Raw genomic sequence first — 69858 nt, 5'->3', positions numbered from 1 at the left:
TCAATCTGCTTTTTGACCTGTGCTTTGCTTGTGTGGACATGATGCTGAATGGACTTGAATGGAAATGCTGGACTCCTCGCTGTGATATGTTGTGTGTCTTATTGTTAAAATGGCCGTGTCTCTTTTTCTCTCTCTTTTTAACCAATTTTTATCTCTTTTTCTCCTGAGGAATTTTGAAAACTGGGGATGTGTCGAGGATCCAAAGGACGGGAATGTTTGTGACCAGGATGAAGGAGAGGAGCTTCTTCCAGAGGGAGGGCTGACTGAGGCCTGTTGCTCAGGCTTCACCCTGAGTGAGTTGTGTCTGTTTATTAACCTGATCCAGATTTAATGTTTCATATCAGAGGGAGCGAGATCTGAATGAGAGTGGAATAGAGAGAGAGAGAGAAACACACAGGGAGGGAACTGTCTCATAGAATCATAGAAACCCTACAGTACAGAAAGAGGCCATTCGGCCCATCGAGTCTGCACCGACCACAATCTCACCCAGGCCCTACCCCCATATCCCTACATATTTACCCACTAGTCCCTCTAACCTAGGCATCTCAGGACACTAAGGGCAATGTTTAGCATGGCCAATCAACCTAACCCGCACATCTTTGGACTGTGGGAGGAAACCGGAGCACCCGGAGGAAACCCATGCAGACACGAGGAGAATGTGCAAACTCCACACAGACAGTGACCCAAGCCGGGAATCGAACCCAGGTCCCTGGAGCTGTGAAGCAGCAGTGCTAACCACTGTGCTACCGTGCCACCCTAACTCTTTAGTCTCTGCTTTACAACTGACTTGTTGTGTTTGGGTGTTACTGAGAGATTGTGTAACTGAGAGGAGATCCTGGGTTTTTGCTGTGCTATTTAATTTAAATATTTTCTTGTATTTTAATTATTTTCTCTCTCTTTCCCCAAGAATTAATATTTAGATTTTACTGAGAGATTGTGTAACTGAGAAGGGGGAATCCTGGCCTCTTGTGCTATTTAATTTAAAGAATTCTTGTATTTTAATTAATTATTTTCTCTGTTCCCCAGGGATTTGAATTTTGAAGACTGCAACATGACTCGGAATCCTTGGACAAGGGGCTTTTCTCCAGAGGAGGATGGATGGACTGAGGCCTGTTCTATAGGCCGCATGTGACTTGTTGTCTCTTTATTATCCTGATCCAGGTTTAATTTTAATCTCGCTTCCTCGGACGAACCAGTTCTGGTTCGATTGTGGGGTGGGCTGGAGTTTAAAACCCTGGGGTTAAAATATCCCGGCTTTGCAATTAGTCACAAACAGGTTAACCCTTTGCTGGGTGGCAAAGAGTGAATTAAATATCTGTAATATGAAACTGTCTAAAAGTTAGTTTTAAATCCAAGATAACAGGGATGGGAGACAGAGCGCTGTTCCTAATTGTTGAATAAAATTCATAGAGGCCTTTATAATTCAGTTTTCAGATGTTCAGACTTTCATTGTGTCCTCTCTGCAGCTTTTCCCCCATTCTGTCTATTTCTCTCTCTCTTTCTCTCCCTGTCCTTCCTCTATCTGTCTCTCTTTTTTATTCCCTCCCTCTCCCTCCCTCTTTTTCGCAGGAAGTCATATTTTGTTGGACAATCTCTCAGTAAAATCTGAGAAAGGGGAATCCTGGGCTCTTGTGCGATTTAATTTAAACATTTTCTGGTATTTTAATATATTTCTCTCTCTTTTACCCAAGAATTAATGTTTAGATTTTACTGAGAGATTGTGTAACTGAGAAAGGGGAATCCTGGGCTCTTGTGGATTAAATTTAAACATTTTCTTGTATTTAAATTAATTATATTCTATCTCTTCCCAAGGAATTCATATTTAGTTAGACAATCTCTCAGTGAAATCTTAGAAGGGGGAATCCTGGGCTCTTGTGCTATTTAATTTAAACATTTTCTTGTACTTTAATTAATTATTTTCTCTTCTCCCCAGGAATTTGAATTTTGAAGACTGCAACATGACTCGGGATCCTTGGACAAGGGGCTTTTCTCCAGAGGAGGATGGATGGACTGAGGCCTGTTCTATAGGCCGCATGTGAGTTGTCGTCTCTTTATTACCCTGATCCAGGTTTAATTTTAATCTCGCTTCCTCGGATGAACCAGTTCTGGTTCGATTGTGGGGTGTGGGGGGGCTGGAGTTTGAAACCCTGGGGTTAAAATATCCCGGCTTTGCAATTAGTTACAAACACATTAACCCTTAGGTGGGTGGCAAAGAGTAAATTAAATGTCTGTGATATGAAACTGTCTCAATTTGTTTTAAATCCAAGGTAACAGGGATGGGTGACAGACTGCTGCTCCTAATTGTTGAATAAAATTCACAGAGGCCTTTACAATTCAGTTTTCAGAAGTTCAGAATTTCATTTCGTCCTCTCTGCAGCTTTTCCCCCATTCTGTCTATTTCCTCTCTGCTTTCTCTCTCTCCATTCCTTTCCTTCCTCTATCTGTCTCTCTTTTTTATTCCCTCTCTCTCCCTCTTTTTCCCAGGAAATAATATTTTGTTGGACAATCTCTCAGTAAAATCTGAGAAAGGGGAATCCTGGGCTCTTGTGCGATTTAATTTAAACATTTTCTGGTATTTTAATATATTTCTCTCTCTTTTACCCAAGAATTAATATTTAGATTTTACTGAGAGATTGTGTAACTGAGAAAGGGGAATCCTGGGCTCTTGTGGATTCAATTTAAACATTTTCTTGTATTTAAATTAATTATATTCTATCTCTTCCCAAGGAATTCATATTTAGTTAGACAATCTCTCAGTGAAATCTTAGAAGGGGGAATCCTGGGCTCTTGTGCTATTTAATTTAAACATTTTCTTGTACTTTAATTAATTATTTTCTCTTCTCCCCAGGAATTTGAATTTTGAAGACTGCAACATGACTCGGGATCCTTGGACAAGGGGCTTTTCTCCAGAGGAGGATGGATGGACTGAGGCCTGTTCTATAGGCTACAAGTGAGTTGTCGTCTCTTTATTACCCTGATCCAGGTTTAAATTTAATCTCGCTTCCTCGGATGAACCAGTTCTGGTTCGATTGTGGGATGTGTGGGGGGGCTGGAGTTTAAAATGCTGGGGTTAAAATATCCCGGCTTTGCAATTAGTCACAAACACGTTAACCCTTTGGTGGGTGGCAGAGTAAATTATGTATGAAACTGTCTATAAGTTTGTTTTAAATCTAAAATAACAGGGGTCGGAGACAGAGCAATGAACCTAATTGTTGAATAAAATTCACAGAGGCCTTTACAATTCAGTTTACAGATGTTCAGATTTTCATTTCATCCTCTCCACAGCTTTTCCCCCATTCTGTCTATTTCTCTCTGCTTTTCTCTCCATTTCCTTCCGCTATCTGCCTCTCTTTATTCTCTCTCTCTCCCTCTTTTTCCCAGGAATTAATATTTAGTTGGACAATCTCTCAGTAAAACCTGGAAAGGGGCAATCCTGGGATTTTGTGCTGTGTGATTTTCATTCTGGGTGTCCCGGGGGGTTTGATTTCACTGTCTCAGCCCCTCTCTGCCTCTCTCTCTCTCTGTATAAACTTTTCCCAAATTACAAAACACTCAACACAGCTGACTGCACCTTGTGGGATCTTGCTGGGGATTTTGTTTTAAAAAGGGTGTTTTCTCAGAGGCAGTTTAAACCTTTCAGGGGACTGTGGGGAAGTCTCCAGACTTGGGACAACACACACACAGGGTTGGGGGCTGGGGGTGGCGGGCAGGGGGGAGGTGGGCAGTCAGGTATACTGGTATTCTGGGAGACTGATATTCCCAACAAGGGCCAGAGGTCTCAGTGCTGAAACATATTAAACTGTTCAAACAGAGGCAGGCAGAAAGCCATGAGGCTTCAGAGCTCCCTGTAGATGCAAAGGTAACTCCCATTGCCAAAAAGTAGCCACATGTGAAGTGGAAACACCTTCCCTCAGCTTGTTACACACTGACCTTTCCACAAACCCAACATGTTTACAAACACTCGCTGCAGTTTCTGCAAACTTTGTATCAAACTGCCTCCCATTCTGCTCAATACTGACCCCCTCTCAACCTGGCACTGAACTAGTGTCTGAATTGAGACAGAGACACACAGACAGAGTTTTTAAAGTTGAAAGTTTTAAAGTTTATATATTAGTGTCACAAGTAAGGCTTACATTAACACTGCAATGAAGTTACTGAGAGAGACAGAGAGAGGCAGAGACACACAGAGACAGAGACATAGATAAAGAGACAGAAAGAGACAGAGAGATAAAGAGACAGAGAGGATGTTTAAAGTTTGTTTATTCCTGTCACAAGTAAGGCTCACATTAACGCTGCAGTTACTGAGAGAGACAGAAAGAGAGAGTTTTTAAAGTTGAAAGATTTAAAGTTTATTTATTAGTGTCACAAGGCTTACATTAACACTGCAATGAAGTTAGTGAGAAAGACAGAGATAGAGGGAGCATCCAGAGTGGGTTCAGTAACACATTTATTGATCAGATATCTCTCTCTGTGACCCTTTAGCGATGAGATATTCAGCCAGGATGGTTTCACTGACCCTCTTCAGCAGGCAGATATTCCCAAATCCAGCCTAGGTCTCAGACACACACACACACCACTCACACATTCCCTCTGCTCTGTCCAAGGGAATATTGTAATCCAGGAATTTCTATTTTATATTTACAGGGTGAGGGGGGGAGAAACTCAACTCAAAAATCCTGCAGTGTCTCCAAGCTGCTTTTAAATTTCAATTCAAACCCTGGGCCACATGGGAAGCTGCAGAGATTGGGAAACTTACCAAACCCAGTTTGTGTGTGTGAGTGTCTGCAGCTTTTGTGTCTTTGAACTTGCGAGGGTGCCAGGGAGAGAATGTCACTGTCTTCACCTCTCTCTCTGCCTCTCTGTATAAAAAAATCACCAAATTAAACCACACTCAATAATGCGACCATACACAATTAATTATCAAATATCTGTCTCTCTCGCTTTATCTCTGTCTCTCCCCATCTCTCTCTCTCCCTGTTCTCTCTCTCCCTGTTCTCTCTCTCCCTGTCTCTTCTCGAGCAGAAACAGATGTGGACAGAGAGGCAGGGAGAGAGAGGAAGAGGGAGGGATGGAAACAGCTGGAGTTGTGGGTTAGATGCAGGGGGAGAGACACAGGCTGTTAGAGGGAGGGAGGTTTCAGTGAGGGACAGGGTCTCCAGTTTAATTCTGAGGGTCCTGAGAGAGGGATTTCACTGTCTCAGCCCCTCTCTGGCTCCCTCACTCTGTATAAACAATTCCCAAATGAAAAAACGCTCAACACAGCTGACTGCACTTTGTGGGATCTTGCTGTGCACCACAGGGATGGACTGGCGGGTTGTGGATATTTGAATTCAGTTTTAGGAGATTCCGTTTGTAGATTTCTCTCTCGCTGTTCATGCCATTCTGATGTTTCTGAGAGATTGTGTAACTGAGAAGGGGGAATCCTGCGTTTCGGTGAGATTTAATTTAAATGGTTTCTTGTATTTAATTAATTTTCTCTCTCTTTTCCCCAATAATTCATATCTAGTCAGACAATCTCTCAGTTAAATCTCAGAAGGGCGAATCCTGGCTCTTGTGCTGTTTAATTTGAACATTTTGTGGTATTTTAATATATTTCTCTTTCTTTTATCCAAGAATTAATGTTTAGATTTTACTGAGAGATTGTGTAACTGAGAAAGGGGAATCCTGGGCTCTTGTGCTATTTAATTTAAACATTTTCTTGTATTTTAATTAATTATTTTCTCTGTTCCCCAGGGATTTGAATTTTGAAGACTGCAATGGGACTCGGAATCCTTGGACAAGGGGCTTTTCTCCAGAGGAGGATGGATGGACTGAGGCCTGTTCTATAGGCCGCATGTGAGTTGTTATCTCTTATTACCCCGATCCAGGTTTAATTTTAATCTCGCTTTCTTGGACGAACCAGTTCTGGTTCAATTGTGGGGTGTGAGGGGGGCTGGAGTTTGAAACCCTGGGGTTAAAATAACCCGGCTTTGCAATTAGTCGCAAACAGGTTAACCCTTTGCTGGGTGGCAGAGAGTAAATTAAATATCTGTAATATGAAACTGTCTAAAAGTTTGATGCAAATCCAAAATAACAGGGGTGGGAGAAAGTGATTTAACCGAATGTTAAATAAGATTCACAGAGGACATTACAATTCAATTTTCTGAAGTTCAGCCTTTACATTTATCTTCCCCTCTACAACTTTCTTCCCCATTCTATTTCTCTCTGCTTTTCTCTCTGTCTCTCTCTCCAGTATTTTCCTCCTATCTTCAGCTTTCTCTCCCTTCCTGTTTCTTTCCATTCATCTCTCTCTCTCTCGAGCATTCTTCCATATCTGTCCATCACTCACCAGAATGTCTCTCTCTCCCTCTCGAGCATTCTTCCATATCTGTCTATCACTTTCCAGAATGTCTCTCTCTCTCGAGTGTTCTTCCAAATCTGTCCATCACTCTCCAGAATGTCTATCTCTCTCTCTCTCGAGCATTCTTCCATATCTGTCTATCACTCTCCAGAATGTCTCTCTCGCTCTCTGGCTCCATCTTCCTTTGTGTCTCTTTAAACCTTTAATCAACAAAAACTGTGTTATTGTAAACAGGGAGACAAGAATATGACTTCGCTCATTTCAATGCAGAGTACATGAGAGAGAGGGAAAGAAACAGCTATGGACAGAGACAACGAGTGAGAAAGAGACGGGACAGGGACAAGGATCTAGACAGGGACATCCATCTTTACACTGAGTAAGAGAGACAGGAGCAGAGGGAGAAAAGAGAGGGAGATAGTGAAAGGGAGATGGAGGGAGTTGTAGAAATCAATCCCGGGAGGGCGATTTTAAAAAGTGTCCCGAAGGAATCAGCAGCCCCTTCCCAAACTGAAAGAGGGAGATGAGCAGCTCCTGGAGTCTGAGAGGGAGACAGGGATGGACTGGGGGGTTGTGGATATTTAATTCAGTTTTAGGAGATTCTGCTTGTAGATTTCTCTCTCTCTGTTCATGCCATTCTGATGTTTCTGAGAGATTGTGTAACTGAGAGGGGGGAATCCTGCGTTTCGGTGAGATTTAATTTAAATGGTTTCTTGTATTTAATTAATTTTCTCTCTCTTTTCCCCAATAATTCATATCTAGTTAGACAATCTCTCAGTAAAATCTGAGAAGGGGAATCCTGGGCTCTTGTGCTATTTAATTTAAATATTTTCTGGTACTTTAATTATTTTCTCTTTGCAATTAGTGAGAAACAGGTTAACTCTTTGGTGCAAAGAGTCAATTATGTATGAAACTGTCTATAAGTTTGTTTTAAATCTAAAATAACAGGGGTCGGAGACAGAGCAATGAACCTAATTGTTGAATAAAATTCACAGAGGCCTTTACAATTCAGTTTACAGATGTTCAGATTTTCATTTCATCCTCTCCACAGCTTTTCCCCCATTCTGTCTATTTCTCTCTGCTTTTCTCTCCATTTCCTTCCGCTATCTGCCTCTCTTTATTCCATCTCTCCCTCTTTTTCCCAGGAATTAATATTTAGTTGGACAATCTCTCAGTAAAACCTGGAAAGGGGCAATCCTGGGATTATGTGCTGTGTAATTTTCATTCTGGGTGTCCCGGGGGGTTTGATTTCACTGTCTCAGCCCCTCTCTGCCTCTCTCTCTCTCTCTCTGTATAAACTTTTCCCAAATTACAAAACACTCAACACAGCTGACTGCAGTTTGTGGGATGTTGCTGGGGATTTTGTTTTAAAAAGGGTGTTTTCTCAGAGGCAGTTTAAACCTTTCAGGGGAGTGTGGGGAAGTCTCCAGACTTGGGACAACACACACACAGGGTTGGGGGCTGGGGGTGGCGGGCGGGGGGGGGAGGTGGGCAGTCAGGTATACTGGTATTCTGGGAGACTGATATTCCCAACAAGGGCCAGAGGACTCAGTGCTGAAAGATATTAAACTGTTCAAACAGAGGCAGGCAGAAAGCCATGAGGCTTCAGAGCTCCCTGTAGATGCAAAGGTAACTCCCATTACCAAAAAGTAGCCACATGTGAAGTGGAAACACCTTCCCTCAGCTTGTTACACACTGACCTTTCCACAAACCCAACATGTTTACAAACACTCGCTGCAGTTTCTGCAAACTTTGTATCAAACTGCCTCCCATTCTGCTCAATACTGACCCCCTCTCAACCTGGCACTGAACTAGTGTCTGAATTGAGACAGAGACACACAGAGTTTTTAAAGTTGAAAGTTTTAAAGTTTGATTATTAGTGTCACAAGTAAGGCTTACATTAACACTGCAATGAAGTTACTGAGAGAGACAGAGAGAGGCAGAGACACACAGAGACAGAGACATAGATAAAGAGACAGAAAGAGACAGAGAGATAAAGAGACAGAGAGGATGTTTAAAGTTTTAAAGTTTGTTTATTCCTGTTACAAGTAAGGCTCACATTAACGCTGCAGTTACTGAGAGACAGAAAGAGACAGGTTTTAAAGTTGAAAGATTTAAAATTTATTTATTAGTGTCACAAGTAAAACTTACATTAACACTGCAATGAAGTTACTGAGAGAGACAGATATAGAGGAAGCATCCAGAGTGGGTTCAGTAACACATTTATTGATCAGATATCTCTCTCTGTGACTCTTTAGCGATGAGATATTCAGCCAGGATGGTTTCACTGACCCTCTTCAGCAGGCAGATATTCCCAAATCCAGCCTAGGTCTCAGACACACACACACACCACTCACACATTCCCTCTGCTCTGTCCAAGGGAATATTGTAATCCAGGAATTTCTATTTTATATTTACAGGGTGAGGGGGGGAGAAACTCAACTCAAAAATCCTGCAGTGTCTCCAAGCTGCTTTTAAATTTCAATTCAAACCCTGGGCCACATGGGAAGCTGCAGAGATTGGGAAATTTACCAAACCCAGTTTGTGTGTGTGAGTGTCTGCAGCTTTTGTGTCTTTGAACTTGTGAGAGTGCCAGGGAGAGAATGTCACTGTCTTCACCTCTCTCTCTGCCTCTCTGTATAAAAAAATCACCAAATTAAACCACACTCAATAATGCGACCATACACAATTAATTATCAAATATCTGCCTCTCTCGTTTTATCTCTGTCTCTCCCCGTCTCTCTCTCTCCCTGTTCCCTCTCTCCCTGTTCTCTCTCTCCCTGTTCTCTCTCTCCCTGTTCTCTCTCTCTCTGTCTCTTCTCGAGCAGAAACAGATGTGGACAGAGAGGCAGGGAGAGAGAGGAAGAGGGAGGGATGGAAACAGCTGGAGTTGTGGGTTAGATGCAGGGGGAGAGACACAGGCTGTTAGAGGGAGGGGGGGTTTCAGTGAGGGACAGGGTCTCCAGTTTAATTCTGAGGGTCCTGAGAGAGGGATTTCACTGTCTCAGCCCCTCTCTGGCTCCCTCACTCTGTATAAACAATTCCCAAATGAAAAAACGCTCAACACAGCTGACTGCACTTTGTGGGATCTTGCTGTGCACCACAGGGATTTTAGTTTTAAAAAGGGTTACTTTTAAGAGGGAGTTCCAGCCTTTCTGGAGATTTGGGATGATGCAGACACACACACACACACACACACAGGGTAGTGAGTGGGGAAGGGGGGTCACAGCAGGCAAGAGAGTGGGGGGTGGGAGGATTGTGTCCCATCTGATTCAGGTTCACATTGCTGCTGCTGCTGCTGTGGGATCTTGCTGTGCACACACTGGGCCTGTGGCCTTTGCCTGCACTGCAACAACGATCACACTTTATTAAACTAAATCTGGCTCAGGGACCGCAAAGTGGGTTCAAGGAAAAAGCTTGAAAAGGGGTCTGGTAAATTCAAGCACTTTAATCACCGAGGCATCGTAGGCTCTGGAGCAAGTGCTGGGGAATGGGAGGAGGATAGATTGGGATTTGATGGCCAGCATGGAGCTGGTGGGCCGAAGGGCCTGTTTCTGTGCTGTGTGACTCCAGATTATTTTCTCTCTCTCTTTTCCCAGGAATTTCTATTTGGATGGGGGGGGGTATAGAATTTCCCTGTCTCCGTCTCTCCAGCGTTCTTACCAATCCCAGCACCCCTCCCCTCTCTCTCTCCCCAGACATTCCTGTCTATATTTCATCTTTCAATAAAATGTTAAAGAAAACACCAATGTGAATTGTTGTTAATTTAATTTGGGAAGAGAGAGAGAGAGGAGTGGATCCTATTTCCCACACACTCTCCTGCAGTCCTCACCCACAACATTTAGTTAATCTGGCCCTCACCAGGTTGTGTGTGTGGGATCTTGCTGTGCACACAGGTGGGTCTGGCTCCCTATTCCTCGCACTGTGACCCATGAGCAGAACTTTAAACAGGAAAGATTGAGGGGAAGGAGAAGGGTTGGGGAGGCGGAGGAGGCAGAGAGAGAGATAGATAGAGAAATGGAGGGAGAGCTAAACAGAGAGGGTGTGGGGGGGGGTGTGAGAGGGTCTCAGGAGGGGCAGGGGGAAAGAGACACAGAGTCTGGGGCTGCCCTCCTCCATCGTGGGACTGGCAGTGGGATCTTGCTGTGCAGAATTACCTTCATTGTCATTTGAATCATTCATTCATTGACTAAGGGAGGGTGGGTGTGTGATTGTGGAATTGTAAATATTGTTACCACTCTGAGGTGATGTTTCCCTCTGCGCTATTTTGTAACCCCCTAAAGGGATACACCTTGCCTCGTAATCTTAAGTAAGTGTGTGTGAGACAGGAGAAAGCTACTGGTTTTAGACAGATGTGCAGAAGGAGGTCATTCAGCCCATCTAGTCTGTACCGACCACAATCCCAACCAGGCCCTATTCCCATAACCCCACACTTTTAACCTGCTAATCCCCCTGACACTGGGGTCAATTTAACACGGCCAATCCACCCAACCCACACAGCTTTGGACTGTGGGAGGAATTGGTAAATTAAAGCAGGATCTGACACTCTCTGTATCAGGAACAACTAACAGGTCTTTAATTTAGACTGGGTGACAACCTTATTAAAACAATGAACAAACTGAATAAACTCCCCAATAGAATGCTGTTCCACTTACAAGACTCACTCAGGAATAATGAAATAAATAATTACAGAATAGAGTCACCCTCAAATAATATAACACCAGGCGTCTGTTGGAAGTGTGAACTTTCTTCTGCTGCTTGGGTCTGGAATACTTTCTGAGCTGGTTTCTGCTTCTATTTAGATGGTGATGTGATGAAGCTGTATATATTACTGCAGGATTCAGTATCAGACTCTCCCTCCTTCAATCTAAAGAGGCAGCAAGGTCGCTCCCTCCCCGTTATTTCCCCCTGTCCTGGGTTTAAATACCCAGAATTTCCTCACAGTATTCCTGCAATTTGAGTGGCTTGAGGCTGTCACCAACGCCCCAATTTGAATGCAATTGGTTGTGTGTATTTGAGAGCTTGTTTTAAAATCATTGACCCAAATCAAAGCCTGTTTTGCTCTGCTGGGACTCTGGCTGCTGCTTTGGACACAAATGTTGTAAAGTTGTCTTCTGCAGCCTGCTTTCTGCAGTTTAAAATCCCCAGCACAAAGACACAGGCTTTCGAAAGACACAACGCTGGATGGTTTGTTTTGGTTTTCTCAGCATTTCTTTTCAATATTTACATTTGTCAAACACCACATTTTTAACCTTATATATGCAACTTCATAACAATATTAGACAGGGAGAGAGAGATCGGGAGAGACAGAGAGAAAGTCACACAAAGAGAGAGGGAGAGAGAGACAGAGAGAGAGAGAAAGTCACATGGAGTAATGAGGATGGGGCCTGGATGTGAATGTGGGCGGTGTAGACCTGATGGGCCGAATGGCCTCCTTCTGTACTGTCGGATTCTATGATTCTGTAATGGGGGCTACGTGCGGTGTGAGGGGAGGGTGGAAGGGGACAGGGGGTGGGGGCAGCACTGGTTCCCTTTTCCCCCCCTCCCTCCTCCCAGGCCCTGTCCGGGAGGTTTCGGGGCTGGAGGGGATTGTTCTGGTTAACTGGCCGGGGCCTGGGGAACCTGTTCTTTGTCCAGGATGTATAATGCAGCCTCTGTGACCAGGCCTCAATCCCAGGCCTAACCTCAGGAAGGCTTTTGCATTTTGCTCCTTTTCCAAAGGGTGCCTGTGTTTAAATCGATGGGACTCGACGGTCGAATAAAACCTGCAGCAGCCACTTTAATACAAAGAACAGCACAGCACAGGAACAGGTCCTTTGGCCCTCCAAGCCTGCGCCGATCATGTTTACCTATCGAGACCAGTGGCCTGTATCCCTCTGTACCCCGTTTGTTCATGTGTCTATCCAGATAAGTCTTAAATGTCACTAATGTATCTGCCTCAACCACCTCACTTGGCAGCGCATTCCAGGCCCCCACCACCCTCTGTGTAAAAACCTTCCCCGCACATCTCCACTCAACCTTTCCCCCTTATCTTGAACTTGTTCCCCTTGTAATTATCATTTCTGTCCTGGGAAAAAGCTCCCAACTGTTCATCCGCGCCACACCCCTCATAATTTTATAAACTTCCAGCTGGTCGTCCCTCAGCCTCCGTCTTTCCAGGGAGAACAATCCCAGTTCATTCAATCAATCCTCACAGCCAATACCCTCCATACCAGGCAACATCCTGGTCAACCCTTTCATTGGATTTGGGATGTGATTGTGGGTTTTCCTGCTATATCTCTTTCTCTTCAATCTTTCTCCCGTGATTGAGAGTTATCAGGGAGGGAGAGAGAGAGAGAAAGGGATGGTAACAGAGAGAGAGAGAGAGAATGGGATGGTAACAGAGAGAGAGAGAGAGAAAGGGATGGTAACAGAGAGAGAGAGAGAAAGGGATGGTAACAGAGAGAGAGAAAGGGATGGTAACAGAGAGAGAGAGAGAGCAAAGGCAGAGGGGCAGGGAGAGGAGAGAGATTGGAGGGGAGTGGGTTAGCGGGTGGGGGTGGGGGAGCCTCCGCTGTGCACTCACAGCCCAGCCAGCTCCCCAGTCTCTGGTTAGGTGCATTAACCCACTCTGGCGCATTAACAGGCACCAGAGTGTGGCGACTAGGGAGAATTTCACAGTAACTTCATTGCAGTGTTAATGTAAGCCTTACTTGTGACTAAGAAATAAACTTTACTTTACTTTTTACTTTACTCTGAGATAAAGACCCTCACTCACAGCCTCCCAGAAGGTGGGATTTATAAACAGCGACTGTGTAACTGAGGCTGAATCTGTGCTGTTGTGTTTGAAAATATATTTTCCTCATAATTGATGTGTTGTAAAGATATTGGAATGTGGCTGCTACCAAATTGCAGTGAGAGAGAGATGTGGCTTTGCAGAAGGAGCTTCCGTCCCCATTTCCCCATGGAAATCACTGAGAAATAGCAAACGTGGCCCACAACACGTCATTATTTGAAACGGTCAGACAGAAACTTATCAGAGAGAGCATTTTAATCCCCATTCATCCCCAGATGGAGAAACAGAGCAGAGATCAGGACAGATCATCCAGAGTAGAAGAGACCGGGGCACAGATGGGGTATTGGATATATATATATATAGATCTGGGGGGAAAGCAAAAGAGACACAGAGGGGGCTGGACAGGTTCAGAGATAGAGGCAGAGAAAGAGAGAAACAGCACGAGAAAGAGGGAATCAGAGAAGGGTGTGACTGTGCTTGAAGTGGAAGGTTCCCTGTTCAGATCGAATGTACAAACAGCACCAATGCTGGAGCGACTTATTATTTTCATTTGCGGGGGGGGAGAAAGAGAGGGAGAGAGAGGGAGATGTGTGGTTCCCTCATTTCCCACTCACTTTACCCCAATCCTCACTTCAAAATCACTTTGTATCTGGCCCTGTTGAAGCTGTGTGTGTGGGATCTTGCTGTGCACTCAGGCTCTGTCCCCCTGCCCCATATTCCTCACACTATGACAGAGCCCCATGCTTTAAACATAAAAAGATGGAGGGGAAGGAGGGTGGGGTAGAGAGAGAGAGAAACTGGGTGAACAGAGAAGGGGTGGGGAGTGCTGGGGGTCAGTGGAGGGAGGGGTGGGGGAAAGAGACAGAGGCTCTGGGGGTGGGGGGTGTCCTCCTGCAGTGTGGGACTCCCTGTGGGATCCTGATTGCAGCATTCCCAGTCTCTCTCTCCCTCTCACTGTGAAGCACTCGGGAGGGAGAGGGAGCTGAAATTCAAATTCCTGAGCCTGGGCGAAAGGCTTGTTCTCAATCCCAGAGTTCTGCTTGTGTTTTCAGACAGGGCACTGGGATTTGTGGGTGTGGATGGAGAAGATTGTTCTGTTTAACTGGGGGGTGGGAGAGAGGGGGGTTTGTTCTTTCTACCTGAGGAATAATGCAGCCTCTGTGACTCGGCCGCACTTCACGGCCTAAATCTCAGCAGCACTTTTGCATTCGCTTAATTCCCCTTTAAGTGGCTGAATTCAATGGTTCAATAAAATGTGAAGCAGCCGCTTCAGGGTGGGATTGTGGGTTTTCCTGCTCCCGCCCCCCTCTCATTTCCCTTTTGATTGTGAGTTTTATTTTAAACGGTCAGACAGAAACTTAGAGAGAGCATTTCAATCCAGATTCACCTCGAGGTAGAGAAACAGAGCAGAGATCAGGACGGGTTATCCAGAGACAGGAGCAGAGACGGGGTATTGGACAGATATAGATCTGGGGGAAGGGTGTAGGAGACGGAGAGGGAGAAACAGAGGGGGGGCGGGGAGGGGAGATGTGACTGATAGAAGTGGGAACTTCATTGGGGCCTCCTGTGTTTATTCACTGGCCTGTCTCTGGAGTAAAGCCCCCAGAATGCTTTGATGTGTTTAATAAATTCAATATCGGGACAGTCAGGAGGCAGTTGCAAGTTGATTGCATTTGAAATGTGTTCCCATTTTGTCAGGGTTTAATAATGAGGTGGTGAAAATGAATGTCCCCCCCCCCCCCACGCCAGTGAGATTGTGAATTTCAGCAAGTCCTGGGATCTTGCTGTGCCTTTAATGTGTATTTAATCAGCTTTTGTTTTGTGTTCAATCAAATTTCACTTTATTTTCTCTTTCTCTCTTCCAAGGAGAATTCCTTTGGAAACTTTGGCGATGCAGAGAGCGAATAGTTTTGCCGTGAGGAATCCTCGGACAAGAGCTATAACCAGAGAGAAAAATATTAATAAAAGTCCCCGTGTCTTTGTCGTTCATTTTTATTCACAGATAGACTGGTGGGGCTTTTACACTGAGGGTTAGTGGTCTGTGTGTCAGGGAGAGGGGGTATTCCCAGTGATCCCTGCTCCAATGTAATCCCACAGATTTCAATCCCTCTCCCTGAAGCTCTGTCTGTGCAACTCCCCCATCCTCAGAACTGTTTCTCCACATCTTTCCAATCCCTGTCTCTCCCCATCCTTTATACTTCAGCCTCTCACAATGGCAGCGTCTTTCTCCCTTTTTCTCTCCTTCTCTCTATCTTTCACTCTCTCTCTGAAACTTTGTCACTGTCTTGCCAAAGCCCCACTTTCTATTTATCTCGACATCTCACTTTGTATCTCAGCCTCTCTGCACATCTCTCCCTCTCTGTGGATCATTTTATCTCAATCACAGCAGCCTCCTCTCCATCTCTCTCTCTCTCTCACTCTATCTATCTCTGCTCCCTCTCTGACTCATTCTGTCTGAAGTACAGCAGCATTCTCTCTATCTCCATCTTTTCACAGTAACTTCATTGCAGTGTTAATGTAAGCCTACTTGTGACGAATAAAATTTGAACTTTAACTCTGCTTCTCTGTCTTATCTCTCTAGCTATCTGCTTGCCTCTCTCTATCTCTCTCTGCTTCCCCCTATCTCTATCTCTGCCTCCCCCTGACTCAGTCTGTTTGAATTAAAGTAGCATCCTCTGTCTCTATATCTCTATCTGTTCTCTGCTTCCCTCTCTGTGAATCATTCTGTCTGAATCACAGCAGATTCCTCACTAACTCCATCTCTATATCTCTCTGTCTCTAATCTCTGTCTATCTCTGCTCCCTCCCTTCTCTGTGAATCAATGTCTGAATTACAGTCGCATCCTATCTCCATCTCTATATCTCTCTGCCTCTTATCTCTCTCTGTATCTGATCTCTGCTTCCCTCTGTGACTCACTCTGTCTGAATTACAGCAGCATTCTCTCTAACTCCATCTCGAAATCTCTCTGCCTCTTATCTCTCTCTGTATCTGATCTCTGCTTCCCTCTCTCTGTGAATCATTCTGTCTGAATTACAGCAGCATTCTCTCTATCTCCATCTCTATATCTCTCTGCTTCTCTGCCTCTTATCTCCCTCTCTCTGCTCTCTCGTGGGGGACAGGCGAGATCACGGGTTTGTTGTTGACAAGCAGCGAAGGGCCAGGAACACAGCGGGGGGGGGGGGGGGGGGGGGGGGGGGGCAGAAACTGCTGAAATGGGGGAAATGTGTAACACAGCTGCTTGTTCAGAGTCAGGAGTTGTTATTCAGAGAGGGAAGGAGGTCTGTTGTACAAGAGGGGGGAATATTATAACACAGGCTGTCCAGCGTCAGGGGTTATCAGAGAAAGGGGACAATGGGGGAAGAGGGTCGGGGGGGAGGGGGAATCAGACAGGGGGTCTGTTGTACAGGATGGGGGTGGGGGATATTATAACACAGGCTGCTCAGTGTCAGGGGAATTAGTCATTTGAACGTTAATGTTTGAAATGGGCAGTTTCCACATCCAACTCGACCCAGAGCTGCTTATAATGGGGTGGAGGGGCATTGACCGGGGGGGGGGGAGAACAGGAATTATAAAGGGGCGGCGGTTCTGTCAGTCCAGGGGCTGTTCACAGGGTGGGAGTGGAAGTTTGCCAGGGCTCGGGGGGAGGGGGAGCATAGAGGGACATTCAGCCTGGGGAACTTTGCCAGTGGAGGAGGGGGGGGGGGCTGAGAGGAAGACATGTGAGGGATTGAGGGTGGGGTGGATTTATAGCCATTCAGGAGGGGGGAATTCTGAGAGGGATTTAGGGTGGGGAAGGGTTACAATTGGGGCGTGCAGAGGGATTCGGGGGGGGGGGGGCGGTGACTCAGAGGGATTCGGGAGCAGGGAGGACTTAGGAAGGATTAGGTGCAGGCGTCAGGGGGGCTTGGGTTTGGCAGGGGGGGCAGAGGGAGCCTTTGGGAGGGGGGGGTGAGGAATTGGGTCAGGACCTTGGAGGATTCAGGGGGCGGAGTCAGGTTGGCGGTGGGTCTCAGAGATGGTGAGGGGGGGGGCTGCTTAGAGTCGGATGAAAGGAGATGGGGCAGAGGGACAGGGAATCAGGCGGGGGAAAGAGGGGTTTTGGAGGAATTAGGGGAGATTGAGGGCGGGGAGTTTAGAAGGATTGGGAGGGGCTCAGAGGGACTCGTGGGAGCTTGGGCTCAGAGGGCTTTGGCGGTGGGAGCCTGAGAGAGACTGAGCAGGGGGGGGGGGGTGATTAGTGGGATTGAAGAAGATTGGGGTTTCTGGAGTGGGGATTTAAGGAGGGGTTTGGGGGGGAAGCTGGAGGCGGGGGGGAAGCTGGAGGCGGGGGGTAGGGGAATTTGGGGGTGAGAGACTGAGGGCGGGGGGTTTAAAAGGATTGGGAGTGGGTTCAGGAGAGGAGTTCGGGGGGGAATTGAGCTGAGAGAGGAATCCATAGGGCATTGGCAGTAAGGGGGGGGGAATTCAGCTTGGGGGGGCAACTCGGGGGGGGGGACAACTCGGGGGGGGGGAACAACTCGGGGGGGGGGACGAACAACTCGGGGGGGGGGGGGCAACTCGGGGGGGGGGGGGCAACTCGGGGGGGGGACAACTCGGGGGGGGGGACAACTCGGGGGGGGACAACTCGGGGGGGGGGGAAGATTGAGACAGAGAGAGACAGAGAGAGAGAAACTCGGGGGGGGGGACAACTCGGGGGGGGGGAAGATTGAGACAGAGAAAGACACAGAGACAGAGAGAGACAGAGAGAGAGAGACAGAGAGAGAGAGAGACAGAGAGAGAGAGAGACAGAGAGAGAGACACACACAGAGAGAGAGACACACAGAGAGAGAGACAGAGAAAGACACAGAGACAGACAGAGAGAGACAGAGAGAGAGAGACAGAGAGAGAAAGGAAGATTGAGAGAGAGAACGATTGAGAGAGAAAGATTGAGAAAGACAGAGCGAAAGATTGAGAGAGATTGAGAGAGAGAAAGATTGAGAGAGAGAAAGATTGAGAGATAGATAGACAGAGAGAGAAAGATTGAGAGAGAGAAAGATTGAGAGATAGATAGACAGAGAGAGATTGAGAGAGAAAGATTGAGAGAGAGAGATTGAGAGAGAAAGATTGATAGAGAGAGAAAGATTTAGAGAGAGAAAGATTGAGAGATAGAAAGATGGAGAGGGAGATTGAGAGGAGGCTGCAAACAGAGAGAAAAGCAGAGCTGAGGCGGGAAAGGTGCAGACAGAAAGTGAAGAGGTTCATACTCACCATCGCACATGTTTTCCCTCGGTGATCTCTCCAACTCCTTCCATCCCCTCTCCCATGGTGGGGAGAGAGATCCAGGAACAGGGGCTTTGTGCTGGGAAAGGGGGGGTTAAAATATCAGAGCTGGAACTCCATGCAAGCACACACTGACTCACTCACTTAAAGACACAGCTTACCTGATTCTTACCAACCCACGTGGAGAGACTGGACAATGCATCGCCAGCCTTTTTATAACCTCACTGAGTCCCACACCTCCCCAATCAATCCTCATCCAACCACAGCTCCTCCACCTCACCTGAACCCACCTCCTCCTACCTGGCCCAGTCCAACACCAATCTGTCTCTGAGTGGGGGGGGGGGGTGTTTGTGTGTGTGGGTTAGTGAGCACCAGGCAAATGGTTCATCCCAAGGCTCTCCCTCCCCCCCCACTCCCAGCTTCACATCACCAGCACTGGGAGCTGAGAGAAGATGGATTTAAATGAACCAGCAGCCCTGCACTGCCAGAGAGAGAGAGAGAGGCCAGGTCTGAATGTGGATTGTACAACTTGTTCATCCAGGACTCCATCCGCTACAGGTTTGCACCCTTTGCTGATTCTTGCAAAGTTCACTTTTCCTTAAGTTGCCTGAACTGAAACAATATCTTGCCAAGTTCTTTGTTGCTGCGTTTACAAATCCCACTTCTGATTTACAATGCTGTGTGTCCGGGTGTGTGTGTGTGTGCCCTGTGCTTCATGGTTAATGATTCACCACTGATCAGAGCTGCAAAATAAAGCGTTTAGCCTTTTTTTAACAGAGGCACTGGCTGGGGGAGGGGAGGGAGAGAATGAGAGTGAAGTTTCTGTCTGATAAATGCTGTAAATGTGTCTTTAACCAGCAGCTCTGCAGAGAGACAGATGCAGGATTTTAAACTCTCTGGGAGCTGCAGGCAGGAACTCACACACACACACACACACACACAGATAGACATCAGCTCCTGTTTCACACCAACAACCAGGCTGGAGTCTGTGCAGCTAATTTCCATCCAGAAATGTACTTGATCCATGAAGTCAGTGAGGGTTACATTCCCATGACTTCCCATTCAGTCCAATCCAGTTCAGTTTGTTGGAATGCAGTGTGGGAGCCTCTGAGGGAGTTTGGCTCTGGGGGGGGGGGGGGGGGGTTCACTTTTCTCTCATTCAATCTCTCCTGTCTTCCACCCTCTCACAGACCTTCCTTTCGTCCCTGTCCCACCCGCCGCTTTCTCCAAACCTGTTACATTTCTAACTTTCCCCAGTTCACAGGAAAGGTCACAGAGCTGAAATGTTAACTCTGTTTCTCTCTCTCTCTGCACAGATGCTGCCGAACCTGCTGAGTTTAATTCCAGCATTTCCCTGTTTTCTAAGATTTCACAGAATAGTGTTGGTGCAGGAGGAGGCCATTTGGCCCATCGTGTCTGCACCAGCTCTCCAATGTGCTGTTAAATCAGAGATTGGTGTAAAACTGGGATCTGTTCCTGACTGAGAGCGAAACGGCAGCTTTACATTTCCAGACTGAAAATAACTGGCCAATATTTTGTGCAGATTGTTCCCAGTTCCTTGCTTGTGGTCTATCCCTAACTGCCCTTGAACTGAGCAGCTTGCTTGCTGGGCCATTCCAGAGTCAACCACATCGTGTGGACCTGGATTCACATGAAAGACTTACAGGGACTACCAGACCTGCTGAGATTTTCCAGCATCCTCTGGTCTTATTCTGGAGTCGGATAAATTCCTTCTCTCAAACTAAATCTGTTTCTATCTTCACAGATATTGCCTGACCTGATGAGAGTTTCCAACATACTTTATTCATATTTCAGAATTACAGCATCAATATAATTTGATCTTCTGTATCAACTGAAGTTGTGTTTCTTGAATGTCCCGCGCTGTACATTATTATTGTTTATAAACTTATTCTTAAAAACATTGGGGATTTACCCTGATTCCTGTTATTTTTCTCTCTCTGATCTCCAGTCTGAATGGTAATGATCTCACAGATACTTCTGCCGAGGACCTGGCCTCTGCTCTCAGTACAAACCGCTCACTGATAGATCTGAATCTGAGTTACAATAACCTGGGAGATTCCGGAGTGAAACTGCTGTCTGTGGCTCTGAGGAATCCGGACTGTAAAATACAGAAACTGCAGTAAGTAGCAGACTGTGTGAGATTGTGTTTATAATAACTGAATATTCAACAATATAATTTCACCACTGGTATTTGTATAAAAAACACTGCCCATTACTACTGGCGTCAGTTATGAATAAGGAAAACTGCTTTTCCTCTGACTCCTGTTGCTTCTCCCTGTGATCCCGAAGCAATGGGATATCAATTCCACAAATCTTTATGTTGGAGGAATACTTTTAAGTTGCACCCTCGATGGTCCTCTCCTCCTCCTCAGATGTGCACAGCTCTCCCCAGACACAGCATCCATTGATGTGTGAAAATGGGTGGAGTGAGTAGATGACAGGACATGGTGGTGGAGTCTCTCTGTTCGTAACAGATGACAGTAGCGAAAGGGGAATTTAGTTCCAATGATCAAGATGCAGACTCAGTTTGGGTAGAGATAATAATTAGCAAAGTTAAAAGGTCACTTGTGGGAATCATTTATAGACCCCTAACAATATTCAGAATCTCTGACAAAGTACACAGGAAAAATAATGGGGTCTCGTAAAAACATACTGCAATAATCACAGGCGATGTTAATGTCCATCTACTCGGAAGAACAGAGAACCACACAACACAGTAACAGGCCCTTCGGCCCACTAAGCCTGTGGTGACTCCTAATCCTTATTCAGACCCAGTACTTTCTGCCCATATGCGGTTTCTATTCCTCTGTTCGTCTCTTGTTCATGTGTCCATTAAGATACACCTTGAACATTGGTAACGTGCCTGTTTCCACCACCTCCATTGGCAATGCATTCCAGGCACCCACCACCCACTGTGTGAAAACTTTCCCAACACCTCTTCCCTAAACTTTGCCCCTCTCACCTTCATCCTGTGCCCTCTTGTAGTTGACCATTCCACACTGGGAAAAAGTCTCTGACTATCCACGATGTCGATGCCTCTCATAATTGTGTATATCTCCATCAGGTCACCCCTCAGTCTCCCTTTTTGTAGTGAAAACAGTCCATGTTTATAGAACCTCTCCTCATAAGTTAACCCTCCTTGAGCAGGCAACATTCTGGTAAACCTTTGCACTCTCTCCAAAGCATCCACATCCTTCTGATCGTGTGGCGAACAGAACTGCAAGCAATATTACAAATGTGGCCTTCCTAAAGCTTCATACGGCTGTAATATAACTTGCCAACTTTTATACTCGATGCTGCGGTCGATGAAGACAAGCATGTTGTCTGCCTTCTTGACCACCTCATCCACCTGTGTTGCCACTTTCAGGGATCTGTGCACTTGTACGCACAGATCCCCCTGTAGGTCAATGCTTTGATGGATTCTTCCAGTTACTGTATAATTCGCTTCTGGATTAGGTCTTTTGCATGAATCAGATTGTCAAAAGTTGAAAAGAAGATTAGTTCACAGAATGTATTCAAGCAATTTCCTGGAGAAGCACGTTCCAGTGCCAAACACAAAACAAGCTGTTTTGAGATGTGGTGATGTGCGAACGTGTGGCATTTCCAACAAAAGTACATTCCTTTCATTTCAAAATCAGCAGCAGAAGTGTTCCAGCCGTTGCTAATTCAAGGGCGGCACGGTAGCACAGTGGTTAGCACTGCTGCTTCACAGCTCCAGGGACCTGGGTTCGATTCCCGGCTTGGGTCACTGCCTGTGTGGAGTTTGCACATTCTCCTCGGGTCTGCGTGGGTTTCCTCCGGGTGCTCCGGTTTCCTCCCACAGTCCAAAGATATGCGGGTTAGGTAGATTGGCCATGCTAAAATTGTCCCTTAGTGTCCTGAGATGTGTAGGTTAGAGGGATTAGCGGGTAAATGTGTAGGGATATGGGGGTAGGGCCTGGGTGGGATTGTGGTCGGTGCAGACTCGATGGGCCGAATGGCCTCTTTCTGCACTGTAGGGTTTCTATGATTTCTATGACTGTATTCGATTAAGTGAAGATGTGGCACCGGGGTTGGCACTGCTGCCTCACAGCGTCAGGGACCCGGATTCATTCCAGCTTTGGGCGACTGTCTGTTTACATGTTCTCCTTGTTTCTCTGTGGGTTTCATCCGGCTGCTCCTGTTTCCTCCCACCGTGCAGAAAATGTGCAGGTTAGGTGGATTGGGCATGCTAAATTGCCCCTTAGTATCCAAGATGTGCAGTTTAGGGGGATTAGCAGTGTAAACATGTGGGGTAATGGGAAAACGGGTAACTGCAGATCTGTGAGTCTGACTTTGATTCTCCAGTAATCTATAGTAAAGGAAGTGATAACAGAACACTGAGGAATTAATGGCAGGATTAGACAGGGCCAACATGGACTTATGAAAGGCTGGCATGATGGTACAGCTGTATCACAGTGCCAGGGACCCAAGTTCAAATCCAGTCTGGGGTGACTGGATGTTTGTACATTCTCCCCGCATCAACCTGTGTTTCCTCTGGGTTCTCTGGTTCCCACCCACACTCTAAAGATATGCATGGTAGATGGATTGGCCATGGTAAAAGTGCCCTTAGTGTCCAAAGATATGTCGGTTAGGTGGATTAGCCCGAGTAAATTTCTGATGTTGTGGGGAGCGGACCTTGGTAAGATACTCCGTGAGAGTGTCTCGATGGGCCGAATTATGACCTCCTACACGAGGGATTCTATAGTTGCATGATTCGCACACAAGAGATTATTAAAGAAAATTGGAGCACATGGGATTGGGTGGAATATACCAGCATGGATTGAGAACTTGTTAGTGGACAGAAAAAAGGAGTGGAATAAATGGGTTATTTTTGGGTTGGCAGCCTCTAACGAGTGGAGTACGGCAGGGATCACTGTTTGGGTCTCAGCTATTCAGAATCTACATGAATGATATGGATGTGGGGATCAAATATAATATTTCCAAATTTGCGGATAATAGAAAATTAGGTGGAAATCTGAATTGTGAGGAGGATGCAAAGATGTTTCAAGGGGATGTGGAGAGGCTCGGAATGGCCAAACGTTTACCAGCTGGACTACAAGGTGGAAAAATGTGAGATCATCTAATTTTGTGGAAAAAACAGAAATTAAGACCAAAGATCCAGTACAAAGATGTGCGGGTTAGGTTGATTGGCCGTGCTAAAATTGCCCTTAGTGTCATGAGATGCGTAGGTTAGAGGGATTAGTGGGTAAAATATGTAGGGATATGGGGGTAGGGCCTGGGTGGGATTGTGGTCGGTGCAGACTCGATGGGCCGAATGGCCTCTTTCTGTACTGTAGGGTTTCTATGATTCTATGAAGACAACTCCAAGGATATTTTGATATCCTTGTTGATGAGGCACTGAAAGCTAAGATGCGAGCAATTAAGATAACAAATGTTATTTTAGCCATTCTAGGAGGATTTGAGTTGAGGAAAATTATGTCTTCCTGCAATTATATGCAGCCTTGCTGAGACCAACCTGGAGTATTGTGTACAGTTTTGGTCTCCTGACTGAAGCAAAGATGTACTTGGCATGTAAAGAAGGTTCACTAAAATAGGTCCAGGGACAGATGGGTTGTCGTATGAGGAACAGAAACACTTTATTCTCAAGCCTTTCGAAGAATAGTAGCTGAACTTGTTCAAACCTATACTATTTTACGGGGCTCAATCGGCCAGATGTCGAAAGGATGTTTCCCCTTGCTGGAGGGTCTGAAACCTGGGACACAGTCTGAGAATAAGGGGCAGTTATTTGGGACTGAGATGAGGAGTATTTGTTTTCCATTAGAATGCTGGTGAATCTTTGGAATTTGTTGCTCCAGAGAGCTGTGGGGGGCAGTCATTTAGTTTGTGCAAGACTGAGCTTGATATATGTTTACTAGTTAAAAACATCGAGAAATGCAGGGATAATGCTGGGGATGGTGTTGAAGTAAAAGATCAGCCATGGTCACATTGAATGATGGAGTGGATTTGAAGGACAGAATGGATGACTCCTGCTCCTGTTTCTTAACATTCTAATTGCAATAGGAATGGAAGGTAAGAGTAAGAAGGTTTTGCTGCAGCTTTACACGAACTTCATTAGATCACAACTGGAGTAATGTGTATAATGTTGAGCTCTTTACTTAAAAAAGGATAGAATTGTATCAGAACCAGTTCAGCGAAAGTTCACTCGGCTGATTCCTGGGATGGAGAGGTTTATTTCTCGAGGGAAAATTGAGCAGATTGGAGCAATATCTATTAAAGTTCAAAAGATTAAAAGGTGATCACATTGAGACAAATAATATCCTGAGGGAATGAGACAGGGTGGTTGCTGAGAGGCTGTTTCTTCTTGTAAGAGAGACCAGAACAAGGGGACAGATTTTAAAATGTAATTGTCAGTTCCTGAAGACTGAGATGAGGAGAAATGTATTTTTTAGATGTTCGCTGGTCAGTGGAATTCTTTTCCCTGGATACGAGTGGCGGCAGAGTCATTGAATATATTCAAGACTGAGTTAAGAACGATTTTGGATTGAGAAGTGAATCAAGGGTTACGGGGGAGCGACAGGGAAAAGAATTGAGACTATAATTAGATCAGCCGTGATGGAGTATGCTCGAGGGGCCGAATGGCCTTCTGCTGCTCCTAGGTATTTTGTTCTTATCCCCATACGTCCTTCAGACTGCTCTCTGTGACCAGTGATGGATAAACAAGCTCTATGTTTTGTCCTCACCAGACGCTCTCCTGTGCCCATTCATTAGGCCACCCACTCAACCCATCTCACCAGCAGTAATTACCCACTCTGCCCCCAGGCCTTCCTGATCCAGCACTTCATCTTCCATTGGCGTAAGGATGGCAAGACCTGGATGTCTCCACTCTTCTTCACTCGTTCCCTGATGATGTTTGCTCTCTTTCCAAACACACAAATTGTTACTCACTCATCAAACACATGCAGTAGCCCAGGGGGTTGTCCAACGTGTGGACCAAGGGGCGAATGTGACCCTCGAAGCCCCTCAATGCGGCCCCCGGAGCGAGTTTCCAGAATCTCAGTCACACAGTTCAGTTTGAATGGAAGAATCTGCATGGAGCTGCTCCTCCAATCACATCCCGTTTCTTTCCCATGTTTGCTGCTGATAGGTTTTTGAGCCAATCTGCAGCAAATGTGGGAGAGAAACAATTTGTGATTGATGAGGATTAAACTCTAATAATCATCTTTATTTATTACTCATTATTGTGCTCAGCAAGTTGTTTCTTTTCATATCTCAGTTTAGTTTTTAATTGAAATTTCTGCTGTGCCAAACTTTATCATTCTGAAATTTACTCATCGGCCCCTTGAGTGAGAAAAACATTGACGTGTGTTTGCCCAGTGAATATGTTGGTCAGCCCTGCTCGAGCCTATGCTGGTGCCAGCCTAACGGACATGTCTCTGACAGTCAATCCAGTTCCCCTGGATTCCTGCTCTGTAACATATCACTGTGTAATCTAACAATTAATCCAGTTCCCCTGGATTCCTGCTCTGTAACATATCACTGTGTAATCTAACAATTAATCCAGTTCCCCTGGATTCCTGCTCTGTAACATATCACTGTGTAATCTAACAATTAATCCAGTTCCCCTGGATTCCTGCTCTGTAACATATCACTGTGTAATCTAACAATTAATCCAGTTCCCCTGGATTCCTGCTCTGTAACATATCACTGTGAAATCCAACAATTAATCCAGTTCCCCTGGATTCCAGGGACCCAGGTTCGAGTCCCGGCTTGGGTCACTGTCTGTATAGTGTTTGCACATTCTCCCCGTGTCTGCGTGGGTTTCCTCCGGGTGCTCCGGTTTCATCCCGCAGTCCAAAGATTAGGGTTAGGTGAATTGGCCATGCTAAATTGCCCCTTAGTGTCAGGGGAACTAGCGAGGGCAAATGCATAGCATTATGGGGATAGGGTCTGGGTGGGATTGAGGCCGGTGCAGACTCCATGGGCCAAATGGCCTCTTTCTGCACTTTAGGATTCTATGTACTAATCCTCACCACAAAAGTGATGCACAATCTCCAAAATAATTTGTACGGTGCTGTTTATTCTGAAGTGATTGTGGATTTGAAATTGACTGCAGTAACAGCTCTTTTAAAATGGTTTGGAAAGTAATAGTAACCCCTCGCACAAAACAATTCACTTTTAATTCTTAGCTATCGGCATCGTCGTACGGAACAGGAAGAGGATGAAGAGCTACTGTCAGAAAACAGCAAGACAACCAATGTCTGCACAAGGTTTGAAGAATCCCCATCATGTGTGTAAAGCCATTTTATTCATTATTTCATACATGAGTTAATGTAGCTCAGTTTTCTCGACCTTTTCCCAATTGCTTTCACATTTTCAGTCACCATTCATCGGTGTGCAGTGTTCAATTTTGTCAAAATTAGACTTGTGGGAACATTTGAGATTGTTGTAATTCAATCTCCAAAAACAGCACCTCCCGTTCTCCTGGTTTAATTGGCTGTGTTTATTGGCATAAGGGGTATTTTTAATGGAACAATCTACTGATGCTGACAGACACCACGGACTCACTCCAGCCTAACTTGTAATCTGACATCATATTTTCTGACTGGATATTGTGGATATTGAGTATTTTGGGGTCAGATTCAGCATGAATAAAATGCAGGGTAAAGCTGAAAGATCTCCCTCATGCCAGTATGACATGTGTTTCATATATCAGCCTTTCACCTTGCTCTTTGTTTTGTTCAGCTCTGCCCTCTCAACCAGTGCTCCCAAGGAACTGAGTTGAAACTGATGCAACTTATTTTTCATGGGGTCCTAGCGGCCATTTTAACATGTTAGTGTGCGCCACATGAAAAGGAACCATCTGTTTTCATGAGGAATAATTGGATTATCATACAGATTGCGTACATGTAACATGCTGTCCTTTTGGTGTTGAGAATCATGTATAATCACTTCCTTACCCTATGAAATGGTGAGCTGAATGATCTGTTCTCCCAAATGGCATTTCCCCAATCAAAGAACAAAGAAAAGTGCAGCACAAGACAGGCCCTCCAGCCCTCCCAGCCTGTGCCAATCATGATGCCCTCACTAAAATAAAGAAAAACCCTTCTGTCCTTATTTGGGTCTGTATCCCTCTATTCCCTCCCTATTCATTTACCCGTTGGGATGCCTCTTAAATGTTGCTAATGTGCCTGCTTCCATCACCTCCCCTGGTAGTGCATTCCAGGCACCCACCACTCTGTGAGAAACTTCCCCCAGACATCTCCCTTAAATTTTATCCCTCTCACCTTGAACCTGCGCCCCCTTGTAATTAACACTTCCACCCTTGGAAAAAAGCTTCTGACTATCCACCCTGCCTATGCCTCTCATCATTGTGTCCACCTCTATCAGGTCTGTCCTCAGCCTCTGTCTTTCCAATGAAAACAATCCTAGTTTATTCAACCTCTCCTCATAGCCAACACCCTTGAGACCAGGCAACATCCTGGTGAACCTTCTTTGCACTCTCTCCAAAGCTTCCACGTCCTTCTGGTAGTGTGATGACCAGAACTGCGCGCAATGCTCCAAATACTCATAACATATTCAAAATCCCAGTAATGTCCATGCAATGATTTCTTACAAAGCAGTCAAAGCCCAGTAAACTGGTTCCTCACCATCATTCCTTCTCTCTGCCCTCCCAATCTTGCTCATACTTGCCTTAGTGAAGTTTCGGGGCTCTGTTTAACAGTTTATGTTTCTGTATATACTTTGGCCTTGTTTTATAGGTCAATTTAGTTGCTATAGAATGGTAGTCGTCGTGGTGAAAATCACCACCTTTGTTTTGGAGCCTGCGTCTGAACGCTGACATTCTTTATGCAAACATTGAGACCCTAATACCAAATGGATTGTGCTGCTTGCTTTTTGTTGTCTCAAGCTATCATGGTGCTTTCAGTTCAATGGTTCCTGAAACAGTAATACTTTTCCTTTTGGTAATGGCACTGATTTTATTTCCCCTTGAGCTGTATTCTGTACAGACTCTTGCAACGGTTGAAGGCTCTAAATGTTTGGGGTCTCTTCCACAGATGTAAAAGGAGGGAAACTCCGCCACTATCAGATCCGTGGACTGAATTGGCTGATTTCTTTATCTGAGAATGGCATTAATGGTATCCTGGCAGATGAAACGGTGTGAATACACATTGATTGTAGACTTAACAATTGTTTGGTGTTGGCATGTGAGACGTTTCGTTTAAAGGATTTAATAAGATAAATGTCTCTGTAGTGTAGTGGTTATCACGTTCGCCTCACGTGAAAGGTTCCCGGTTCAAAACGGGGTGAAGCATTCATTATATGTATTCAAGAGGTGGCTCGGTAAAGCACTTGGGGTGAATGGGATCAAAGGTTATTGGGGGGGGGGCAGGATGAGGCTATTGAGTTGGATGATCCGCCATGATCGTAATGAATGGCGGAGCAGGCTCGAAGGGCCAAATGGCCTCCTCCTGCTCCTATCTTCGATGTTTCTAAACAGGGAACAAGTATCTTCTCCCGGATGTTCGAGGGTGTACCATTCAAAGATTAGCGGAAACCTGGAACGTGTGTTTTCTCCTCCTTCCTGCCAAAACCTAGCTTTTTATTTTATGGAAAACTTGAGGCATGGTTAGTCTGGACATGTCAAAACTGAGACGAAGGTTTTTGTTAGATTAGTGTGAAGGTAAATGGAACCAAGGCAGATAAATGGAGTTACGATGTAGATAAGCTATAATCGAATTAAATTGCAGAACAAACTTGATGGGCCGAATGGTTTCTTCCAGTACATTTCAGAAATGCTTCAGGACAACACTGATGAAAAAACAGTCTTTGATTCTCAGAGAATTAATTGTTTTACTTTGTTTCACAGGGTCTCGGGAAGACTTTGCAAACTATTGCTCTTCTTGGGTACATGAAACATTATAGAAACATTCCTGGACCTCACATGGTTCCCGTCCCCAAGTCGACACTGCACAACTGGATGCTTGAGTTCAAAAGATGGATACCGACTCTTCGAGCTATTTGTTTAATAGGTGACAAGGATCAAAGGGTAAGAACTGTGTTTTATGTTCCCAAAAACACTGTTGGAAAATACAGCTGATGCATGGAGTTTAATTTGAAAATGCATTGCACGTTGTGGCAGTAATCCGTGCAGTGCTTGTTGGATCTCCTGCCACATGTTGGCCGACCCCAGTGGGAAAGGACAACTACCCTTGCTGCCCCAGCATCGGAACAAGAAAAAACAGCCAGGATTCTTAAAGCTGGTTGCTATCTCCACATCTGTCATACACCAAATAGGAATTCAGTAATCCGCAACCACTTGCTGTCAAAACCTGTGTGTGAAAAAGCTGCAAGGGTGAGGTACCAAAGGACAGACAGCATCTGTTGGGCAAGTCGCGAGAGAGTCAGTTCATTCACGGGGGAGCAAGATTCTTTTTACCACTAAACACTGACCCATAAGAACATAAGAACATAAGAAATAGGAGCAGGAGTAGGCCATCTAGCCCCTCGAGCCTGCCCCGCCATTCAATAAGATCATGGCTGATCTGACGTGGATCAGTACCACTTACCCGCCTGATCCCCATAACCCTTAATTCCCTTACCGATCAGGAATCCATCCATCCGCGCTTTAAACATATTCAGCGAGGTAGCCTCCACCACCTCAGTGGGCAGAGAATTCCAGAGATTCACCACCCTCTGGGAGAAGAAGTTCCTCCTCAACTCTGTCTTAAACCGACCCCCCTTTATTTTGAGGCTGTGTCCTCTAGTTTTAACTTCCTTACTAAGTGGAAAGAAGCTCTCCGCCTCCACCCTATCCAGCCCCCGCATTATCTTCTAAGTCTCCATCAACCACAATGGCAAATTTTGGAATACCTCCCAAAGGTAGGGGAGTCAAACTAGAGGGCATAGGTTTAAGCTGAGAGGGAAGAGATAGGAAAGGGTCCAGAGGGGCAACTTTTTCACTGAGGGTGGTGAGTGTCTGGAACAAGCTGCCAGAGGTAGTAATAGAGGCGGGTACAATTTTGTTTTTTAAAAAGCATTTAGACAGTTAGATGGGTCTGGAGGGATTTGGGCCAAACGTGGGCAATTGGGACTAGCTAAGTGGTTTTAAAAAAAGGAGAGCAGCATGGACAAGTTGGGCTGAAGGGGCTTTTTCAATGCTGTATACTTCTATGACCTTGTTTAAATTGCTGAATAAATAACCACTAGCATTGCAGTTGTGTGAACAAGCACTTTGTGTCATAAAAGTACAATAAATGAAGGACTCATAAACCCTGGGATACAATTTTAATAAATTTAGACTTAACAAATTGAAATGTTGCATTTGGCCATTGTTCAATCTTTAATATTAATCCTGCCTTCCACTGGATTGAATTTACTTTCGTCGACTCTCTCAGAAACATGTTTTCAACATACATGCGGAGAATGGATCTGTCGCCAGTGTTAACGGCAGCCCTCAAGGTTCCTTGAGACTGGCTTTGGAGATCAGCTTTTCTTTGCTCAGCGTAACTAAAATCAGAGATTTGCCACGCATACAACGTTTGAGTGTAAATTTGCAAATATGTTCAATTATATAGTAATTTATTGCTCTCTCATTGCTTTGCAACACTCTGGGCGGGATTTTCCAGCCCCATCAGTGGCAGGCAAAATCGTGTGCTGGGCTGGAACATCTTGAGGTGGTGGCACAGTGGTTAGCACTGCTGCCTCACAGCAAGAGTTTTAACAACACCAGGTTAAAGTCCAACAGGTTTATTTGGTAGGAAATGCCTTTCGCTTTCGGAGCGCTGCTCCTTCGTCAGAAGTCTCACAGTCCAAAGAAGTGCAGGTTAGGTTGATTGGCCATGCTAAATTAACCCTAGTGTCAGGGGGGGTTAACAGGATAAATATGTGGAGTTACGGGAATAGGGCCTAGGTGGGATTGTGGTCGGTGCAGACTCAATGGGCCGAATGGCCTCTTCCTGCACTGTAGGGATTCTATAGTTTGGAGAATAGGGCCTGGGTGGGATTGTGGTCGGTGCAGACTCAATGGGCCGAATGGCCTCTTCCTGCACTGTAGGGATTCTATGGTTTGTAGAGTTGCCAAGAGCCAATTGCCCTTTGGCCGCTCTCCACCTTTGCCTGTCCTGCCCTTGACACTGCTCACTGCTGGTGGGGCTGGAAAACCCCAACGTCAGTGTTTTATTCAGCTAAATTTGTCTGATTAATGCCTGTGATCAGATCTGTTTCTGCTGCATCCCAATTGTATTCTAGAAAAATAAATTTCTGGTGTTTGGAAAACTGAAATGTAACCCACTTCTTACTTTATCAGGCAGCTTTCATCAGAGATGTCCTCCTTCCTGGAGAGTGGGATGCCTGTGTGACGTCGTGTGAAATGCTCATCAAGGAGAAATCTGTTTTCAAAATATTTAATTGGCGATATCTGGTTATAGATGAAGCCGACAGGATCAAAAATGGGAAACCCAAGGTAAGTGTGTTTTCCCTTCATTTTCTCTGCTCTCTTCCCCATCCCGTCCATTTCCACCAGAGTTAATGGCTACCATTGTAGTGAATGCTACATTTTCTGCCTCATCTTCAGGTGAATTGGGGAGAAACGCAGGCTTGATTTGTAGCATGGGGACATGAGCAGGGGGCGACATGGTAGCTTGGTGGTTCGCACTGCTGCCTCACAGCGCCAGCGACCCAGGTTCGATTCCCAGCTTGGGTCATCGTCTGTGTGGAGTTTACACGTTCTCCCCGTGTTTGCGTGGGTTTCCTCCGGGTGCTCCCGTTTCCTACCACGGTCCAAAAAAATTGCTGGTTACGTGCTTTGTCCGTGCTAAATTCTCAGTGGACCGAAGTCTGGCGACTAGGGGATTTTCAGAGTAACTTCATTGCAGTGTTAATGTAAGCCGACTTGTGCCACTAATAAATAAACTTTAAAACTTTGTAAACCATGTGTCACATTCTCGGTTATATATCATGGAGTGAGGTTATTTTTGAGCAAGGTGCAGTTATGTGTGGGGCCAGACAGAAAATGAGGCACAGAAGTTTGCTGCACACTGTTCTCCTGGAGAGGGGAATGCAAAGACGGGGTAAGACGGAGTGGCAAAGAACAGTAAAAAAGAATTCAGTGTGGATGGCAGTGACTGTTCTCTGGTGAATGAGATAATGAAGGACAGGAAGATTGGAACAAAGGGTTGGAGCGAAATCCAGGAAAAGAGATTTTGAAATGAAGGAAAACGATACATTTTGAGTACTCATGGTTAATATAATTGTTATTTGCTGCTTTCCCTGTTCCTTCGCACTTCCATCAAAGCTTTAAGAGCTAAATTAAAAGGGTTATTTATTGTCACAGATGGAATGCGAATCTTGAGGAAAAGAGCGCTTTAATCTCACAATCCAATGCATAGAACATAGAACAGTACAGCACAGAACAGGCCCTTCGGCCCACGATGTTGTGCCGAGCTTTATCTGAAACCAAGATCAAGCTATCCCACTCCCTATCATCCTGGTGTGCTCCATGTGCCTATCCAATAACCGCTTAAATGTTCCTAAAGTGTCTGACTCCACTATCACTGCAGGCAGTCCATTCCACACCCCAACCACTCTGCGTAAAGAACCTACCTCTGATATCCTTCCTGTATCTCCCACCACGAACCCTATAGTTATGCCCCCTTGTAATAGCTCCATCCACCCCATGAAATAGTCCTTGAACGTTCACTCTATCTATCTCCTTCATCATTTTATAAACCTCTATTAAGTCTCCCCTCAGCCTCCTCCGCTCCAAAGAGAACAGCCCTAGCTCCCTCAACCTTTCCTCATAATACCTACCCTCCAAACCAGGCAGCATCCTGGTAAATCTCCTCTGCACTCTTTCCAGCGCTTCCACATCCTTCTTATAGTGAGGTGACCAGAACTGCACACAATATTCCAAATGTGGTCTCACCAAGGTCCTGTACAGTTGCAGCATAACCCCACGGCTCTTGAACTCCAACCCCCTGTTAATAAAAGCTAACACACTATAGGCCTTCTTCACAGCTCTATCCACTTGAGTGGCAACCTTTAGAGATCTGTGGATATGAAGCCCAAGATCTCTCTGTTCCTCCACAGTCTTCAGAACCCTACCTTTGACCCTGTAATCCACATTTAAATTAGTCCTCCCAAAATGAATCACCTCACATTTATCAGGGTTAAACTCCATTTGCCATTTTTCAGTCCAACTTTGCATCCGATCTATGTCTCTTTGCAGCCTACAACAGCCCTCCACCTCATCCACTACTCCACCAATCTTGGTGTCATCAGCAAATTTACTGATCCACCCTTCAGCCCCCTCCTCTAAGTCATTAATAAAAATCACAAAGAGCAGAGGACCAAGCACTGATCCCTGCGGCATTCCGCTAGCAACCTGCCTCCAATCCGAAAATTTTCCATCAACCACCACCCTCTGTCTTCGATCAGACAGCCAGTTACCTATCCAATCGGCCAACTTTCCCTCTATCCCACACCTCCTCACTTTCATCATAAGCCGACCATGGGGGACCTTATCAAACGCCTTACTAAAATCCATGTATATGACATCAACTGCCCTACCTTCATCAACACACTTAGTTACCTCCTCAAAAAATTCGATCAAATTTGTGAGGCACGACTTGCTCTTCACGAATCCGTGCTGACTATTCCGGATTAATCCGAATCTTTCTAAATGGTCGTAAATCCCATCTCTAAGGTCCTTTTCCATCAATTTACCAACCACCGAAGTAAGACTAACCGGTCTTTAATCACCAGGGTCATTTCTATTCCCTTTCTTCAACAGAGGAACAACATTCGCCATTCTCCAGTCCTCTGGCACCATCCCCGTGGATAGCGAGGACCCAAAGATCAAAGCCAAAGGCTCTGCAATCTCATCCCTTGCCTCCCAAAGAATCCTAGGATACATTTCATCAGGCCCAGGGGACTTATCGACCTTCAGTTTATTCAAAACTGCCAGGACATCCTCCCTCCGAACATCTATTTCCTCCAGCCTATGAGCCTGTAACACCTTCTCTTCCTCAAAAAGATGGCCCCTCTCCTTGGTGAACACTGAAGAAAAGTATTCATTCATCACCTCGCCTATCTCTACTGACTCCATACACAAGTTCCCACTACTGTCCTTGACCGGCCCTAACCTCACCCTGGTCATTCTTTTATTCCTCACATAAGAGTAAAAATCCTTGGGGTTTTCCTTGATCCGACCTGCCAAGGACTTCTCATGTCCCCTCCTAGCTCTCCTAAGCCCCTTTTTCAGCTCATTCCTTGCTAACTTGTAACCCTCAATCGAGCCATCTGAACCTTGTTTCCTCATCCCTACATAAGCTTCCCTCTTCCTTTTCACAAGACATTCCACCTCTTTTGTGAACTATGGTTCCCTCACTCGGCCATTTCCTCCCTGCCTGACAGGGACATACCTATCAAGGACACCCAGTATTTGTTCCTTGAAAAAGTTCCACTTTTCATTAGTTCCTTTCCCTGACAGTGTCTGTTCCCAACTTATGCCCCCTACTTCTTGCCTAATCGCATCATAATTACCTCTCCCCCAATTGTAAACCTTGCCCTGCCGTACGGCCCTATCCCTCTCCATTGCAATAACAAAAGACACCGAATTGTGGTCACTATCTCCAAAGTGCTCTCCCACAACCAAATCTAACACTTGGCCCGGTTCAATGCAGACAATCATTTTTTAAGTTAAAGTTTATCAGTGTCACAAGTAGGCTTACATTAACACTGTAATGAAGCTACTGTGAAAATCCCCTGGTCGCAACACTCTGGCGCCTGTTCGGGTTACACTGAGCACAGCCAATGCACCCTAACCAGCATGTCTTCCGGACTGTGGGAGGAAACCGGAGCACCCGGAGGAAACCCACACAGTCATGGGGAGAACATGTGGACTCCACACAGTTACCCAAGCCGGAAATCAAACACTGGTCCCTGTTGCTGTGAGGCAGCAGTGCGAACCGCTGTGCCATATTCAACCAAATGACTCCAGGGGTTCAGAAACTTCTGGGAAAGTTATTGCACCATTAATTATTGAGGCTCGATAGTTAATCTCTGGGTTTTAACACCAGTGGAAGAGTGGAGTGGAAATATTTGAATTGAAAATCAAAGATCAGATCTGCTTATTCAGACCGGAGTGTGATCTTGTTTTAAAAGATTTTTAACCAGCTGCTCCTTCCACAACCATTGCTTTTTAACCAGCTGCTCCTTCCACAACCATTGCTTTTTAACCAGCTGCTCCTTCCAAAACCATTGCTTTTTAACCAGCTGCTCCTTCCACAACCATTGCTTTTTAACCAGCTGTCCCTTCCACAACCATTGCTTTTTAACCAGCTGCTCCTTCCACAACCATTGCTTTTTAACCAGCTGTCCCTTCCACAACCATTGCTTTTTAACCAGCTGTCCCTTCCACAACCATTGCTTTTTAACCAGCTGCTCCTTCCACAACCATTGCTTTTTAACCAGCTGTCCCTTCCACAACCATTGCTTTTTAACCAGCTGCTCCTTCCACAGCCATTGCTTTTTAACCAGCTGTCCCTTCCACAACCATTGCTTTTTAACCAGCTGCTCCTTCCACAACCATTGCTTTTTAACCAGCTGTCCCTTCCACAACCATTGCTTTTTAACCAGCTGCTCCTTCCACAACCATTGCTTTTTAACCAGCTGCTCCTTCCACAACCATTGCTTTTTAACCAGCTGCTCCTTCCACAACCATTGCTTTTTAACCAGGTGTCCCTTCCACAACCATTGCTTTTTAACCAGCTGTCCCTTCCACAACCATTGCTTTTTAACCAGCTGCTCCTTCCACAACCATTGCTTTTTAACCAGCTACTCCTTCCACAACCATTGCTTTTTAACCAGCTGCTCCTTCCACAACCATTGCTTTTTAACCAGCTGCTCCTTCCACAACCATTGCTTTTTAACCAGCTGTCCCTTCCACAACCATTGCTTTTTAACCAGCTGCTCCTTCCACAACCATTGCTTTTTAACCAGCTGCTCCTTCCACAACCATTGCTTTTTAACCAGCTGTCCCTTCCACAACCATTGCTTTTTAACCAGCTGCTCCTTCCACAACCATTGCTTTTTAACCAGCTGTCCCTTCCACAACCATTGCTTTTTAACCAGCTGCTCCTTCCACAACCATTGCTTTTTAACCAGCTGCCCCTTCCACAACCATTGCTTTTTAACCAGCTGTCCCTTCCACAACCATTGCTTTTTAACCAGCTGCTCCTTCCACAACCATTGCTTTTTAACCAGCTGTCCCTTCCACAACCATTGCTTTTTAACCAGCTGTCCCTTCCACAACCATTGCTTTTTAACCAGCTGCTCCTTCCACAACCATTGCTTTTTAACCAGCTACTCCTTCCACAACCATTGCTTTTTAACCAGCTGCTCCTTCCACAACCATTGCTTTTTAACCAGCTGCTCCTTCCACAACCATTGCTTTTTAACCAGCTGCTCCTTCCACAACCATTGCTTTTTAACCAGCTGTCCCTTCCACAACCATTGCTTTTTAACCAGCTGCTCCTTCCACACCATTGCTTTTTAACCAGCTGTCCCTTCCACAACCATTGCTTTTTAACCAGCTGCTCCTTCCACAACCATTGCTTTTTAACCAGCTGCTCCTTCCACAACCATTGCTTTTTAACCAGCTGCTCCTTCCACAACCATTGCTTTTTAACCAGCTGTCCCTTCCACAACCATTGCTTTTTAACCAGCTGCTCCTTCCACAACCATTGCTTTTTAACCAGCTGCTCCTTCCACAACCATTGCTTTTTAACCAGCTGCTCCTTCCACAACCATTGCTTTTTAACCAGCTGCTCCTTCCACAACCATTGCTTTATAACCAGCTGCTCCTTCCACAACCATTGCTTTTTAACCAGCTGCTCCTTCCACAACCATTGCTTTTTAACCAGCTGCTCCTTCCACAACCATTGCTTTTTAACCAGCTGCTCCTTCCACAACCATTGCCTTTTAACCAGCTGCTCCTTCCACAACCATTGCTTTTTAACCAGCTGCTCCTTCCACAACCATTGCTTTTTAACCAGCTGCTCCTTCCACAACCATTGCTTTTTAACCAGCTGCTCCTTCCACAACCATTGCTTTTTAACCAGCTGCCCCTTCCACAACCATTGCTTTTTAACCAGCTGCTCCTTCCACAACCATTGCTTTTTAACCAGCTGCTCCTTCCACAACCATTGCTTTTTAACCAGCTGTCCCTTCCACAACCATTGCTTTTTAACCAGCTGTCCCTTCCACAACCATTGCTTTTTAACCAGCTGCTCCTTCCACAACCATTGCTTTTTAACCAGCTGCTCCTTCCACAACCATTGCTTTTTAACCAGCTGCTCCTTCCACAACCATTGCTTTTTAACCAGCTGCCCCTTCCACAACCATTGCTTTTTAACCAGCTGCTCCTTCCACAACCATTGCTTTTTAACCAGCTGCTCCTTCCACAACCATTGCTTTTTAACCAGCTGTCCCTTCCACAACCATTGCTTTTTAACCAGCTGTCCCTTCCACAACCATTGCTTTTTAACCAGCTGCTCCTTCCACAACCATTGCTTTTTAACCAGCTGCTCCTTCCACAACCATTGCTTTTTAACCAGCTGCTCCTTCCACAACCATTGCTTTTTAACCAGCTGCCCCTTCCACAACCATTGCTTTTTAACCAGCTGCCCCTTCCACAACCATTGCTTTTTAACCAGCTGCTCCTTCCACAACCATTGCTTTTTAACCAGCTGCTCCTTCCACAACCATTGCTTTTTAACCAGCTGCTCCTTCCACAACCATTGCCTTTTAACCAGCTGCTCCTTCCACAACCATTGCTTTTTAACCAGCTGTCCCTTCCACAGCCATTGCTTTTTAACCAGCTGCTCCTTCCACAACCATTGCTTTTTAACCAGCTGCTCCTTCCACAACCATTGCTTTTTAACCAGCTGCACCTTCCCCAACCATTGCTTTTTAACCAGCTGCCCCTTCCACAACCATTGCTTTTTAACCAGCTGCACCTTCCCCAACCATTGCTTTTTAACCAGCTGCACCTTCCCCAACCATTGCTTTTTAACCAGCTGTCCCTTCCACAACCATTGCTTTACAACCAGCTGCTCCTTCCACAACCATTGCTTTTTAACCAGCTGCCCCTTCCACAACCATTGCTTTTTAACCAGCTGCTCCTTCCACAACCATTGCTTTTTAACCAGCTCTCCCTTCCACAACCATTGCTTTTTAACCAGCTGCTCCTTCCACAACCATTGCTTTTTAACCAGCTGCTCCTTCCACAACCATTGCTTTTTAACCAGCTGTCCCTTCCACAACCATTGCTTTTTAACCAGCTGCTCCTTCCACAACCATTGCTTTTTAACCAGCTGCTCCTTCCACAACCATTGCTTTTTAACCAGCTGCTCCTTCCACAACCATTGCTTTTTAACCAGCTGCTCCTTCCACAACCATTGCTTTTTAACCAGCTGCTCCTTCCACAACCATTGCTTTTTAACCAGCTGCTCCTTCCACAACCATTGCTTTTTAACCAGCTGCTCCTTCCACAACCATTGCTTTTTAACCAGCTGCTCCTTCCGCAACCATTGCTTTTTAACCAGCTGCTCCTTCCACAACCATTGCTTTTTAACCAGCTGCTCCTTCCACAACCATTGCTTTTTAACCAGCTGCTCCTTCCACAACCATTGCTTTTTAACCAGCTGCCCCTTCCACAACCATTGCTTTTTAACCAGCTGCTCCTTCCACAACCATTGCTTTTTAACCAGCTGTCCCTTCCACAACCATTGCTTTTTAACCAACTGTCCCTTCCACAACCATTGCTTTTTAACCAGCTGCCCCTTCCACAACCATTGCTTTTTAACCAGCTGTCCCTTCCACAACCATTGCTTTTTAACCAGCTGCTCCTTCCACAACCATTGCTTTTTAACCAGCTGCTCCTTCCACAACCATTGCTTTTTAACCAGCTGCTCCTTCCACAACCATTGCTTTTTAACCAGCTGTCCCTTCCACAACCATTGCTTTTTAACCAGCTGCTCCTTCCACAGCCATTGCTTTTTAACCAGCTGCTCCTTCCACAACCATTGCTTTTTAACCAGCTGCTCCTTCCACAACCATTGCTTTTTAACCAGCTGCTCCTTCCACAACCATTGCTTTTTAACCAGCTGCTCCTTCCACAACCATTGCTTTTTAACCAGCTGTCCCTTCCACAACCATTGCTTTTTAACCAGCTGCTCCTTCCACAACCATTGCTTTATAACCAGCTGCTCCTTCCACAACCATTGCTTTTTAACCAGCTGTCCCTTCCACAACCATTGCTTTTTAACCAGCTGCTCCTTCCACAACCATTGCTTTTTAACCAGCTGCTCCTTCCACAACCATTGCTTTTTAACCAGCTGCTCCTTCCACAACCATTGCTTTTTAACCAGCTGCCCCTTCCACAACCATTGCTTTTTAACCAGCTGCTCCTTCCACAACCATTGCTTTTTAACCAGCTGCTCCTTCCACAACCATTGCTTTTTAACCAGCTGCTCCTTCCACAACCATTGCTTTTTAACCAGCTGCTCCTTCCACAACCATTGCTTTTTAACCAGCTGCTCCTTCCACAACCATTGCTTTTTAACCAGCTGCTCCTTCCACAACCATTGCTTTTTAACCAGCTGCTCCTTCCACAACCATTGCTTTTTAACCAGCTGCTCCTTCCACAGCCATTGCTTTTTAACCAGCTGTCCCTTCCACAACCATTGCTTTTTAACCAGCTGCTCCTTCAACAACCATTGCTTTTTAACCAGCTGTCCCTTCCACAACCATTGCTTTTTAACCAGCTGCTCCTTCCACAACCATTGCTTTTTAACCAGCTGCTCCTTCCACAACCATTGCTTTTTAACCAGCTGCTCCTTCCACAACCATTGCTTTTTAACCAGCTGTCCCTTCCGCAACCATTGCTTTATAACCAGCTGCTCCTTCCACAACCATTGCTTTTTAACCAGCTGCTCCTTCCACAACCATTGCTTTTTAACCAGCTGTCCCTTCCACAACCATTGCTTTTTAACCAGCTGTCCCTTCCACAACCATTGCTTTTTAACCAGCTGCTCCTCCCAGAACCATTGCTTTTTAACCAGCTGTCCCTTCCACAACCATTGCTTTTTAACCAGCTGTCCCTTCCACAACCATTGCTTTTTAACCAGCTGCTCCTTCCACAACCATTGCTTTTTAACCAGCTGCTCCTTCCACAACCATTGCTTTTTAACCAGCTGCTCCTTCCACAACCATTGCTTTTTAACCAGCTGCTCCTTCCACAACCATTTCTTTTTAACCAGCTGTCCCTTCCACAACCATTGCTTTTTAACCAGCTCTCCCTTCCACAACCATTGCTTTTTAACCAGCTGCCCCTTCCACAACCATTGCTTTTTAACCAGCTGCTCCTTCCACAACCATTGCTTTTTAACCAGCTGCTCCTTCCACAACCATTGCTTTTTAACCAGCTGTCCCTTCCACAACCATTGCTTTTTAACCAGCTGTCCCTTCCACAACCATTGCTTTTTAACCAGCTGCTCCTTCCACAACCATTGCTTTTTAACCAGCTGCCCCTTCCACAACCATTGCTTTTTAACCAGCTTCCCTTCCACAACCATTGCTTTTTAACCAGCTGTCCCTTCCACAACCATTGCTTTTTAACCAGCTTCCCTTCCACAACCATTGCTTTTTAACCAGCTTCCCTTCCACAACCATTGCTTTTTAACCAGCTTCCCTTCCACAACCATTGCTTTTTAACCAGCTGCTCCTTCCACAACCATTGCTTTTTAACCAGCTTCCCTTCCACAACTATTGCTTTTTAACCAGCTGCTCCTTCCACAACCATTGCTTTTTAACCAGCTGCTCCTTCCACAACCATTGCTTTTTAACCAGCTGTCCCTTCCACAACCATTGCTTTTTAACCAGCTGCTCCTTCCACAACCATTGCTTTTTAACCAGCTGTCCCTTCCACAGCCATTGCTTTTTAACCAGCTGCTCCTTCCACAACCATTGCTTTTTAACCAGCTGCTCCTTCCACAACCATTGCTTTTTAACCAGCTGTCCCTTCCACAACCATTGCTTTTTAACCAGCTGCTCCTTCCACAACCATTGCTTTTTAACCAGCTGCTCCTTCCACAACCATTGCTTTTTAACCAGCTGTCCCTTCCACAACCATTGCTTTTTAACCAGCTGCTCCTTCCACAACCATTGCTTTTTAACCACCTGCTCCTTCCACAACCATTGCTTTTTAACCAGCTGTCCCTTCCACAACCATTGCTTTTTAACCAGCTGCTCCTTCCACAACCATTGCTTTTTAACCAGCTGCTCCTTCCACAACCATTGCTTTTTAACCAGCTGCTCCTTCCACAACCATTGCTTTTTAACCAGCTGCTCCTTCCACAACCATTGCTTTTTAACCAGCTGTCCCTTCCACAACCATTGCTTTTTAACCAGCTGCTCCTTCCACAATCATTGCTTTTTAACCAGCTGCCCCTTCCACAACCATTGCTTTTTAACCAGCTGCTCCTTCCACAACCATTGCTTTTTAACCAGCTGCTCCTTCCACAACCATTGCTTTTTAACCAGCTGCTCCTTCCACAACCATTGCTTTTTAACCAGCTGCTCCTTCCACAACCATTGCTTTTTAACCAGCTGCTCCTTCCACAACCATTGCTTCGATTTGAAAGAAATGCCATTCAATTGTGGACGGCTCTGGAAGTTTCCATATTCCCGTCTTGCAAGTTATAGATAACCGTTTGTAATCTTGATGTTCTATTACTACACTTGCTTTTTGCTTCCTAATGCAAAGCATTTGGTGCCACTATATCTGAATTCATTGGAGAAATGACAGACACGAATAAACACCTAAAAGATCAGCGAACTTTTAACTGCAGTCTGAATCTACAGTTGTGCCAGGAGTATGATTCAAACTTGTACCCAGTTTGTACCGTCATGTTTTTAAATCTGCTAAATTTACAGCTCTCTGAAATAGTGAGAGAATTTAAAACAACAAATGGATTATTGCTCACGGATTCACCACTTCAGAACAACCTGCACGAACTCTGGGCTCTGCTCAACTTCCTCCTCCTGGATGTCTTCAATTCGTCTGCAGTAAGTAATGAGAAAAGCAGCTTGACAGTGACTGTACCGTTTGTCTAAGGTTCAATTACAGTGTTTCAACCTATTTCTCTTTGGAAGGCATGAGAGAATGCTGCAAAGTTGTGTCTTTGGGGATCACTGGGTCCCTTTTCCCCCTCACTCCTTCCAGTCGTGTCTGGGGCAGTTTCGGGGCTGGAGAGGATTGTCCTCATTCACTGGGGGAGGGGGGGGGGGAGAAAACTGTTCTCTGTCCCGAGGTTTAATGCAGCCTCTGTGACTAGGCCTCAATTCAAGGCCTAATCTCAGAGGGCCCTCAGAATGTCCTTTTGTATTTGCTTCATTCCCGAACAGTGTCTGTGCTGAAGTGGGAGAACTCGATGGTTAAAAACAAAATAAGTCATTTTATTCAGGATGAGATTGTGGGTTTTCCTGCTCTCTCTCTCTCTGTCTCCCATCGTTCTCCTTTGATTGTGAGTTATCAGAGAGAGAAATGGGAACTGGAGGGTAACAGTGAGAGAGGGGGACCGGGAGGGTAACAGAGCAGTTTGCTTGTGGGATCTTGCTGTGTGTATTTTCCCTGCAGCCTATCCTGCTGGGAGACCGTGGTTCCGCTCCCCAAATTCAGTGCACTGACAACTGACTGTGATTGCTTCCATCTCCCACCACTGCCCCCAGCCTCATTTCTCAATGTGAATCAGTGATCACCACAAACAGTGGTCACAGGGTGACATGATTTAAAATGGTCAGACAGAAACCTTTCAGAGAGCATTTCAATCCAGATTCATCGTCAGAGAGAGAGAGATTATCCAGAGCAGGCGAGAGAGAGAGAGAGAGAGAGGAGGGTGATGGGTGCGCACAGAGATAGGGGGAGATAAACAGGCAGAGGGAGAGAGAACAGAGATAGATCATCAAGTGCAGGAGAGAGAGAGAGGAGGGGGGTGGATAGGGACAGAGATGATGGAGGTAAGAGAGAGGGGGAATTAGAGAGAGAGAAACAGAGAGGAGTGACTGTGCTGGAAGTGGAAGGTTCCCTGTTCATGTCAAATGTACAAACAGCACCAAACCTGGAGTGATGTCCCCTTATTTTAACTGGGGAGGGGTGGAAGGAAGAGGGGCGGAGAGAGGGAGAGGTGTGGTCCCTCATTCCCACTGACTTCACCTCAATCCTCACTTAAATATCACATTGTATCTGGCCATGTTCAGACTGTGTGGGATCTTGCTGTGCACTCATGCTCTGTGCCTCCTCCCTGCCCCATATTCCTCACACTGCATCAGTGTCCACATTTTAAACATAAAAGATTGAGGGAAAGGAGGGTGGGATATGGAGAGGAACAGGGTAAGGCAGAGCTGCAGAGAGGGCGTTTCGATCGAGTTCTCACAGGGGCTTGGAATGAAAAAGGCTGCGATTGGGACCCGGTTTAATTGGCCAAATGGACAGTGCCTGTGTTTTACTCTCAGTAATGTCACGGTGCTGTGTGAGAGCCCAGGGCAGCGCTTCAATCTACTTTTACTGAGTTTCTCTTTGTAACATTCTCAGTCTCCCTCTCTCACTGCGAAGCACTCGGGAGGGAGAGGGAGCTGAAATTCACATTCCTGAGCCTGGGGGAAAAGCTTGTTCTCAATCCCAGAGTCCTACTTGTGTTTTTAGACAGGGCGCTGGGATTTGTGGATTTAAAGGATTGTTCTGTTTCACTGGGCCTCAATTCAAGGCCTGTGTGACTGGGCCTCAATTCAAGGCCCGGGTGACTTGGCCTCAATTCAAGGCCTGTGTGACCTGGCCTCAATTCAAGGCTTGTGTGACTAGACCTCAATTCAAGGCCTGTGTGACTTGGCCTCAATTCAAGGCCTGTGTGACTCGGCCTCAATTCACGGCCTGTGTGACTAGGCCTCAATTCAAGGCCTGTGTGACTCGGCCTCAATTCAAGGCCTGTGTGAGTAGGCCTCAATTCAAGGCCTGTGTGACTAGGCCTCAATTCAAGGCCTGTGTGACTCGGCCTCAATTCAAGGCCTGTGTGAGTAGGCCTCAATTCAAGGCCTGTGTGACTGAGCCTCAATTCAAGGCCTGTGTGACTGAGCCTCAATTCAAGGCCTGTGTGACTGAGCCTCAATTCAAGGCCTGTGTGGCTCGGCCTCAATTCAAGGCCTGTGTGACTGAGCCTTAATTCAAGGCCTGTGTGGCTTGGCCTCAATTCAAGGCCTAATCTCAGGGGCACCTTTGCATTTCCTTAATTCCTGAACAGGGTTTAAGTGGCTGAATTCAATGGTTCAATAAAATGTGCAGCAGCCACTTCAGGGTGGGATTGTGGGTTTTCCATGCTCCCCCTCCCACTGTTCTCTTCTCATTCTGAGCTTTAAAACATGATGCACAGCGTACATCATTATTTTAAACGGTCAGACAGCAACTTATCAGAGAGAGCACTTCAGTCCAGATTCACACTGAGATAGAGAAACAGCAGAGATCAGGACAGATTATCCAGAGCAGAAGAGGGAGGGGTGCAGAGATTGTGTATTGGATAGGTCTAGATCTGGGGGGAGAGTGAAAGAGACAGAGAGGGGGGCGGGGGTGATAGAAGCTTCATTGCTGAGATTGAATGTATTGATATCGAATGAGGGAGATTCTCAGTGTTGGTGCGGTTTGTAAAATGAGTCAGAAGCACAGCTGGAGGTGGGGGTTAAACGCAGAGGGAGAGACACAGATCAGGGAATGGATGGGGGAGTGGGGAGCCTCCCCTGTTTCTTTACAGCCCAGCCTCTGGAGTAAACCCGTCCCCACCCACTCCCCCCACCAAAAATGCTTTGCTGTGTTTAATTAATTTAATACTGGGACAGTCACGAGGCATTTGCACTTTCATTTCATTTTGAAATCTGTTCCCCTTTGAACAAAGGACAAAGAACAATACAGCTCAGGAACAGGCCCTTTGGCCCTCCAAGCCCATGCCGCTCCCTGGTCCAAACTAGACCATTCTTTTGTATCCCTCCATTCCCACTCCGTTCATGTGGCTATCTAGATAAGTCTTAAACGTTCCCAGTGTGTCCGCCTCCACCACCTTGCCTGGCAGCGCATTCCAGGCCCCCACCACCCTCAGGGCTCTGGTAATGTGGCGACCAGAAATGGACGCAGTATTCCAAATGGTCAGAGTTTGATAATGGGAAGGATGTGGAAATGAATGTTTTCTCCCCGCACCCCAGAGAAAATAAGGCTGAGAGGAGACTTGATAGAGAGATTCAAGATCCTAAGAATTATGGACTGGTTAAAGAGTGAGAAACTCTTCCCTCTCAAAAGATGGTCAGGAACTAGAGGGCACCGATTCTAATTGATGGGGAAATGGATCAGAAGTGAAGTGAGAAAAAGCACTTCACCGAGAGGCTGTTTGGAATCTGGAACAATCTTCCTGAAATCCTGTTCCAGTATTCAATAACATGATGGCTGATCTGTGATCGAACTCTCTACCTCTTTACCCCTTGGACTAAGGGAAATCTATCAACCCCAGATTTAAAATGATAACAAATGACTGAGCATCAATAGCCATTTGCAGAAGATTGTTTCAAACTAACTCCACACCACATCTGGCAATGATTTCATTGCTACATTTCTAAAATCCTAAACTGAGGCTAACATCCAAATGTCCCCAAGTCCTGGAGTCCCAACCAGCAGAAAAACTTGTTCTTTATTATCCTTTACCTCTTTATTTTAAATGTTTGATTAAATCAGGCTCTAATTTAAATTCCAGCGGTTATTTAATTTAAGCTAAATTAATGTCACAACATTACTGCCATCTTTTACCCAAAACTTAGCTTCAGACCGTGTCCCTCTATATTTAACCAGCCCGTCTCTGACATCTCCTCCAGTCACACAACCCTGTGAGATGTCTGCACCGCTCTAATTGTGGCATCATGAGCGTTCCACATGCAACATGACTTGCAGCGATAAACTCTCATCTCCAACATTTCAATTGAAATTTCAAAGCTCAATGGCTTTGAAGCCGAATGGTCCAGATTGCCATGGCCTTCAATGTGAACAGGTTGTTAGTGATGTGACTACAGAGGTTGCCTAGGAAACAATGACTGAACACAGGGGGTGAATGTGAGAAGCTGAAGTTTCCACTTGAAGACATTCCCAGTGTCTCTGAGCAGCTGAACTGGGGAAGCCTTTGGGCAGAGACTGTGCTGCTGCTATTGCCCTTCCCGGCCACCAGGCGTCTCTGTAACGCTCCCGGGGGCTGCCTGTGCGCATGTGCGGGACGGGAATGCTCCCAGAGGCCAGCGCGCGGGACGCCGCCGCATTGATGCCGTCTCCCCTGGCAACAGCAAGATGGTCGCCGCCGTCATCTCCCTTGGCAAGGGAAGATAGCCGCTGGCCGTCTCCCTTGGCAACGCAAAATGGCCGCCGGCGGGGGGGGGTGTCATTGCGGCGCGTGCGCAGTGAGGTCTGTCTGCAGCCATTGTCCAGGTTGCCCCCAGTGGATGGGGTTGGGATTGTGCAGCAGATGGAGCAACAATCCCAGTTTCAATAGGGGGACAGAAGCTGCAATGCTGCCCCCTGTTGGTCACTTCTCCCAGTCTCAGCATTGCAGAGTGTTTCAACAAGAGTGCATTGTCACAGCAGCACCTTCACCTTCAGTTTCACTTTATTTATTAGTCTCAGAAGTAGGCTTACATTAACACTGCAATGAAGTTACTGTGAGAATCCCCTAGTCGCCCACACTCCGGCGCCTGTTCGGGTTACACTGAGGGAGAATTTAGCACGGCCCAATGCACCCTAACCAGCACATCTTTCAGACTGTGGGAGGAAACCGGAGCACCCGGAGGAAACCCACGCAGACACGGGGAGGGGACAGCCCGGGGGAAAGCTCCATTCCAACTGTCCCTGGAGTGTCAGATTAACCTGGGTCACTCACGCACCCCCGGCTAAGACTCACCTCCCTCAGACAGTGAGACCCTCCTGTATCACTCACCTTACTGTAGTCAGATACCCTCAGACTCAGCACTGGGCCCTGGGTGTGTTCTTTAAATGCTGCGATCTGTAATGGAGGAAAGAGTTGGGAGGATTTTGATTTGATTTGATTTATTATTGTCGCGTGTATTGGGATACAGATTCACATCTACCCACCGGTGCGCATGTGCGGGAGGGGGATTCTCCCGGAGGGCCACGCGCGGGCCGCCGCCGCATTGAAGCCGCCTCCCCTGGCAACGCAAGATGGCCGCGGGCCGCCTCCCCTGGCAACGCAAGATGGCCGCGAGCCGTCTCCCCTGGCAACGCAAGATGGCCGCCGGCGGTGAGTGCTGGTGGCGCAGCCGCAAACCGGGAATGGAAGCCGGGCCCCCGGCGCAGAACGAGGCCATTCAGCCCATCAGAGCGGCAGCAGCTCGGGGAATGGAAACTAGCCGCCCATTGTAACCGCAGCTTCCAGTCAGCCAGCCCCCAGCCCCCTGTTTCCAGCCGGCAGCATTTCAGCTCCAGGTGCGGCTGCTGATGGAGTGAAGCCCAGGGCTTTGTGTCTGAAGCTCCAGTTTAGGCAGCGAATTGCAGACAGGCAGCAGCCTCTGAGTGAAAAGCTTCTTCCTAATGTCCCCTCTAATGCTGCCAGCAATCCCCTTCAATCTGTGGCAGCCCCCCCACTGCCCCCCACCCCGGGTAAGTCACCTCTCTCTGCTCGGGGGAAACTGCCCTTTCCTCTCCACCCTGTCTCCCACCCTCACCATTCTGGACACCTCAGTTCACTCACCCCTCAGCCTCCTGTGTTCCCAGCAACACAACCCTGGCCAATCCAATCTTTCCCCATCGCCGCCATTCCCCAGCCCCGGGGCAACACTTTTATAAATCCAAATGGTTCTCCAATCCCATTCAACTGTCCATTTAACATTGCCCCATCGCCAACTGTGAGCAACCAACACAGACACAAACCAGAGGCACAGACGCTGCAAATGTCGCAATCTTTATTTACAAAACAATGGAATATTTATTGACAGGTTCAGGTCAATCTCAGTGATGGGCGGTGACCAGGTCCACATTAAAACAATGGCTCAGTCCAAGGTTAAACATCATTGGAAGAAAGTTGAAGTTTATTCTGCAATTGGACATTGCCGGTGACTCCCAATATGATGGAGAGATCCAAACTCACACCAGGCGAGGAGGCGGTAGTGGAAGGTGTGCAGCAGCAGCCCGCACAGGAAACGCCTCCGCGGGGTAGAAAAAGGCATGGAGGGCATTTCCGCGAGGCGGCTCAGGCTGTGGGGCACAGAGTGTTTAAACAAGAGTGCATTGTCACAGCAGCACCTTGACCTTCAGTTTCACTTTATTTATTAGTGTCAGAAGTAGGCTTACATTAACACTGCAATGAAGTTACTGTGAGAATCCCCTATTCGCCCACACTCCGGCGCCTGTTCGGGTTACACTGAGGGAGAATTTAGCACGGCCAATGCACCCTAACCAGCACGTCTTTCAGACTGTGGGAGGAAACCGGAGCACCCGGAGGAAACCCACGCAGACACGGGGAGGGGACACCCGGTGGAAAGCTCCATTCCAACTGTCCCTGGAGTGTCAGATTAACCTGGGTCACTCACGCACCCCCGGCTAAGACTCACCTCCCTCAGACAGTGAGACCCTCCTGTATCACTCACCTTACTGTAGTCAGATACCCTCAGACTCAGCACTGGGCCCTGGGCGTGTTCTTTAAATGCGACGATCTATCGTGGAGGAAAGAGTTGGGAGGATTTTGATTTGATTTGATTTATTATTGTTGCGTGTATTGGGATACAGTGAAAAGTATTGTTTCTTGTATGCTGTACAGACAAAACATACCGTTCATAGAGTACATCGGGGAGAAGTCAAAGAGAGGGTGCAGAATGTAGTGTTGCAACATAGGTAGGGTGTAGAGAAAGATAAATCTAATATGTAGCAGGTCCATTCAAAAGTCTGAGGGCAGCAGGGAAGTTCTTGAGTCGGTTGGTACGTGATCTCAGACTTTGTATCTTTTTCCTGATGGAAGAAGGTGGAAGAGAGAATGTGTGCATGAGGTCCTTAATTATGCTGGCTGCTTTTCTAAGGCTGCGGGAAGTGGAGACAGAGTCAATGAATGGGAGGCTCGTCTGCGTGATGGACGGGGTTACATTCACGACCTTTTGTAATTTCTTGCAGTCTTGGACAGAGCAGAAACCATACCAAGCCGTGACACAGAAAGGATGCTTTCTATGGTGCATCTGTAGAAGTTGGTGAGAGTCGTAGCTGACATGCCAAATTTCCTCAGCCTCCTGAGAAAGTAGACGTGTTGGTGGGCTTTCTCAATTATAGTGTCGGTATGGGGGGGACCAGGACAGGTTGTTGGTGATCTGGACACCTAGAAACTTGAAGTTGAGACCCAAATGACAAGTTGTCATAGTGTCATAGATGTTTACAGCATGGAAACAGGCCCTTTGGCCCAACTTGTCATGCTGCCCTTTTTCTTTTAACCCCTAAGCTAGTCCCAATTCCCCACATTTGGCCCATATCCCTCTACATCTATCTTACCCATGTAACTGTCTAAACGTTTTTTAAAGATAAAATTGTGCCCGTCTCTACTACTACCTCTGGCAGCTTGTTCCAGACGCTCATCACTCTCTGTGTGAAAAGATTGCCCCTCTGGACACTTTTGTATCTCTCCCCTCTCACCTTAAACCCATGCCCTCTAGTTTTAGACTCCCCTTTGGGAAAATATATTGACTATCTATTGTGTGTCAACCATAGAATAGCCACAGAATGAAGGAGGCCATTCAGCCCATTCAGCTGGTGTCGACTCTCTGCTAGAGCAATCGAGCCAGTCCCACTGCTCCACCTTGTCCCTGGGGCCCTGCAAATCTTTTCCCATCAGCTTCCCATCCCATTTCCTCCGGAAAGACAGCGAGGAGCAGAGAGGAAAGAGGGACTTGGGGAATGGAAGGTTTCATCTGATGTTCTTTGTTGGCAGATGCTCTGTGGCGGATAAAGCTGGCAGCTTCCTCCAGAAAGCAGCACAGAGTGAATGGAAGGGGCAGAATGTGAGTGAGATGAGACACGAGAGAGAGAGAGAGAGGGGTGAAAGCTTTCTGTTTGTCAGCAAAAAGCACAATGGTGGCCCTGTGTCCTTCAGGGAGCGGCCCAGGCCTCGCTCAAAGCCTGCACTGTCCTCACACTCACTGGGAGACGGCCATTTCTAACACGTTGTCCATGTTTCTGAGCTGACACTGAGACAAACACAACAACAGCAGCCATTGTCCGGACAATTCCTCATGGAGAATGAAATGTCCAAAGCCACTTCAAAGGAAGACTGCGCGGCAGGATTTTTCCCCGAGCTGTGGAGGGAGAGATTTGGATGGATGACCAGAAGCTGGGTCAGTGAGGTTGTGTTTTAGCAATGGAGGTCGAGAGAACAGAAAAGGCCCTTCGGCCCATTGCATCTGTGCCGGTCAAAGACAAATCACCCAACTTGGCTCACGGCCTGGTAAGCCTTGACATTGCAAATGCATAGCTAAGCACTTCTTAAACGTTCTGAGGGTCTCTGCCTCCACCACCCTTTCAGGCAGACAGTTCCAGACTCCCACTACCCTCTGGGTGAAAAAGGTTTTCCTCACATCCCCTGTAAACCTCCTGCCCCTTACCCTAAATCTATAACCCCTGGTCATTGATCCCACCACCAAGGGGAAAGCTTTCTCCCCTCTACTCTATCGATGTCCCTCATAATCTTATCCACCTCCATCATGTTCCCCCTCAGCCTCCTCTGCTCCACGGAAAACAACCCCAGGGTGGATTCTTATCACCGTTCAGGCCGGCAGGATTTTCCCATCCCACTGCAGTGAAAGGAGATTTGGCTGGTCACCAGATTCTCCGACCTCGCTGAGCGGGAGTGTGGCGTGAACAGGTGGTAAGATCACACCCTCAGTCTATAAAATCTCTTCAGTCCGAGTGGCGGCACGGTAGCACAGTGGTTAGCACTGCCGCCTCACAGCGCCAGGGACCCGGGTTCAATTCCGGGCTCGGGTTACTGTCTGTGTGGAGTTTGCACATTCTCCCCGTGTCTGCGTGGGTTTCCCCCGGGTGCATTGTCCATGTATAGGTTAGGGGGATTAGCGGGAACATACGTGGGGTTACGGGGTAAGCCTGGGTAAGAGTCCGTGCAGATTTGATGGGTCGAATGGCCTCATTCTGGACTGTAGGGGTTCTATGATTCTATGAACTAAAACTCTCTAGGCCAGGCAACATCCTGGTGAATCTCCTCTGCACCTTTTCCAGTGCTATCACATCCCTCCTATCCTGTGCATTCCACAACTGCACAATGTTTCGATGAGGGGCGGCACAGTGGTTAGCGCTGCTGCCTCACAGCGCCAGGGACCCGGGTTTGATTCCTGGCTTGGGTCACTGTCAGTGTGGAGTTTGTACATTCTCCCCGTGTCTGCATGGGTTTCAACCGGGTGCTGCGGTTTCCTCCCACAGTTCGAAAGACGCGCTGGTTAGGTGTATCAGCCATGCTAAATTCTCCCTAAGTTGCCCAAACAGGCGCCAGAGCATGGCGACTACGGATTTTCCACAGTAACTTCATTGCAGTGTTAATGTAACCCTACTTGTGACACTAATAAACAAACTTTTAAACCTGATACTCGATTCCCCCATGTTGGCCTTGTTCTGTGATAATTAATGCGGATGTTTAGATTATTCAATAGTTCTTTAAGGACAGCAGACACAGGGGAAAAAACATGTGGCTCTTTACACAACAGATATATTTCAAGGGGATACTGCAGCCAGCTGTATCTGAGTGGCAGTAATCTTCCCTCAGAATCAGACAGATTGTGGCTTCAGCTCAGAGCCTCAAATACTAGGCCCTTAGCATCGATCAGAGACTCCGAACACAGCATGATGGGAGAGGGGACAAAGGAAAGTGGTGTTGAATTTGTGAGCCTTGTTTTGTGGAAAGCTTTAGTGTTTGGTCAGAATGTTAATTTTTGAGTGGACCTACCATACATTAAGCTGATCTTTCTCTATACCCTATCGGTAACTGCAACACTGTATTCTGCACGCTCTCCTATCCTTCTCCCGAATGAACTCTATGAACAGTATGTTTTGTCTGTGTAGCGTGCAAGAAACAATACTTTTCACCGTGTCCCAATACATGGGATAGGGCGACATGGTGGACAGTGTTTAGCACTGCTGCCTCACAGCACCAGGATTCAATTCTCGGTTGGGAGTTGAGTTTGCACATTCTCCCTGTGTCTGCATGGGTTTCCTGCGGGTGCCCCGGTTTCCTTCCACAGTCCAAAGATGTGCAGATTAGGTGGAATCTGAGACGCTACAGAAGCAGGGTAAAGATTTGAAAATGAAGTGTTTCTCACCCACTTTTAAAAGACAATCCACATTCGCACCAGTCACATTTCACATACTCTGCTCAGTCCAGTGTTGGGGGGTGTTTAGTGCGGGATCAGTGTTTGCTTTTCTCAAACCGCAGTGATATTCCCAACTTATCAAGGGCAAGAGGTTTCAGTGTTTAAACATGTAAACATTACAAAACGAAACCAGACAGAAAGTGATGAGGCCTCACACCTTCAATGGAGTCATCTTCGCTCAGAGTCAGAGAGATTGTGGGTTCAGGTCAGAGCCTGAAATACTAGGCCCTTAGCATCGAGACACACAGAGACAGAGAAACACAGAGACAGAGACAGAGAGACACACACAGATACATAGAGAGATATACACACAGAGGCAGAGAGAGAGACACAGATCCAGAGAAGTACAGAGACAGAGAGACACACAGATACACAGAGAGATAGAGACAGAGAGACACACACATAAACACACTAACAGAGAAATACAGAAAGAGAGTTTGGCAAAGTCAGATTTAATTTTCCATTCAATATTTATTTAAAAATTCAGAGAATATTTGACAGGAAAATTGAATTTAAAGTTAACACAAGTGAATCTGACCTTTGAGCTTCACAATGAGATCTGAACCCCTAAGCTCTGAGCTGCCCAATATCTGTACAGCTGTACCAGACACCAGAAAGAGAAAACCAGAGCTCAACATCACGGGAAATGAACAATTGTGAATCAGGAACGAGAAAAGTTATTAATTTATACCTGAGATTTAAACTACAGGAAAACTATTGACTACAATTACATTACAACAAAAGTTACCTTCTACATTTCACACTGAAAACTGAACTACCGCCCACAATTGTCTCAGTGACAGATTCAGAATGATAAACTGAGAGAATTTCACTGTTGGAGTCACCGACAGCAGATATTGTATTTGTGTCAATCAGAAAGCTTAATAATCAGCTGAGGGAAATCTACAACGTCCAAAATTCAACCCATCACTTGATCTGTAAAAGAAAGATACAATAATGAAGCAGATGTTTATGATGTGGGACATTAATGTTAGAGTTTTTAATCAATGAATCATTTAGAGATTTTTCAAATCCCTTCTGTTTGACAATCCACTCTGACACCAGTCACATTTCACACTCTCTGCTCAGTCCTGTGTTGGGGGGGGGGGGGGGGGTGTTTAGTGTGGGATCAGTGTTTGCTTTTCTCAAACCGCAGTGATATTCCCAACAAGGGCAAGAGGTTTCAGTGTTTAAAAATGTAAAGATTTCAGAACAAAACCAGACAGAGAGTGATGAGGCCTCACACCTTCAATGTAGTGATTCCCACAATCTTTCCTTTTGTATATTGTTTCCTTCGTCTGTCTGAAGTATTGGAGACGTCGACATCACTGAAACAATACAATCTCTCGGGACAATCACTGTAAACAGCTTCTGGAAACAAATTAACACTTTAATCACCCAAAAAGCTGAATGTCCATTCAAACATCTCCCTCCCCATATCCTTGTGAATGCAAAGATAACTCCCATTTCCCCAAAGCAGGAAGATGTGAAATGGAAACATCTTCAGCTTTTTACACACTGCGCTTTTCCACGGACCAAAATATTTCAAAACATTTGCTGAAGTTTTGTTTTAAACTCTTTATCAATGTCCTGACAGGTTTAGTGTGAAGGTTTGTGTTCCACACTGAGCCCCTCTCAGTCTCCACACGGAGCTTGTGTGTGTGCTGATGCTCCTGTCATTTTGGATGGATACTGTATGAAGCTGCATTCTCTCCCAGTGAGTTTCTGATCTACTTCACTCTCTCTGCGGCTGGAGCAATGTCCAGCAGGCAGCAGAGGATGGCAGTGTATCACTGTCAGCACAATAGACAAACAGCCTTTGGCAAGAGAGGCTTTGACCCTTTTTCAAACCAAATCCCCAATTTGATGTTTCCAGCTGCGCTGTTTACAATGCTGCTGAATATTGTGTGTCTTTGGTAAACTGGGATGTGTAGCATTCAGTCACATTAAGTGGTCAATAAATACGTCAACACTGTGTGTATCTTTCTGTGTGTGTGTGTCAGCGTGCATGTGTGTCAATGTATTTAAATCTCAAAGGAAAATAGGAGCAGGTGTAGGCCATTTGGCCCATCGATCCTGCGCCAGCATTCAAACAGATCATGGGGCACGTACGCACACAAAACACGCACACACCAACACTCACAAAACACACACACACACAAACCACGCACACACAAACACACATAAAACATGCACAAAAAGCACACACACAAACACAATAAACACACACACACAGAAACACACACACACACATCAAAAACACAGCACTGCTGCCTCACAGTGCCAGGGACTCGGGTTCGGTTCCCGCCTTGGGTCACTGTCTGTGCGGAGTTTGCACGTTCTCCCCGTGTCTGCGCGGGTTTCCTCCGGGTGCTCCGGTTTCCTCCCACAGTCTGAAAGACGTTCTGGTTAGGGTGCATTGGCCGTGCTTAATTGTCTCTCCGCGTCAGAGAGACTAGCTCGGGTAAATGCATGGGGTGATGGGGATAGGGCCTGAGTGGGATTGTGGTCGGTGCAGACTCAATGGGCCAAATGGCCTCCTTCTGCACTGGAGGAGTCTAGGATTCTATGAAAACACACAGAAACAGATATTCTCACCCAGTAACACTCACACGCACACAGTAATAAACACACACGGAAACATGTCCACACACACACACACGCATGCACACACACACACACACACACACAAACAGACACACACACAAACAGACACACACACACACACACACACACACACAAACAAACACACACACACACACACACACACACACAGATTCCTATTTTATTTCACACAATCGATTTGCGTCTTGAACATGCTGAATGATTGGGCTTCCACATCCCCCTGGAATAGAAAATTCCAAAGATTCACCACCCTCTGAGTGAAGAAATTCCTCCTCATCTCAGACTTCAATGGTCTGCCCCTGATTCTGAGATTGTGTCCCCTGGTTCTAGTCTCACCAGCCAGGGGAAACATCCAATCTACATCCACCCTGTCACACCCTGTAAGAATTTTAAGTCTGTTTCAATGGGGTCGCCTCTCATTCTTCAAGGATTCAAGGCCGACTTCCGGACTTGATGGCCATGGAAGGTGTGCTCATAACGGGGCCAAACAGCTGGATTATCAAACAGTAAATCCTGCCGGGATCATGTATCAGTAAACTCTGCCCAAAACCACTCTCAGTTATTACAATCTGGGACTTGTATCAGTAATCTCTGCCCGAAACCTCTCTCAGTTATTACAATCTGGGCTTTGTATCAGTAAACTCTGCCCGAAACCTCTCTCAGTTATTACAATCTGGGCCTGGTATCAGTAATCTCTGCCCTAAACCTCTCTCAGTTATTACAATCTGGGCCTGGTATCAGTAAACTCTGCCCTAAACCTCTCTGTTATTACAATCTGGGCCTGGTATCAGTAAACTCTGCCCGAAACCTCTCTCAGTTATTACAATCTGGGCCTGGTATCAGTAATCTCTGCCCGAAACCTCTCTCAGTTATTACAATCTGGGTCTTGTATCAGTAATCTCTGCCCTAAACCTCTGTTATTACAATCTGGGCCTGGTACCAGTAATCACTGCCCTCAACCTCTCTGTTATTACAATCTGGGCCTGCTATCAGTAATAGAACATAGAACATTACAGCGCAGAACAGGCCCTTCGGCCCACGATGTTGCACCGACCAGTTAAAAAAAAAAACTGTGACCCTCCAACCTAAACCAATTTCTTTTCGTCCATGAACCTATCTACGGATCTCTTAAACGCCCCCAAACTAGGCGCATTTACTACTGATGCTGGCAGGGCATTCCAATCCCTCACCACCCTCTGGGTAAAGAACCTACCCCTGACATCGTTTCTATAACTACCCCCCCTCAATTTAAAGCCATGCCCCCTCGTGCTGGATTTCTCCATCAGAGGAAAAAGGCTATCACTATCCACCCTATCTAAACCTCTAATCATCTTATATGTTTCAATAAGATCCCCTCTTAGCCGCCGCCTTTCCAGCGAAAACAATCCCAAATCCCTCAGCCTCTCCTCATAGGATCTCCCCTCCATACCAGGCAACATCCTGGTAAACCTCCTCTGCACCCTCTCCAAAGCCTCCACATCCTTCCTGTAATGTGGGGACCAGAACTGCACACAGTACTCCAAGTGCGGCCGCACCAGAGTTGTGTACAGTTGCAACATAACGCTACGACTCCTAAATTCAATCCCCCTACCAATAAACGCCAAGACACCATATGCCTTCTTAACAACCTTATCTACTTGATTCCCAACTTTCAGGGATCTATGCACACATACACCTAGATCCCTCTGCTCCTCCACACTATTCAAAGTCCTCCCGTTAGCCCTATACTCAACACATCTGTTATTCCTACCAAAGTGAATTACCTCACACTTCTCCGCATTAAACTCCATCCGCCACCTCTCGGCCCAACTTTGCAACCTGTCTAAGTCTTCCTGCAAACTACGACACCCTTCCTCACTGTCTACCACACCACCGACTTTGGTGTCATCAGCAAATTTGCTAATCCACCCAACTATACCCTCATCCAGATCATTAATAAATATTACAAACAGCAGTGGCCCCAAAACAGATCCCTGAGGTACACCACTTGTAACCGCACTCCATGATGAATATTTACTATCAACCACCACCCTCTGTTTCCTATCCGCTAGCCAATTCCTGATCCAATTTCCTAGATCACCCCCAATCCCATACATCTGCATTTTCTGCAGAAGCCTACCATGGTGAACCTTATCAAACGCCTTACTAAAATCCATATATACCACGTCCACTGCCTTGCCCCCATCCACCTCCTTGGTCACTTTCTCAAAAAACTCAATAAGGTTAGTAAGGCACGACCTACCTGCCACAAAACCATGCTGACTATCACCTATCAATTCATTACTCTCCAAATAACTATAAATCCTATCCCTTATAATTTTTTCCAACATCTTGCCGACAACAGAAGTGAGACTCACCGGTCTATAATTCCCGGGGAAGTCTCTGTTCCCCTTCTTAAACAATGGGACAACATTCGCTAACCTCCAATCTTCTGGTACTATACCAGAGGCCAACGACGACCTGAAGATCAGAGCCAGAGGCTCTGCAATCACTTCTCTTGCCTCCCAGAGAATCCTTGGATAAATCCCATCCGGACCAGGGGATTTATCTATTTTCAGACCCTCCAGAATATCCTGCACATCCTCCTTATCAACTGTAATACTGTCTATTCTACTCCCTTGCAACCCAGTGTCCTCCTCAGCTATATTCATGTCCCCTTGCGTGAACACCGAAGAGAAATATTGGTTCAATGCTTCACCAATCTCCTCCGGTTCCACACATAACTTCCCTCTGCCATCTATAACTGGCCCTAAACTTGCCCTAACCAACCTTCTGTTCTTGACATACCTATAGAACGCCTTAGGATTCTCTTTAACCCTATCCGCCAAAGTCTTCTCATGTCCCCTTTTAGCCCTTCTAAGCTCGCTCTTCAACTCCCTCTTAGCCAATCTAAAGCTTTCTAGTGCACTACCCGAGTGCTCACGTCTCTGCCCTAAATCTCCCTCAGTTATTACAATCTGGGTCTTGTATCAGTAAATTCTGCCCTTCAGCTGATTGGAGAATATCATTGTGAATATTACTGAGTTTGGGATGTAATAATTTCCTGCTGTTGCCAATATGACTATTTTTAACATAGTTTCTGGGATCCTCCAGTCTCCCCTCAGCAGCTTTCTGGGCAGTGAGAGGTGACACACCGTTCACTAGCAGAGGGAGTTTTTGGTCCTGTCGCTGTCAATGGGATTTCCCATTGAAGTCACCTCACGCTAGCAGGAAACCAGAGGCAGGGGTACGAGAGCAGAGAATTCCCCACGAGTGAACAGCCGGAGAATCCCGGACATTAGCTCCTTTCCCAGTTATCACTGCACTCAACCCAGTCGCTGTTTATACGCTCAGTTGTCTCAGTGAATACTACATTACACCATGCTGCTGTGGACACTACAGTCAACCCTTTCTGAGTTCTCACTGTATTAATACCATGTATGGATTGATATTTCATTGGACCATGTGCTGGGTTAGATGAATATTTATTGATTCTTGTGATGTGGGTGTCACTGGCTAGGTCAGCATTTATTGCCCATTCCTAGTTGCCCTGGAGAAGGTGGTGGTGAGCTGCCGTCTTGAACCCGCTGCTGTCTATGTGGTGTAGGTACACCCACAGTGCAGTTAGAGAGGGAACCTGCTTAAATTATCACTGCATTTAACCATGTCACTCTTTATAAAAAATAAACTAGACCATGTCTGGGTAATGAATGTGGAGCATGTCTCCATTTCTCTTTACCTCAGCACTGTATCTGTGTATATAACACTTTATACAGTTTCAATGTTATTTATTAGTGTCACAAGTAGGCTTACATTAACACTGCAATGAAGTTGCTGTGAAAATCCCCTAGTTGCCACACTCCGGCGCTGTTCGGCTTCACTGAGGGAGAATTTAGCACGGGCCAATCCACCGAACAGCATGTCTTTCAGACTGTGGGAGGAAACCGGAGCACTCGGAGGAAACCCAGACACGGGGAGAACATGCAGACTCCACACAGACAGTGACGCAAGTCGGGAATCGAACCCGGGTCCCTGGCGCTGAGAGGCTGCAGTGCTAACCACTGTGCCACCCCTATAAACTAGATACAGTTTCTCTTCTTAATGCATGGGGCCATCCCTCTGTATATACTACAATTGGTCTTTACTTAGTTGTTGCTTCACTCAACTATGTCACTGTTTCCAATGCACTCAGTGAAGTCACAGTTATTAACGCACGCAGCCATGCCTCTATCTCCAACACACCCGACAATTTCTCAGCTGTTGCTGCACTTCCCCAGGAATAGATTTGATCTGTTTCTCTTACATTCAGCATCATCGGAGATACTGCTGTGTTCGGCCTTGTTTCATTCATTACTCAACTCACCTGTGCCTCAGTTTTATTTTACACAAGTTCCTGTCTTTCTTATTCCTACATTCTACCCTGTTTCAGTTGTTACTGCACTGAAAAATCTCTCTGTTAGGTAGACAGAGAAAGAGAGTCAGCTGGATGGATAGACGAATATTCCTTTAAAGTTATATATTTGTGTGGGTCAGCTGGTGCCACCACTCTTGTTTGGAACGGTTTTTGTTTGGTCTTGTTACCAGCTATTGGGTGTTGTGTGAAATGTCCAATTGCTCCAGTATTGTGTGTGTAATATTGGTGTTGAAAGATTGGGTGAATTTCGCTCGAGTCTCTTGGAGATGAGCAGAAATTGAGGAAGGGAAATAAAGTTGAACATCGGTAAAGGGAAAGTGACCACAGTCCCAGATGACGATCTGCTGCTCTCCCCTTTGAGGGGGAGAACTCACTGGCGGTGATTTACCACACCTCAGGCCAGGGGAAAGGTTGAAAGGGTTGGGCTTTCATGACGTGTTGGAGACTTTGTGCATCTCAAACCAGCTGTCCAGCCAACTGAGTGAACCAACTTCCATATTGCCACATTTCAATGCATGTTGCACAACCTGGTCACAAACGATTGCATTGGAGACTACTCACTGATATTGGGATTGATCTGTGACAATTCTCACAGTCGCGTGTGTGTGTGTGTGTATGTTTCTGTCTGTGTGCATGTTAGTGGATATGTTTTTACAGACTCCCAGAGAGAGAGCGAGAGATGCAGAGACCAACAGATGACAGGGTCAAGGAGAGTGAGAGAAAGAGAGAGCCAGATTGAGAGAGGCACTGAGAGACAATGTCTGTCCAAATCCTCTTGAAGCCACTTTGCATTTTCCTCACAACTCACATTCCCACCGAGCTTTGTGTCATCCGCAAACTTGGAAATATTACATTAGGTCCCCACATCCAAATCATTGATAAACATTGTGAACATCTGGGAACAAAGTCCAGATCCTTGTGGCACAGCCGGCCGACACAAGACGGAGAAATCATCTGGCCGGGAACACAACAGCGACATTTTTCAGGGAAGCTCGGAGCCAGCTGTGTCTCAGTGGATCATAATCTGACCTCAGGATCATTCCATTGTGGCTTCAGTTACAGCATCAAATTCTCGGCCAGGCTGGAAAACAAATCACTCCTCAAATCCCCAAATAAAACGTTCTGGGATCTGAACTTCAAAATGCTGTAACTGATCATGGAGGAAAGAGTGGGGTCTAATAGACACTGAGAAGATAACTTGCATATGAATCATAGAACGGTGACAGCACAGGAGGCCATTCAGCCCCATCAAGCCAGTGCGACACTCTGCAAGAGCAATGTCACTATTCCCACTCCTCCACCCTTTCCCCGTCACCCTGTAAATATTTCCCCTTCAGCTTCCCATTCAACTTCCCCTGGAAGTCCTTGATGGAATCCGCTTCCACCTCACCCTCAGACAGTACATTCCAGATACTGGACACTCACTCCGTTAGAAACATTTCCTCATGTTGCCGCTGTCGCCATTTACCTGAATTCAGCATCCTCTGGTTTTCAACCTTTCCCCCAATGTGCCGATTATCTCAAGGCCGATCCTCTCAGTCCCGGGACGTCCCTGCAGGAGTTCCTCAGGGTGAGTGTCCGAGGCCCCAACCATCTTCAGCTGCTCCAACACTGACCTTCCCTCCATCACAAGGTCTGAAGTGGGGATGTTCGCTGATGATTGCACAATGTTCAGCACCATACGCAACTCCTCAGATACTGAAACAGAAAATAAGGACATACCAAACAACCAAACAGGTCAGGCAGCATCTGTGGAGAGAGAAACAGATTCTGGGAGCAGGGGGACTGAGAGACAGGCAGATTGAGAAAAATATGCACACACACTAACACTCACACTCAGACAGCCTAAAACTAAACAGATATAGAATGGAGGAGGAATCCCTTCTCCCTCTGTAAATAGAGATTAACTCGATTTCTCTTCCAAAAAGACAGCACATCTGGATGGGCAGAATAGTCTCCAATTCTACCCATGGTCCTTTTCTGATCTCCATTCTTCACATCTGCACACGTTGGCTTCAGCTCCAGTTTGTGAATGAAAGCAAACCCCTGTTCATTACAAATCCACTCAGCCTTTTCCCTGTGCTCTCTCCACACACAATCTACAAGACACAAACAGGAAAGATGGATTCCAGGAGAGAAAGGTCACACCTGATCCTCCTCTCAATGGATTCTCTGTCGCCAGAGAGAACATTCCAGCTCCTACAGAAAGTCACAACTGATTCATGTCAGGGACAGAATTGGAATGAATTAGACACAAGAGAGATGAAAGGTTTCTGCTCATCATAAAAAAGCTAAAGAGTCACTCAATGCCATTAAGGGAGAGACCTCGCTGGTCTATCTTTGACCCAAGTCACACACTGACTCTGAATGTCCTCACAGCAACTTGGGGATGGACATTTCTAAAGTACTATTCATGGCTTTAGGGTTTCCAAAAGTGTTTCACCGACAATGGAGCGGTTTTGAAATGTTGTCAGTGTTATTTAGGAAATAAGCAAACTTTTGATGCCACACGCATTGAGTTTAAAAATTGGCAAGCCATGTTGCAGCTTTATAGAACCATTGTTAGGCCGCACTTGGAATATAGTGTTCAATTCTGGTCGCCACACTACTGGAAGGATGTGGAGGCTTTGGAGAGGGTACAGAAAAGATTTACCAGGATGTTGCCGGGTATGGAGGGCATTAGCTATGAGGAGAGTTTGGAGAAACTTGGTTTGTTCTCACTGGAATGATGGAGGCAAGGGGGGGTGACCTGATAGAAGTCTACAAGATTATGAGAGGCATGGACAGAGTGGATAGACAGGAGCTATTTCCCAGGGTTGAAGAGTCAATTACTAGGGGGCACAGGTTTAAGGTGTGAGGGACAAGGTTTAAAGGAGATGTACGAGGCAAGTTTTTTACACAGAGGGTGGTGGGTGCCTGGAACTCGCTGCTGGGAGAGGTAGTGGAAGCAGATACAATAATGAGTTTTAAGGGGCGTCTGGAGAAATACAAGAATAGGATGGGAATAGAGGGATATGGTCCCTGGAAGGGGAGGGGGTTTTAGTTCACACATGGTTGGTGCAGGCTTGGAGGGCCGAAGGGCCTGTTCTTATGCTGTAATTTTCTTTATTCTAATTTCAGAGAGAGATATATACAGATACAGAGCCATAGAAAGACAGAAACAGGATGGGATTGTGCTGTACATGTTTCCGAGCTGACATTGAGACACACACGAGATGTACACCAATGATTTGGATGAGGGAACCAAAAATAATATTTCCAAGTTTGCTGATGCCATGAAACTTGTTGGGAATGTGAGGAGTGAGAAGAATGTTAAAATGTTTCACAGTGACTTCAGAAAATTGAGTGAATGGGTAAATGCGTGGCAGATGCTGTATAACGTGGACAAACGTGAATTTAACTACTTCGGACAGAGAAGCAGAATGGCAGAGGTTATTTAAATGGTGATAGATTGGGAAATGTTGATATACAAAGGGACCTGGGTGTCCTAGTACACCAGAGACTGAAAGCAAGCATGCAGCTACAGCAAACAGTTAGGAAGGCAAATGCTTTGTTGGCCTTCATTGCAAGAGAACTTGAGGAAAGGAGCAAGGATGTCTTACTGCAGCTGTACAGGCCCTCGGTGAGACCACACCTGGAATATTGTGTACAGTTTTTGTCTCTGTAACTATGAAATGCTGCACTTACCATAGAGGGAGAGCAGCGGAGGCACACCAGACTGATTCCTGGGATGGCAGGATTGTCGTATGAGGAGAGATTGAGTCGACTGGGCCTGTATTCACTGGAGTTCCGAAGAATGAGAGGGGATCGAATTGAAATGTATAAATTCTGACTGGGCTGGAGTGACTGAATACAGGGATGTTGTTTCCTCCAGCTGAGGGGCTGAGGGGGTGGGGAGAGGGGGGGCGGTGGGCGGAGAGGCTGGAACAAGGGGTCACAGATGGTGAAACTTTCCAATATGTTTAATCTGTAGAAACCTATCCATCTCAGTCTGTGAACGATGACTGAGCCTCCACAGCCCTCTGGGATAGGGAATTCCAAAGATTCACCATCCTGGAAGCACATGGTAGTCAGGAAAACTTGGCGAGATGGATCGGAAACTGGTTTAGTAATTGGACACAAAGGGTGGTGTTGGAAGGCTGTTTGAGTGGCTGGAGGCCGGTGTCCAGTGGTGCACCACAAGGCTCCGTGCTGGGGGGCTTATTATTGTTACACATAAATGAGACAGATGATAATGTGGGGGCAATGATAAGCAAAGTTCCAGATGACACCAAGATTGGTAGGATGGTTAATAGTGAAGAAAGTTGTAGGTTACAGGAAGATATCGCTGGGTTGGTCAGATAGGCAGAGCAGTGGCAGATGGTATTTGACCCTGATAGGTGCGAGGTGATGCACTTTGGAAGCAGTAACAAGGCAAGGGAGTATTTAATGAGTTGCAGGACACTGGGAAGCTCAGAGGAACATATGGATCTTGGGCAATTATTCACAGATCCCAGAAGGCAGCAGAGCAGGTGAATCAAGTGGTAAAGAAGGCAGATGAGACACTTGCTTTTATCAGTCATGGCGCAGAGTAGAAGAGCAAAGAGTTAATGTTGGAGTTGTACAGAGTGTTGGTTAGGCCACAGCTGGACTACCGTGTGCAGATCTGGTCACCACACCAGAGGAAGGATATGATAGCACTCGAGGGGGTACAGAGGAGGCTCAGCAGCAAGTTGCCTGGGATGGAGTATTTGAGCTATAAGGAGAGACTGGATAGGTTTGGATTGTTTTCTTTAGAGCAGAGAAGGCTGATTGAGGTGTGTAAGATTATGAGGGGTATGGACAGGGTGAATAGGAAACAGCTGTTCCCCTTGGTTGAGGGGTCAATCATGAGGGGACATAGTTTTAGGGCAAAGGGCAGGAGATTCAGAGGAGAGTTGAGAAAAACATTCACTCAGAGGGTGATGGGAATCAGGAATGTACTGCCTGGGAAGGCAGTGGAGGTCGGAAACCTTACAACCTTTCAAAAGCATTTGGATGAGCACTTGAAACATTACACATTCACTCAGATCAGCCATGATCTTATTGAATGGCGGGGCAGGCTCGAGGGGCTAGATGGCCTACTCCTGCTCCTATTTCTTATGTTCTTATGAAACATCACAACATTCAAAGATATGGTACAAGAGCTGGAAAATTGGATTAGCACAACTTTAGTGGGAGTTACTGTTGGTGCAGACTCAATGGGTCGAAGGGCCTTTTCTTCACTGTACCACTCTATGACTCTGAGGGAAGAAATTCCTCCTCACAGAAAGCAGAGAGTCGGAATAAATGGGTGCTTTTCTGGTTGGCGGATGGTAACTAGTGGCGTGCCGCAGGGATTGGTACTGGGGCCTCAACTTTTTACCATTTATATAGACGATCTGGAGGAGGGGGCTGAGTGTCGGGTAACAAAGTTTGCAGACGACACAAAGATAAGTGGAAAAGTGAATCGTGTGGAGGGCGTAGAAGGTCTGCAGAGAGATTTGGACAGGCTGAGTGAGTGGGCGAGGATCTGGCAGATGGAGTATAACGTTGACAAATGCGAGGTTATTCACTTTGGAGGAAATAATAGCAAATTGGATTATTATCTAAATGGAAAGAAATTACAACATGCTGCTGTGCAGAGGGACCTGGGGGTCCTTGTGCATGAGACGCAAAAACCCAGTCTGCAGGTGCAACAGGTGATCAAGAAGGCAAATGGGATGTTGACCTATATCGCAAGGGGGATAGAATATAAAAGCAGAGATGTCTTGCTGCATCTGTACAGGGCATTGGTGAGGCCGCAGCTGGAATACTGTGTGCAGTTTTGGTCCCCTTATTTGCGGAAGGATATATTGGCCTTGGAGGGAGTGCAGAGAAGGTTCACCAGGTTGATACCTGAGATGAGGGGTTTGGATTATCAGGAGAGACTGAGCAGAGTGGGTTTGTACTCGTTGGAATTTAGAAGGCTGAGTGGGGATCTAATAGAGACCTATAAGATAATGAAGGGGCTGGATAGGGTCGAGGTGGGAGAAATTCTTTCCACTTAGAAAGGAAGCTAGAACTAGAGGGCACAGTCTCAAAATAAAGGGGGGTCAGTTTAGGACAGAGTTGAGGGGGAACTTCTTCTCTCAGAGGGTGGTGAATCTCTGGAATTCTCTGCCCACTGAAGTGGTGGAGGCTACCTCGTTGAATATGTTTAAATCACGGATAGATGGATTCCTGATCGGTAAGGGAATTAGGGGTTATAGGGATCAGGTGGGTAAGTGGAACTGATCCACTTCAGATCAGCCATGATCTTATTGAATGCGGGGCAGGCTCGAGGGGCTCGATGGCCTTCTCCTGCTCCTATTTCTTATGTCCTTATCTCAGTCCTAAATGTCCTGCCCCCTTACTCTGCGACTATGCCATGGTTCTAGACACCGCCCCCCCCCCCCACCGCCTCCAGCCGGGGGAAACATCCTTCCTGTATCTACTCAGCTCATGTTTGGGGGTTGGGGAGAGTTATAGAACAAAGAGATCGAGGGGTACATGTTCATAGCTTCTTGACAGTGGAGTCACAGGTGGACAGAGTGGTGAAGAAGGCATTCGGCATGCTTGGTTTCATTGGTCAGAACATTGAATACAGGAGTTGGGACGTCTTGTTGAAGTTGTACAAGACATTGTTAAGGCCACGCTTGGAATACTGTGTACAGTTCTGGTCACCCTATTTTAGAATGGATATTATTAAACTAGAAAGAGTGCAAAAACGATTTACTTGGATGCTACCGGGACATGATGGTTTGGGTTTTAAGGAGAGGTTGCACAGACTGGGACTTTTTTCCCTGTCGCCGAGAAGACTGAGGGGTGATTGTATAGAGGTCTATAAAATAATGAGGGGCATGGATCAGCTAGATAGTCACTATCTTCTCCCAAAGGTAGGGGAGTCTAAAACTAGAGGGCATAGGTTTAAGGTGAGAGGGGAGAGATACAAAAGGGTCCAGAGGGCAATTCTTTTCACACAGAGGGTGGTGAGTGTCTGGAATGAGCTGCCAGGGGCAGTAGCAGGGGCGGGTACAATTTTATGTTTTAAAAAGCATTTAGACAGTTACATGGATAAGATTGGTATAGAGGGATATGGGCGAAACACAGGCAATTGTGATTAGCTTAATGGTAAAAACTGGGCGGCATGGACAAGTTGGGCCAAAGCGCGTTTCCATGCTGTAAACCTCTATGACTCGACCCTGCTGAGCCCTGTAAGAATTGTCCAAGTTTGAGTGACGTCACCTCTCATGCTTCTCAAGTGCATAAAGTAAAAGTCCATTTTCTTTCCTCAGAGGACAATCCCTCCATCCCAGGAATTAATGCAGTGAAATGTCATTGAAGTCCCTCTCGGACAAGAATGTCTTTCCTTAGGTAAGAGGATAAAACTGTACACAACACTCCGTGTGTGGTTTCACCACTAATTCAACCTCTCCCACATCCCCTTGAAGAGTCTACATCCTCCTCACAACTCACACTTCCACCTGCTTTCATGTCATCTGCAAACTCGGAAATATTACATTTGATCCCAAACGTCCAAATCAATGATATGGATTGTGAACAGCTGGGCTCCCGCGGACTGATCCTTGTGATAAGCCGCTGGTCACAGCCTGGCACCCTGAAAATGACCCATTTGTACCCAAGCTCTGTTTTCTGTCCGTTAACCATTTCTCAATCCATGCCAGTATTATCAGGGTAAATACGTTGCATCACGGGGATAGGGCCTGGGTGGGAATGTTGTCAGCGCAGGCTCGATGGGCTGTATGGCCTCCTTCTGCACTGTAGGGATTCCATGATTCTAATATGTACATACGTCAGTGAAGGTGGCAGGGCACTTTGAGAGAGCAGTAAATGAAGTATATGGTATCCCAGCTTTTATTAATGGAGGAATTGAGGACAAGAGTAAGGAGTTCATATTGAACTTGTATAAGACACTCGTTAAGCCTCATCTGGAGACTGTGCCCAGTTCTGGGCACCGTACTTGAGGAGGAATGTGAAGACATTGGAGAGAGTGCAGAGGAGATTCACAAGAATGATTCCAGGGAATAAGATCCGTAGCTACGAGGGTAGATTGGAGAGGTTGGGACTGTTTTCCTTGGAGAAAAGAAGGCTGAGGTGAGACTTGAGAGAGAGATTCAAGATCCTAAGGGTTATCAACAGGTTAAAGAGTGAGAAACTCTTCCCTCTCAAGAGATGGTCATGAACTAGAGGGCACAGTTTCTAAATGATGGGGAAATGGATCAGAAGTGAAGTGAGAAAAAGCACTTCATCAAGAGGGTGTTTGGAATCTGGAACAATCTTCCTGAAAGCCTGTTCCAATATTCAATAAGATCCTGGCTGATCTGTGATCTAACTCTCTGTCTCTTAACCCCTTGGACGAAGGAAAATCTATCAACCCCAGGTTTAAAATAATAACAAGTGACTGAGCATCAATAGCCATTTGCAGAAGATTGTTTCAAACTAACTCCACACCACATCTGGCAATGTTTCCATTTCTACAATTCTAAAATTCTAAACTGAGGCTAACATTCAAATATTCCCAAATCCTGGAGTTCCCAGCCAGCAGAAAAACTTGTTCTTTATCAGCCTCTCCCTTTCCCTCATTATTTTCAATGTTTGATTAAATCAGCCCCCAACTTAAATTCCAGCGGTTAAGAATAATGTTTAATCATAGAATCATAGAATCTGCACTGTTCATCAAATGTTCACAACACAAATACTGGAATGGGCGAAATACAGAGTAAAATTCCCTCTGCTCTGTCCAAGGAATGTTTCAGCACAGATTTTTATTTTGAAGTTTAGGAAAAACAGGAATCAAATTGCTCAGCATCCCAGTGTGGCCTCCTGTTTATTTCAATCAGCCCTTCACATTCAAACATGAAGTTGAAGCTTCGAATACTGTCTGTGGCAGCGTTTGTGGATTCAGTTGTTCTCCTGCTTTTTCACTTGTCTGAAGGATTTGAATTATAGACATTGTTTAATCATTCCTTTCTCTCAGCACATGGAACTTGTGAATCTTCAAGGCAGACAATCTCATGTAATTAACAACAAACTGCATCTTTATTCATCCGTCCATTTCCTATCTCTGAATGGATCACACACATTTCCAGAATGCAGGAAGCTCTCAATGGAAACTGCTTCCAATTATTCCCCAATGCAATTGTTCGCACTTGACTGTAAACTACATTCCACTGACATTCCCAAAGCAGCCACAGAAAAGTGATTGGTTATTTTAAACACTGAACCTGAACTATTTGAGCTGATGATTGACTCACATCGTACAGAAATGTTGAGTCTGTTTTGATGAGAGTGATCAGATTAACATTGTAACATGAAGACAGCCTCCGTACTGAGATTAACCACATTTACAACAATTCCGCAATATCAGAGGCATTGCTGTGTGTATTGTGCGAATTCAGCTGTGAAATATCTGGACATTTGGAGCTTCCACTGTTTCTGTCATTTCATCATTTATTAAAGTACGTTGTTCTATCCCTTTTAAATCTAAGTTGTGTCAAATTACATTTCCCTGCACTGAAACCTCTCCACCAGTATGTCCATGTACAAAATATGAATAACTCTTTGCAATCTGATGTTTCCAGCGATGCTGCTTACAATGCTGTCTAATGTTTTGTGTCATTGGCAAACCAGGATGTGTAGTATTCAGTCACATTAAATGGTCAATAAATATGTCAATACTGTGTATATATTTCACTGTGTGCGTGTGTGTGTGTGTGTGTGTCTGTGTCTCTGTGTGTGTGTGTGTGTCTGTGTGTGTGTGTGTCTGTGTGTGTGTGTGTCTGTGTGTGTGTGTCTGTGTGTGTGTGTGTCTGTGTGTGTGTGTGTCTGTGTGTCTCTGTGTGTGTCTCTGTGTGTGTGTGTGTGTGTGTCTCTGTGTGTGTGTGTCTGTGTGTGTGTCTGTGTGTGTGTGTCTCTCTGTGT

At 46.1% G+C, this 69858-nt stretch overlaps 1 protein-coding gene across 1 annotated transcript; it reads left to right on the top strand.

The window, feature by feature from the left end:
- Window positions 1–24538: 24538 nt before the first annotated feature.
- On the top strand, window positions 24539–42551 carry LOC144487069 (SWI/SNF-related matrix-associated actin-dependent regulator of chromatin subfamily A member 5-like; the record flags this gene model as incomplete). Its single annotated transcript, XM_078205128.1, has 6 exons — window positions 24539–24666; window positions 26561–26661; window positions 28430–28530; window positions 29242–29421; window positions 31681–31836; window positions 42372–42551. Coding segments are annotated over 6 exons (846 nt in total), but the record flags the coding sequence as incomplete, so codon positions are not given.
- Window positions 42552–69858: the final 27307 nt, after the last annotated feature.

The sequence above is a fragment of the Mustelus asterias genome, unplaced genomic scaffold (genome assembly GCF_964213995.1).
Source record: "Mustelus asterias unplaced genomic scaffold, sMusAst1.hap1.1 HAP1_SCAFFOLD_571, whole genome shotgun sequence".
Lineage (NCBI taxonomy): Eukaryota > Metazoa > Chordata > Chondrichthyes > Carcharhiniformes > Triakidae > Mustelus > Mustelus asterias.
This window is presented reverse-complemented; position numbering and strand designations above follow the sequence as displayed.